The 50,561-nt window shown below is 41.3% G+C and overlaps 1 protein-coding gene across 6 annotated transcripts; it reads left to right on the top strand.

Moving 5' to 3' along the window:
- The first annotated feature begins 8,645 nt into the window (after positions 1 to 8,645).
- Positions 8,646 to 32,556, top strand: PPM1K (protein phosphatase, Mg2+/Mn2+ dependent 1K). 6 transcript variants are annotated; one of them, XM_047717944.1, is made up of 8 exons: positions 8,646 to 8,829; positions 9,665 to 9,944; positions 16,669 to 17,187; positions 18,240 to 18,340; positions 25,785 to 25,950; positions 26,312 to 26,456; positions 27,355 to 27,489; positions 30,843 to 32,556. In XM_047717944.1, the coding sequence occupies exons 3-8, from the start codon at positions 16,748 to 16,750 to the stop codon at positions 30,972 to 30,974; spliced, it is 1,119 nt and encodes a 372-aa protein (XP_047573900.1). In that variant the 5' UTR covers positions 8,646 to 8,829; positions 9,665 to 9,944; positions 16,669 to 16,747; the 3' UTR covers positions 30,975 to 32,556. The 6 variants fall into 6 exon arrangements, with proteins under 6 accessions (XP_047573900.1, XP_047573899.1, XP_047573903.1 ...); XM_047717945.1 differs by lacking the exon at positions 8,646 to 8,829 and adding an exon at positions 8,866 to 9,534; XM_047717946.1 differs by lacking the exon at positions 8,646 to 8,829 and adding an exon at positions 8,948 to 8,964.
- The last annotated feature ends 18,005 nt before the right edge of the window (positions 32,557 to 50,561 follow it).

Raw genomic sequence — 50,561 nt, 5'->3', positions numbered from 1 at the left:
TACCCAGATATTGGTCCAACATCATGTCTCCATGTCTCTGTTGAAGGTATTTTTAGATGGGATTAATGCTTAAATCAGTAGACTTTGAGTAAAGCAGATTCCTCTCCATAACGTGGGGGGCCTCATCCAGTCAGTGGAAGGTCTTAAGGAAGAGACACTGACATCCGCTAAGGAAGGAATTCTGCCTCCATCCAGACTGCCTTGGGTCTTGTGCTGCAACCTTACTTCCTTCCTGGGTCTCCAGCCTGCCACTGCACCGCAGGACGTTGGTGCTTTACTCTTTCTTCTGCCCGGACTACTCCTCCTTCACGTATATCCATGGTCTGCTCCCTCCCTTCGATTTGCATCCGCGCGCGATGAGATTTCTTAAATCTCCGTCTCTCTCCCTCCACCTACACGCACACACCCCTGTTATGGGTTCTGTTTCTCTGGAGAACCCTGCTACAGCAAGTGATGATGATTTGGGTATGTAGCCTGAAGTGATCTGTCTATATTGGTTCTTCAGTGAGAGTAATCACATGGCAAACTTTTGCTTTAATCCTCCCACTTCTGAAGATTTAAGAAAACTAAGAGGAGAAAATAAAGACTTGCCTTTTAAAAAGGCAAGGAAGCAAGGAGGTAAGAAAGCTCATGGCAGGTACAGAAAATGATGTGTTTGGGTGGAATAAGGGTCCACTTAGGGAAGTGGTGGGTCATAAGGTTGGAGAAGGGCAGGGGCAGCCCATGGAAAGGTCTGAATACAAGCCTTGGAAGCTCAGGATTTCTTTCCCCCTGTCGGATGTGGAAAGCTACCCAAACTTTGGGAAAACAGCGCGGTAAGATGAAAACACTCAACAGTGGTGTGGGATTCATCAGGAGGAGGGAGAATCCAGGGAAAGAACAGGTAGAAAATACTATGTGACCTTGCATTATGCTGTTATCTACAGTTCATCACCAAAGAGCATTAAGCACCTGTTTCCTTACTGTTTTCATTGGGTCACATTTTAGGCCATATGGTGCTTCCTCAGGTGAGCAGGCTTATGTCCCTGTATCAGTTCCCTTCCCCTTTTTCCTTTTGCTATAACTCGGCTCTCCTCGGGGCTCCCAGCTTCCTGCAAGTTCCCTACTCTATGTGAAGGTAGGGTGGCCGTAGAGAATGCCTTCCCCCCCCCCACTTTTGTCCTTTCCGACCTTTGGGAATCTTTCCTGGTTTCAACCTGGAGGAGTAGTGTGAGTTCCTATTTTCTTTATATTAAAGCATCTTCAAAAAAAAAACAGATTTTTTTGCTTTCTTTCTATAGCAGAACCATTACATGCTATTAGTTTATTTGAATTTGAAAAACTTTTCCCGGAGAATTTTTGTTTGTAAAATCTAGATCACCCAAAGCCAAAGTAACTTTTAAGTGGTAAATGCTAAGCCTGGTTTTAAAGTCTATATTTAACACTGCCAGGGAGAGAAATGCCTCTGGGTACTTTCCCAGCGTATGCTAATTAGCTGAAAAAGAATACTTTCTTTGCTGCCATTGGTGGAGAAACTGACCAATAGAGGAGTAGTTCAGCACCTACACCCACTCTGTACAGAATAGGGAGGTGTGTTTGTACATGTCAATAACTCACGCTCTTGGTTGCCTCACAACTAGTGACGAGTGTGCCTTTCATCATCTCTTACAATGTTACCTTAAGATTCCGAACTTTAATCTAAATGAGACTCAGAAAAGAGGAATGAGAGAAATTAGACATCATTTCTAGTAGCTTATAAGCATACACACTTCTGACATTACAGATTTTGAAGATGATGGCAGGTTTTTGTAATACTGCATAGATTTTATCCACTTGAATAAATCTACTAATTTGTATGTTCATTTCATTCCACTGACAATAAATGTATTGAATGCTCTTTATGAAGATTACGAGGGAAGTTTTGGCCTGTTTCAGCCATATACTAATAACGGGACATTAGCGGCTACTACTCAGCAATAAACACTGAGTTTTAGATTCTTGAAGGTATAATTTTCATTGCATTAATCTATACCATTTCCCATAGCTAGAAGGGTGCCATATTAATTTGTTTATAGGTTGCTTTATAGATGGACCAAATGTTTTCTTTTTTCTTTTTTTTTTTAGACTGGCTGTTTATAGCCTCCTCCAATGTATTGTCAAATCTTCAGAGTAATAACACTGTTTATTTTTATGGGACACTTACATTCTCTACCTAATTTAATTCTTGCAGCAGTTACATAAGTTGGCCAGGACAGGTTATATTTAGTGCTATTTTATATCTGATGAAATGGGCACAGTGAAGTTAGCTACTTATCTGAGGCCATACACTGGTCAAAAGTGATGTTGGAGTCTAGGCTCAGGACCCATGCAAGGAACATTTTATTTGGTTACAAGATACTTCTCAAGAGTTAGAAATTTGTTTTTTCCTTCTTACTCTTTCTAGGTAGACTTGTATAATATTCAGCAACTGAATATCCCTAAGTTAAAAGGGAGGCAGAGACAGAAAGAAGAAGATGAGCCACAAGACTCCTAGGATAATATTCAGAGAATGCCATACTTTTTTTTTAAGTAGGCCCCACGCCCAGCCTAATATGGGGCTTGAACTCACAACCCTGAGATGATCACCTGAGTAGAAATCAAGAGTTGGACACTTAACTGACTGAGCCACCGAGATGCCCCACACTTTTCTCATTTTAGCATTCATTATACTTAGATACATGTGTACTATTTGCTCTCCCACCTCCTAATTTTCATAAGAGCAGAGATCATATTCATATTGTTCATTCATTGCTATAAACCCAGAGCCTAATATATATAGTACTTGATGTACAGCTGGAACTTCACAAAAAGTTACTGAAAAAAATGAACACAAATTTCTCTTTCACTAAAATTGCCCCAAGAAAACCTCAACCAAATGATTTTATTTTATTTTTAAAAAAGCTTTATGTAAGTAATCTTCACACCTGACATGGGCTTGAACTCATGACCACAAGATCAAGAGCTGCATACTCTTTCAACTGAGCCAGTAGGGTGCCCTAGTCAAATGATTTTAAGTTGGAGCTACTCTCTGCATCCATCAGGATAGACTAGGTTAAATTAGCTCAAGATGCCATAACAAACAAAATCAGTGGCTAAAAATGGTGGTTTATTTCTCGCTCATGCTATATAATGGAGCAGAATTCTGCTCTTCATAGTCACTCAGTGATCCAGACTGATGGAGAGGACATGATGTAGAACAGTGTGGGTTGCAATGGCAGACAGAAGTGGGCCCTGGAGGGTCTTGCCAAGGAACATTAATGCTCCAACTCAGAAACCCTGCTTACAAATTCATTGACCTGAACTGTCACAGGTACCTCCCCTTCCCATAGCAACACCCACAAAGGAGCCAGAAGCTCCTGAGTGATGGGGAGTGAGAAATATTTGACTAGTGGTGTTAATGACTACCAAATTTATTTCCTTGATTCTGAGCTTTTGTGATTTAAGTAATAAAGTCCAACTTTGCTGTAACCTTTCCTGCAATACATTTATAAAATATAATTGTCCTTATAATGGCCCTGTATAAGATTGATGCATGGTGGGGCACCCCAGTAGTTAAATGTCTGCCTTAGGCTCAGGTCATGATCTCAGGTTCTTGGGATCAAGCCTCACTTCTGGCTCCCTGCTCAGTGGGAAGCTTGCGTCTCCCTCTCTCACTCCCCCTGTTTGTGTTCCCTCTCTCACTGTCTGTCTCTGTCAAATAAGTAAATAAAATCTTAAAAAAAAATAATGATGCATGGTGAAATTAAATACTTAAATAAGGTCAAATAGAAAAGTCAGAGGTGGAAATGGAAAGGTAATTCAAATCTCTATACTACTAGTTCTAGATGAAGCTCATTTATTCTGTATTTGTGGAGGAAAATTATACATGGGGGAGAAAAAAGCAACATTATATTGTAAAGTAAAATCATTGCTGCAAGTTTCACTGGGTCCAAGGAAAAAACTTATAAATTCTTTGTGTCAGGGCGCCTGGGTGGCTCAGTGAGTGAGATCCAGCCTGGGGTCAGGGGAGCCCCGTGCTAACCATAGTGTCTGCTTAGGATTTTCTCTCTTCTTCTCCCTCTGTACCCGCCCCCTTTAATAATAAATAAATATTTATTATTATTTTTTTAATTTTTAGTAAAGATTTTATTTATTTATTTGACAGAGCACAAACAGGCCAAATGGGAGGCAGAAGAAGAGGGAGAAGGAGAAGCAGACCTCCCCACTGAGCAGGGAGCCCAATGCAGAGCTCAATCCCAGGACCTCAGGACCATGACATGAGCCAAAGGTGATGCCCAACCAACGGAGCCACACAGGCGCCCCAATAAATAAAGATTTTAAAAATTCTTTGGGTCAGTATTTTGGAAGCTATTCTGGTAACACAGAGAAAGGACATCTGGGCTAGCAATTCTGGAGAGTGTAAGGACCTATTTAGCCAGAGCACTTCCATCCATCAAACAATAACCTTGTTGTTTAACCCTTAAACTGTCCCTGCCTCCCTTCCTCCAGGGAAAAACAAGTCCCGGAAACCAGCCTCAAGTAACAAAGCCCAAATACAAGGGTGGGTCAGGCCAGGTGGAGACATCCGATCAGTGGAGGGTTGCATATTGTCTCCCTAGTTACCCAGGAGTATGGGCCCTGCTCTTTGGGCACCTTTTGGGCGCCAATTCTAACCAAGGTGATAGGCTAGGTCAAATGTCTACTATAGGGTAAATTGTAATATAATTGGTCACTTATGTATGACCTAGCATGACTGTGGAGTTTCCTCTGTGTGTTACAATCTCATTGTCCACCTGTGCGTGGCCAGGCCCAACCACATGGCCTTTGCCCTTAAAAGCTAGTCTGTGAAACAGAGAAAGGTCGCCCTCTCTTGTAAGAGGTGCGGCCCTGAACGTTTGGTTTGATTCTTGATGCCTGGCGCAAAATAAAGCTTTGCTTGACCTTCGCTTTATATCAGTCTTGCTCCTTTAATCACGGACCCATTATTGGGGGACCTAACAGAGAGAGTAGGCTGAACTGTGGAAAAGTACATCCTAGTATTATTCCAGGCTCCTGCTTAGGCATGAGGCCAGAAGTAGCATAGAGACAGTCACCTGGAAAATTACTGATTCTAAAGTAGGAGAAGAAAGAATGTTTTCCCTCTACTCTCCGAGGTTCTCTGGCTGGGGACCTAAAAATGAAACTGACAAAAGACAAATTAACAAGAAAGAAAAAAAAGTTGTTTTTTGTTTTTATTTTTGAGTGAGATGGCATTAATGCCTTAGTAACACTAGCAGATCAAAACCTAAGTCTGTATTGCCTGAAGGTTAAGAAATAAAAACCTAAGGAAAGCTAATCACAAACAGCAAATCAGACTATGCCAAATAAAGTAGCTGCTTAAGTTAGAGCCAGATAGTTTCCTTGCATTGCTCTCCTCTCTTCTCTATAAAGTCTTGCCTCTAGCTCCGATCTGTGGAGCACTCTTTAATGATTTCTGGTTTGGGGCTGCCCAATTCCAATTGATTTTTGCTCAAATAAACTCTTAAAATGTTTACTATGCCTCTGTTTACCTTTTAACAGTTCCATGTTGGTGGTTCATTAGCCCAAATCTCGAATGGCTTTCTCAAGACTCACATGTCCTCACTTTATATTTTATAAGTCCCCATGCCACCCACTTGCCCAAAGTCTCATGACCTGTCTTGGGAATAATTTCCCGATAGTCACTACTATCAAACCACTGAATTCTTTAAAATATAAAGTAAAATACAAAGGAGCTCACCTTAATGAAGGCATGGAGTGTTGTGTTCACTTGATTCTTTGGGACATTATAGAATGGTCCCTCATGCTGAGTTCATGTACATTTGTACTACCTTTAGCATCAGAGATTCAAACAGCCTTAGCATAAAATTCAAAAGAAGCAAACTACTGGTGTGGTTTGTTATCAACTGTGGTAAGATATGGAGTGGTACGGTTTTCTTTTTATCCATTTAGTTGAGAGAGCATCAGAGAGAGCATCAACGGGTGAGGGGCAGAAGGAGAGGGAGAAACAGGCTTCCCCTGAACCAGGAGTCCTACGGGAAGCTCAGTCCCATGAGCCTGGGATCATGACCTGAGCCAAAGGCAGATGCTTAATGGACTAAGCCACCCAGATGCCCCAGTGGTAAGGTTTTCAAATGTAATTCCGAGGACTGCAATAACATCAAACATACGCATATTCTTCAGGACCATCTAATTGATCTTGTTTATCATATGACTGTAGGTTATAGTCTATTAGAATAAAAGGATATGGCATTGTCATGATGTTCTCAAATGGTGGGCATGCAGTTTGTAAGAACTTAAAAAGAAGGTCAAAATGCCAAGCATAATTCAAAATGTTTTAGGTTTCCAAACTTAAAATTTCCCACATCAACAATTCTTGTTGTTGCCAAAAGTTTTCACATTCGTGAGAGCAAAGTCCTTCATTACCTGGTCTGAATGTTTGGAATATTACAATACATGGTACTACATTATTGATGAACGGTCAAAAGTAACGCAATTGTTGGGGCACCTGGGTGGCTCAGTTGGTTAAGTGTCTGCCTTTGGCTAAGGTCATGATCCCAGGGGCCTGGTATCGAGCCCCACATTGGACTCCCTGCTCTGTGGGGAGCCTGCTTCTCCCTCTGCCTGCTGCTCCCCCTTCTTGTATTCTCTCTCTGTCAAATAAATGAATAAAATCTTAAAAAAAAAAAAAGTAACTTAACTGTATTTAAGCTTTGGTCACCAAAATACTCCATCAATATAAAAGGCCAAGACATGTACTAAAATGTACATATTATCACTAAGGGTCAAAGCTCCAAACTGGAAACTACTCTAATGTCTTTCAAAAGAATGAATTCATAAATTACGGTATAGTCACAAAATGGAATAAAATGAATCATCTACAACTACATGCAACAGTATGGAAGAATCTCGTAAGTATAAAGTTGAGTAAGGAAGCCAAACACAAAAGAATGCATACTTAATGATTTTATATATGTCAAGTACAAAGACAGGCAGAACCAAGTCTGTGTTGTTGACAGTCAGGACAGGCAGCGACTGGAAGGCATGATGGGGTTCCTGGGTGTTAATAATGTTCTGTTTCTTGATCTGTGTTGGATACAACAAAGGTGTGTTTGGAATGTGAAAATTCATTGAGGTGCACACACAGCTTGGAATGTGTGTACTTTTCTGCATATATATTATGATTCAATGAAAAGTTAACGAAAGAAAGAAAATTCTAGGAAGCCCATGAAAATGGAATTTCAACCCAGCATAATAATCCTTCAGGTCATTACCAGAATTTGTGGGTCACCAATGTAAGAATCAGTCTCTAAATAGAGTAGTTAACAAACTGGATTCAGAACAGCTGTCCCAGGAGCAGGATACCTGATATGTCAAAACAGGCTAATAGTTTCCCTTTAATAGCTCCAATCTGTCTGCTTTCCCCTCCCTTAAGTGGTATCACTGTAGCTTAAGCCTGGTCATCTCCCACCCTGAATTTCATCCAAGATGGTCTCCTCACCAGTTTCCTAATAGCCTATTCTACCTGTTCTCTACACATTAACCTGTGATATAAAGTCTAAACTAGATCCCTTTATTTCCTTGCTTAAAATGCCTCAGTAGAATGCCATTACATTTAAAATGTAATGCAAACTCGAAGACTTGGGTATATGGTTTGACCTCAGTCCACCTCATGTCATGCTGTTCTGCCTGGCCCTATGCGCTAGAGCCATACTGCTCTTCTTTCTGTTCTCCAAAATGTCAAACTCTTGCCCCTCAGGACCTTTGTCCTCTCTGCCCAGAATAGTTATCGCTTTTCAAGTTCCTCGGCTGACTACTGATTTCCTTCTTACTCTTTAAGTCTCCGACTGAATGGGATCTTATAAAGTTCTCTTACAACAACCCTCCCTCTCTAATGTCAACCTCCTCTTATTCTCTATATCCACACTTTGTCTATTTCTGTCCTTGACGTGATTCCTGTTTCAGATGCTTGTTTACCTGTTTGTTTGCTCCCTTTTCCTTATTAGACTGTAAGTTCCGTGAAGGCAAAAATCACGTGTATTTGTGTCCGGATTGCAGCGCCAATGCCTGGTGCAGTGTCTGGCATACGAAAGGTCCTCCATAAACATGGAAATATCTGTCAAACGAATGAATCGATGTTCCCAAGGAATCACAAGACGCCTGTGCAGTCACGAAGAACACTGCACTGTGAGTTTTCCAAAGAACTGCAGTGAAACCAGATGCCTTTCAAGTCCTTCTGCCGAAGTGTTGGCATTCGTTCTCGGTTTCCTAGTTGTCAGAACGACTGCCCCCTTGCCACAAGGGACACACACCCCTCCTCGACCCGCTGGCGATTTACCCAGTCTCCCGATCCCACCCACCTCCCAGGCGCCCCTTCATTGGCCCTACCGTCAAGGCCTTCGGGGAGGGCGGGATGTCACCTCGAGCCGCTACTGGCCCAGGTCGACGTCCCTCTACCGCGAGCTGCGAAAAGTCAGCCAAACCAAATTGCAGTCGCGGGGAGGCTCGTTCCGTTGAAATCTATGATTGGCTGCGACCGAGGGCGGGCGGCCGGCGCACAGCTCTCCGAGCGCGGATTGGCCAGGATTGCCGTCAGTCATCAGGAACAGACTCCCCCCCCCCCCCCAACCATCTGGCTCACTGCGGGCGAAAAACTGGGGAGATTTTCCAGCGGGAGAGCCAGTGGCTGTGCTAGCTGCTTGCTCCAGAAATCAGAAACGTCGGATAAGGCAATCTTACTTGCCCAGCGGGGAAGTCCCTTCCCCGCCCTCCGTTAATTAATTAGAAAATTTCCAGGAACGTGTCCGTCGCGAGGTAAGAGCCTAGAGAGTGCACTTCATTTATTGCTAACAGTTTATGATATTATTTCTAGGTGGGGTCGCATCCCAGCGCTCAGAGTCTGCGGAATGGAGGGGAAACGGAGGGTTCGTCGGGGAGGGGAGGGGAAATGTAAGTCCAAATCCCCAGCCCCACAGTCAGCGTCTGGGTTCTCTGTGCGCCGCTTTCTTCTCTTTGGAGGTCCTGAGTAGCACGTTCTGTCGCGGCCCACCCCGACTGCGCTGCCGGCAGTGGGCGTTTGCCGCCGGGACCCCACACGCTCGACCTTAAACTTGACTTGCAGGCTGGAGGCGCCACCATTGCGAGTGGAGTGGGCCGTGATTGGAAGGCAGGAGGGACCACGAACTGGATGGTGGAAAGGGCTGGGGCTGCTCGTTTGCATTACCCCGTAGCGAAGATCCGGGTCGCCCGGCTCCCACTCCGGGCTTGAGGATGCTGCAGGGGTCAGCGTCGCGTTGCCGCCGCAGATGGAACTGGGGTGAAGGAGACGTGGCGACGCCCGAGATCTGGGCCGCGAGAGGGTGGTTGGGAGGCGGAGACCGGGCGGCGGAAGGTGCTGGAGGGAGCCCAGCCATCTGCAGCGCTGCGCAGGCGGGAGGGTGTGCTTCCTGCCGTGTTATCGCACCAGCTACTGATCTGTCACAGCCAGCGAGCGAGCCCAGGATCCTGAACTGTACGCGGGTGAGCGTTTAGGGGACCGGAATAGAGCAGGATGCAGAGCCCTGGTTGGTGTCGATCTGAGGATGTGGGTTTTGCCTTGCCAGGAGAAGCCTTGTGGCTGGTGATGTTCTGTGTTTGTTTTTTTTTTTAGTAACCGCTTCATGTAGGTGAGAGATTTCACAGGAGGCGACAAAGACGAGACTCCGGGTGGAAATAGCCAGGGAATTTGGAGTCCCTAAAGCTCCACTGGCCTTTCTGAGCTTCAGACTGAAAACGTGCAGCAAGGCCGCTTAAGCCCTTTGCACTCATCCTCCACCAGTGCGGAGGAAGGAATGAGATTGTCGCCGGTGTCAGAATGAGTGACAAGTGACGGATTATAATGGTCTTGAAGAAGAGTAGTGATGTCATGGTATTAACAGATGCACCACTGGGTAATAAAGTAGTTACAATTTTTGAGCAGTGAGTTCTTGTTAATGTTTTTTTCTTGCAACCATAGGCACTTTCTGTTGACACAGGCACCTCCCTTGACTAGAATCTTACTTAGAGAAGAGGAAAGAAGAGGGGAGATGTGCTGTTGATGTAGTATAGAATGTCAAGGAAAATCCTTAAATGAAGTATAAAGGTACAGGTTTGGAACGTGGTGTATGAATTGTATCCACATTAACAAAAAAAATATCTATGGAATTAGAATAATGAACACTTTTCACGACTTTCCTTCCTCTAAACATCTAAACATGTTCACATCAAACCCAAGGGGAATCATTTGGGGTTTTTATTGTTGTTCTTTACCTCATGAACATTATTATACTTTGTTTCCCTTCCTCCCAGCAGAGTACTGATAAAATATTGGAGCCTACATTTCCTGAAATATTTGAATTTACTGGGATGCACTGCTTGTCTTTTAAAAAGTTGATAAATATTTGCTTTGAGAATATTAAAATTCCATGTGTATCCTTTGTGCAAGTTACTGATGTAAAGGTACCCCCGTTTTGCTTTATAATGGGCAAATATGAATATTTTCTTACCTTTTTTGTGCTGGAGGGATAAATCTAAACAGCTTTCTGCAGTACTGAACCATAGAATGACTGAATAATTTTGACATGCACTTGAAATTTCAACAATACATTGCCCTTTTGACCTTCTTTCAACAGTCAACAGTTTAACTGAAATCCCAAGTGTATCCTCTTTCCAGAAACAGTGAGTGACTCTCTTACCCAAAAATAAATTTGGATAGCTTTGAGATATTTAAGCCATTGAGGGGTTACAAAATGGGAATGATATGAAGATGCAAAACTGGCATAGCAATCTTGTAGCTATATATTGTGGCTTTTCTTCACCGTCTTTTATTTTTAAATCAAGTATGTATTTCAAAAGTTCACTACAAACCAAATGCATTCTTTTTCTTCTTCCTGATGCATTTCACCTGAGATTTCCTACTCTTTCGCAGGATGTGGGCTTTCAGCAGTGCCCTCATGCAGAATTTCTGTGCCTACTCGCATGGTGTCAGAGCTTACTTCCAATGTAACCCCCTTTGCTGAGAATCCCTCCTGCTAGTCAGAATTGTTAAACCAGGTGCCAACATTTTTCACTGGTCACGAGTTCTGTGTCAGGACTTTCAAGTATCCTATTAAACTGTTAAAACATTAAGGAGGAAGATGGAGAACCCCTGGTCACACAAATCAGTGTGAAAATGATGAAAAAGGAAAATGTTTTCAGGCATTTATTTATTGACAGTATGTAGAATATATAGGGTTTCTTGGTGTGTATATACATGTGTGCATACTCACATAGTTAAATATTCATGTGATTAAAAGTAAATTTGTGGGTCATAAATTTTTGTTTTGTTAGGGAAATAAAAAGGAATTTGGAACAGTTTGATTTAGAAGGAATATTGTCCTTTTTTTCCCCCTTTTGGTCTATGACTATCAATATAGTTTAGGTTGGGGGCACCTGGGTGGCTCACTGGGTTAAAGCCTCTGCCTTTGGCTGGGGTCATGGGATCCAGCCCCGCATCAGGCTCTCTGCTCACCAGGGAGCCTGCTTCCTCCTCTCTCCTGCCTGCCTCTCTGCCTACTTGTGATCTGTCTGTCAAATAAATAAATAAAATTCTTAAAAAAAAATCTATATCTATCTATCTATATATATATAGTTTAGGTTGTTGACATAAATAACCTGTTCTGTCACTAGGATTCCAGCCAAGTTATTTATCTATTTTCTTAAGATTGTATTTGCATTTTATATTTGCTAGTTGAATATGATGTGTGGGTAATATATTCTTGTGCTCTTGGTTGATTTAACTCTTGCTCTGACATTTTTGTGTCTTCAACTAGCTTTCACGTGGAATTCTGCCCTTTGACTCTTTTGGATGACTTACTTTCAAAGATTGAATATAAATGTTAAAATGGTTTAAAAAATAACCTAGTCTTGATTTCTGACTGAGAGATTGACATAAAAGATTACTGAATAACTTTTGGGGGGGCAGAATGATAAATACATGCCAATTTATAATTCCCAAAGGGACAAACAATAAAAATATCTCTTAGGTGTTTGTCAGGTTGTTTTCCACTCTTTTTGTTATGAAGGACATTGATTGGGTTTTTTTGTTTGTTTTTTGTTTTTTGTTTTTGTTTTTTCCCCCCCGCATACTTTGGGTTTCTTCCCCACATCATAAATTAGACTCTCTTGTCTGCTGGTCAGTGTGTAGTCATTTCTGTGGGCATTTGGAGAACTGGGGGCAGCTGATGGCTAATTCTTAGCTTGAATCCCTGGAGGAAACTTTTTTTGATGTGCAGGTTTAATTCAAAGTAGTTATTTAGCTTGGGAACACAGGTCGTCTTTGAATGTTTCCCCAGGGAATAAGGAGATTAATATGATTTAGTTATATTGCTTTGGAAATATACAGTCACCTGCTTGCATACGTGGTGCTGATCTAGTTCTATATCTGGCTCACGTTTTATCTATGCCGAAAGTATCCCCCAAAGTAAATGTTTTCCTATGACTCTTCTGCTTACTTTCTGAGATGATTGTGCAGATACTAAATGAGGAAGAAGGCCAGGTTGGTTTGATTTTAGTCTAGCGAGGATTTTATTATTATTATTATTATTATTTTAAGATTTTATTTATTAACTGAGAGAGATCGCAAGTAGGCCGAGGCAGGCGGGGAGGCGGAAGCAGGTTCCCCGCTGAGCAGAGAGCGGGATAATGGGGCTAGTTCCTAGGATCCTGAGATCCTGAGCTGAGCTGAAGGTAGAGGCTTAACCCACTGAGCCACTCAAGTGCCCCCTACCGGGGCTTTTACAGAAACTGCCCAACTTCCATTTCATTTCATTCATTTTTTTTTTTTTTTTAAGATTTATTTATTTATTTCGGGGGGGCGAGAGAGAGAGAAAGAGAGAGAGCGAGCGAGTGAGCGAGCGAGCGCCGGAGTGTGGGGAGGACGGAGTAGGGGGAGAGAATCCCCCGTAGACTTCGCGCTGAGCACAGAGCCCAACAGTGGGGCTGGAGCCCATAACCCGTAAGATCAGCACATGAGGGGCGCCTGGGTGGCTCAGTGGGTTAAGCCGCTGCCTTCGGCTCAGGTCATGATCTCAGGGTTCTGGGTTCAAGTCCCGCATGGGGCTCTCTGCTCAACGGGGAGCCTGCTTCCCTCTCTCTTTCTCTGCCTGCCTCTGTCTACTGTGATCTCTCTCTGTCAAATAAATAAATAAAATCTTAAAAAAAAAAAAAAAAAAAAAAAGATCAGCACATGAGCCGAAACCAAGAGTCCAGTGCTCACCTGATTGAGCCACCCAGGCGCCCATTTTATTTCATTCTTAAATAATGTTTCCGGTGGATATTTGTTGCCTGCTAAAAATGCAGCTCTGGTTTTGTTTGTTTTTGGAGGAGAGAGAGAGAAGACAAGAGTGCCCTAGAAGAGCTGCAAAAAAATTTACTCAATATTTATTTGCTTCTAATTCTAGAACTCTTGTTTAAATTAGGTGAACAACTGCAAGGCTGAATAAAGTGCACATGATTTCAGACTGAAACCAAAAGAATAGTACTTTGCTTATACAAAAACAGACTCATTATATTGTGCCCCTGAAACTAATACAATATTGTATTGTCAATTACAGCTCAGTGTAAAAGAAAAAAGAATTGTGCTTCACTAATTTCTGCTGCACTCTTCAATATGAATGGTTTGTAAGAAGCCTATCTTAAAAGTTTTCCTTTTTTTCTGTATGGTATAAAGTTGCTTTGTGAAGTATCTCCATCAATAATAAGTTCCCTAGCATAGATTGTATTATAGTTTGAAATTTCTTCCCAAGTCCTTACCTTTATTTAACATAGTTATTATTGCTGAATAAAAAGATCACCTTCTTGGGGCGCCTGGGTGGCTCAGTGGGTTAAAGCCTCTGCCTTCGGCTCAGGTCATGATCTCAGAGTCCTGGGATCCAGACCCACATTGGGCTCTCTGCTCAGCAGGGAGCCTGCTTCCTCCTTTCTCTCTGCCTGCCTCTCTGCCTACTTGTGATCTCTGTCTGTCAAATAAATAAATAAAATAAAAAAAAAATAATAATAAAAAAAATAAAAAGATCACTTTCAGTCAGAAGCAAAGGGATAAACACCTCTTTTGGGTAGTTTAATGTGTTGCTTCTGTTTGATACTTGATAACCAGAATACTACGTCTCCTCTACCCCTAATACTGTCTTAGAAGGGAGTTTCAATCTTCTACAGGTGCTATTAGCTAAAAGGCCAAGAAGGAATGGCCTCCTAAGTCTTTCACGATACATTCATTCTTTGGAAGGCCTTCATTATACTAAATTCTATGAAGGCAGGGCACACATGTTTTTTGTTTTAGAGATATCTAAGGGAGCTCTTTATTTATTTATTTATTTATTTTATTTGACAGACAGAGATCACAAGTAGGCAGAGAGGCAGGCAGAGAGAGAGGAGGAAATAGGCTCCCCACTGAGCAGAGAGCCCGATGCAGGGCTCAATCCCAGGACCCCGGGATCATGACCTGAGCCGAAGGCAGAGGCTTTAACCCACTGAGCCACCCAGGTGCCCCATAAGGGACCTCTTTAGAACGTCGTCTTTTCTTTCTACTGTTTTATTTACTGTTCTTACACAGCTAGACTGATTTCCAAAAATTTATTTTGAAAATGATTATTTGAGATCTGCGGTGCATGTACTTACGGGTTCACTCAAGTTGGGCTTTGTGTGTGTGGTGTGGATATGTGCCTTTTGTTGAGGTATTTTTTCAACTTTTTATTGTGAAATAATTCAAACATACAATTGAGAGTAATATAATACCTGTATACCCTCCACCAGCATTATCAAATCTTGACATTATGCTATCTTTTCCAGTTGGTTTTTTTTAATACATTAAGTAACAGAACGAAGTAGCGTGGAGTTGAATTTTTGCTTGGAACCTTATTTGTATGGAAAACTGCCAGGAACACAGCCCTTCTTGCAGGGGTGTAGGAATTCCCCCTGACAACACCCAGGGGAGGATTCAGCTTTGGGGCAGAGTCCAGAAATGGGGGTGCAGAGGAATAGGTTAAAAGAAATGTGGTCTCGGGCAGTAGCTCCCAGTCTGCAGGGCACGCAAGGGCTGGGCTGCTGGACTGGTAGATAGGAGACCAGCAGTTGTTAATGTAAATGCATAAATCAGTTGCTCATAACTCAGAAGGGTGGGGTCCCCCATTCCCAGTGACCTCACACATCAGAACTGTCTCTTCCTTGTGCCTGTGGGAGTGTTTGCATGAACCATTCTTCATTAACAATTTAGTTGGCAGTTTTTTAAAAAATTTGATTTATTTATTTGTCAGAGAGAGAGAAAGAGCGAGTGAGCACAAGCAGGGAGAGCAGCAGGCAGAGGGAGAAGCAGGCTCCCCGCTGAGCTGGGAGTCCGATGTGGGACTCGATTCCAGGACCCTGTGGTCATGACCTGAGCCGAAGGCAGCAGCTTAACTGACAGAGCCACCCAGGTGTCCCTAAGTTGACAAATCTTAAAACAGAATTTAGATCCTAGGTTGTGTCTTTGTTAAAACTTGGGCACTCTGAGTACAGAACTGTCCTTTTTTTTTTTTTTTCTTAAAGATTTTATTTATTTATTATCTAAGACAGAGATCACAAGTAGGCAGAGAGGCAGGCAGAGAGAGAGGGAGAAGCAGGCTCCCTGCCCGGCAGAGAGCCCGATGCGGGGCTCCATCCCAGGATCCTGGGATCATGACCCGAGCCGAAGGCAGAGGCTTAACCCACCAGACGCCCCAGAACTGTCCTATTTTTTTTTTTCTTCTTCTTTTCTTTTTTTTTTATTTTTAAATTTTTTTATTTTTTTCAGCATAACAGTATTCATTATTTTTGCACCACACCCAGTGCTCCATGCAATCCGTGCCCTCTACAATACCCACCACCTTGTCCTATTTTTTTAAAAAGGATTTTATTTATTTATTTATTTGACAGAGAGATAGCAAGAGAGGGAACACAAGCAGGGGGAGTGGGAGAGGGAGAAGCCGGCTCCCCACTGAGCAGGAAGCCTGATGTGGGGCTCCATCCAAGCCTCTGGGATCATGACCTGAGCCAGAGGCAGACACTGGACAACTCAGTCACCCAAGCGCCCCTGTCCTAACTATTCTATAACCAATTACTTTTACTTCTTTCCTCTTAAGAGACTTTGGAACTGTCAACACTTGCCCTTGCCGTTTCTTCAGAGCAATGGCCTTAACAAAGGGAAGAATATTTATTTACACCTGTATTTTACATTCTTGCTATGCAAAGTATGGGCCTGAGGGATCAGCTGTTTGCTGTCACCAGGGAGCTGGCTCGAAATGCAGAATCTCAGGTTCCACCCCAGGCAGACTGAAGCAGAATCTGTGTTTTAACAAGTTCCCAGGGTGACTGTAGGTTAAAGTTTGAGAAAACACTTGTTCTACATGATACATACACATTGTCAAATGTTTATAGAATTTAAACACTGTGAAAGGGGTATGTAAATCAATTTTGGTTTTGATCCACTATTTTTAGAAGTAGGCTGTTAGGTGCTGCATACTTTATGGCCCTACGTTTTGGTAATATCTAAAGATACCTCAGTTACATGTGAAATTACTGATGGAATCTATCTCTCTCTCTCTCTCTCTCTCCCTCTCCCTCCCTCCCTCCCCCCCTCCTCAGTTGCATCATTTTTCTTGAAGACATTCCATTATTGTTCTGTTGGTCTTTCCCTCATTCCCGAGTCCTTTGGAGTTGAGGTATGTCCACAGCTGCCTTAATTACTTTGGTGAGAAGCGGTGGGAACCACGTGAGAAGGAGAGTGCTGCTAAGCTCCCGCCTACTGCAGGACGACAAGCGGCTGACACCCACCTGCCAGAGCTCCACATCGGAGCCCAGGTGTTCTCGGTTTGATCCGGATGGTAGTGGGCGTCCGGCCACCTGGGATAATTTTGGGATCTGGGACAACCGCATTGATGAGCCCATTCTGCTGCCGCCCAGCATTAAGTATGGCAAGCCAATTCCCAAAATCAGCCTGGAGAACGTGGGCTGCGCCTCGCATATTGGGAAACGGAAAGAGAATGAAGACCGGTTTGACAGCGCTCAGCTGACAGATGAGGTCCTGTACTTCGCGGTGTATGACGGCCACGGCGGACCTGCAGCCGCGGATTTCTGTCACACCCACATGGAGAAATGCATCATGTATGTACAGTGGCTTTCACTCTTGACTTTGCAGTTTACCTTATACTTCAGGTTTGAAACGTCAGCCTTTTGGCTGAGATGTTCAGAGTTACCCTAGTTAATTGAGTGGTTCCATACCGTTGGTTGACGAGCAAGCAGTAGCTTAAGCCTGCCCCTTGTTACTACTGATGGTTATTACCATTCCGCCTGGTGGGGACATTGACCAGGATCAACAGCACTTAGATTTGTGATTGTGTCAAGCTAAGTCGTACAAGCTGCACGATCTCATGTATTATGAAAAGCGTTTACTCCTCCCAGTGCACGACCTGCGGTTTTTCAATAAATGGTAATTCTTCTTCCCAGTGCTACCAGTAGCTTTAGATGATTGACAGTAGTGTGGGGAAAATGCATTTAATGAGGGTATTTTGGAGCTCTTTTTTTTTTTTTTAAGATTTTATTTATTTGATAGAGAGAAATCACAAGTAGGCAGAGAGGCAGGCAGAGAGAGAGAGAGAGGAGGAAGCAGGCTCCCTGCGGAGCAGAGAGCCCGATGTGGGGCTCGATCCCAGGACCCTGAGATCATGACCTGAGCCGAAGGCAGAGGCTTTAACCCACTGAGCCACCCAGGCGCCCCTATTTTGGAGCTCTTAAAAAAGTTTATTTACTGCAGTTATTAATGTATTTTGGGGACCATATGACTTGAATTAAAAGAGGGGGAGAACATGACAATTTCTTGTTTTCTTGTGTATAGTTATTCTGTTCATCAGTTGATTTATTCATATTTTGAGCTCAGTAATGTAAATTTATTTGAAGGAAATTTTGATCTCTCAGGGTTGTGGGTAGAGAGTATTCATCTTTAAGGAGGGAGACTTGGACTTTTATTGTTCTTAAAGGCTTATTTCCTAGTCTAGTTATTTCCTAATTTGATTTGCTAATCTATGGATTTTAAGCATCTGAAAGACAAACCATGGAGGTCCATTGTATGGACTAACAGCTAGCTAGAGGGACCTGGATGAAGAAGAGAAACCTATTATAAAACAGTTGTTTGGGACTCTTTTTCCCTCTCCATAAAGGGACTTGCTTCCTAAGGAGAAGAACTTGGAAACTGTGTTGACCTTGGCTTTTCTAGAAATAGATAAAGCGTTTTCAAGGCACGCCCACCTGTCTGCGGATGGTAAGTAAAACAGTCACATTCCTTAGAGTCTTGGGGGGCTTGTCTAATTAAAGGAAACAATTTAAGCCCTTTGGGGTGGGAATGTAAGTTTATTTATGAGGATGCTTATGTTGAAAGTGGTTTTATAGAAGGAATAACTTTAAATGCTGTTTGGAATACAAATTAATGTTAGAACCTCATTTTTAAATGAAATATCTTGGAGAAATTTTCAAAAATTGAAGCTCTAAAATGGTTCTGATACTGAATTTAAATTTTAAAAAGATGAAAAATTTTTAAAATTTGCTCTTTATATGTAGGAGGTCCATACTGTTGGAGGGTTTGCAGTTTTGGGTTTTTTTAGATGAATCTGATGAGCAAGTACGAAAGACACTAGAGGGTGATCTCATTTAGCCATGTAGTAACTGTCCAGACAAGAAGAAAACTGCTAACTGGTCCTAAATAAGAAAAAACAATGGCTAATATGCACTGTTTTGTTTAATTAGAAGGGAGAATTTGGTCTTGCAGCTTTGTGGTAACCAGGGATGTTTTTGTTTTTATTTGTTAAACACAAGGACATGTCAGCTGAATTTTTAAAATTTATCTACTGCATGTCCTTAAATTTTGAAAGTGGAATGTTTCTGATTTTGACCAAATTTATCAAAAGTGTTCAGAAAAACGGAACTTGTGTTTTCTAATTAGTTGACCCTCCAAATCTTTTGTTCCTGGAAAACTTCCGCAGTGGCCATTTAAATGTATGCATACATACCTCATAACTGATTTGAAAGTGAATGGCACAATATTAATCTGTGTTTGGTTCACCTTTTCATTTAAAGGAAGTCAAAGCACCAGAGAAATAACATTTCACAGTTTTCAGTTGGAGAGCACAGGGATGGAAATTCTCCTCATTTCCCTGACAAGGGCCAGTTGCAGAGTGAGGGCTGGGATTTCCCTTGCACCCACAGTAGCCTCTCTCATGGGCATGTTTAATGATGAAGATCATAGAAGAAGAGTCAGATGGCTCTATTCACCATCTTAAAAGATTTTTCCTGCCTTTTTTTTTTTTTTTTTTTTGAGAAACTTATTGTTATCATACTTTTTGGAAAAGCATCAGAGTCCACTCTCTTTGTTCAGGGATTTGTTTTCTTGTTTGTAGATCATTTGGCCCATTTTCTCTTCTCCTTCATTCCTTTGGACTTTTTTTCTTCCAGCTGGCTCCTCACCTTTGAAAATAGAGGTTGAGAGAAGGTAAATTATAGGTATACGATTGAGCTCTTGTTCCTAATGGGTCAAATATAGGAGGTAGAAGAGAAGAGTCAAAAACACTTTCTTGTAGTTTTAATTTTCTGACTCTGAAGATTGGCATGCTCTGGTTTCATCCATAACCAGGTTGGCTGTATCTCACACCATGGTTTTCATTGGCTCTAATGCGGGGGGTGTGTCCCAGCTGTTACTGGGCTCTACCTGTCAGAAGAAAACCCTCAAGCTTATAATGGGGAATGTGTGGGCCAGCAATCAAACATAACCCTTCATGGGTGCAGTCAGCCCTTTGGTAAAAGATCTAATCGACAAAGATGCTGCAAACTGAGATTTGGCGTATAAGAGGACCCCTTTCATTTTATAAAATAATACATTCTAATTAAAGGGAATTTTGAACTTAAGGAAAAAAATTGTTTAATTGGCCTACCTTAAAAGAAACTTTCTAAAAGTGTTTTACTCAGAGACAGTTGTACAAAGTCAGTAATCATAAAAAAATATAATTATTTTCTAATAATAAATTTAAACTGAATTTATTTAACTTAGTTCATCTGTCATATGCCTTGAGGTAATGATCTCAGAAATTTCATAAGGTAGTCTAAAATTTACTTTTCATTTAATGGCCATTTGTTTACAAGTACAATGGAGCACGACAATGTTACCCAGTGTGCTACTAAAAGAAAGGGGTCTACTATGACATTGTTGTTCTTAAATCTCATTTTGTATGTATTCTTAGAGATCACTTGGTCTGTGTGTGTGTTTTTAAATAAGTATTTTGGGAACAGCTTTAAAATTTATTCTTAGTAAGTTGCCAATCTTTTCAATGTTGCTAAAAACTGCCTTTTGATATTCGGGGCCTATTTTATCAAATATATTAAAGCCACCGAAGATAGATGGTGTAAGTTATTTACCTTTTCAATTTGTGGATTAAAAAAACATGTTTCAGATTTCAAAGGTATTATTTAAATTAAAAACTTTTTTTTTTTTTTTTTTTTTTTTTTTTTTTTTTTTTGGTTTTTAGTAAGAACTGAAGCTGTGTCAGCATTATAAGAATGGATAATGTTCTTTTGGCAGAGCTATGGGTAGGATCCAGGCTAGTTAAATAAAATTGTGAAGTTAAGTGCAGTTTGCCCTTTCCAGGTTTTTTGTGGGTTTTTTTTTTTAGCCTTTTCTATCAGCATCAGTCCTATTTTCTCTCCTTGATCCCTTCCAGTGAAGGATTTAAAGGTAGGGACTGTGCTTATTCATTCTGAATCTCCATCGCTGAGCACCCTGTATAGAATCTGGAAGGCACTCAATTATTTGGACTGACCTGATCTCCATCTCTGTTCTTTCTCACCAAAGTTATTACAGTTTATTCTTTGATTATTCTAGAGCCAATTTAACGAAATTATTAATGCAGTGTATGTGTTTTAATGAGTCATCTGTGTGGATTTGAATTTTAAGTAGGGGAAGCCTGAAAAGAGATTGGTTAAACCATGGGAATGAATCAGTAATGGTAGAATTTGGGGTATAAATGGGAGGAGTACCCCTCAATTATACCATATTAGCTTTCTTGAGAGAAAGTAAACAAAATAAGGTGAACATAAAACATTTTCCTTTTCAAGAATTTAGTCCAAAGCTGTCACATTTACATAAAGTACTTCAGATTATTCTGTTATCATTTAAAATAGTATTTCAGTTTAAAATGCGATGGTTTGGGCGCCTGGGTGACTCAGTGGGTTAAGCCGCTGCCTTCAGCTCTGGTCATGATCTCAGGGTCCTGGGATAGAGTCCCGCATCGGGGCTCTCTGCTCAGCGGGGAGCCTGCTTCCCTCTCTCTCTCTGCCTGCCTCTCTGTCTACTTGTGATCTCTCTCTGTCAAATAAATAAATAAAATCTTAAAAAAAAATGCGATGGTTTGAGGAGAAGAAAATCAGAATGCCACTTACCAAAAACAGCAAGAATCTTGCCCTTAGAGAATTGCTGGCTATTTTTATTGATTTTTTTTTTTAAGACTTTATTTATTTGACAGACAGAGATCACAAGTAGCTAGAGAGGCAGGCAGAGGGGGGCAGGGAAGAGGTTCCCTGCTGAGCAGAGAGCCCAGTGGGCTCACTCGATCCCAGGACCCTGAGATCACGACTGGAGCCGAAGGCAGAGACTTAACCCACTGAGCCACCCAGGCGCCCCTGTGGATTTGTTGTTGACACATTTTGAAATAACCCTTATTTATGAAGCTAATTTCATTATTTTTAAATATTTTTGTATTCAATTCATGCCAGTCATATGTTTTTTTTTTTTTAAGATTTTATTTATTTATTTGTCAGAGAGAGAGAGAGAGAGAGAGCGAGCACAGGCAGACAGAGTGGCAGACAGAGGCAGAGGGAGAAGCAGGCTCCCCACAGAACAAGGAGCCCGATGTGGGACTCGATCCCAGGACGCTGGGATCATGACCTGAGCCGAAGGCAGCTGCTTAACCAACTGAGCCACCCAGGCGTCCCCAGTCATATGTATTTTGACAACTAATGAAACCAGCCAGCAAATTCAAATGATTTCCCATTACGCTCCTGTCTATGAACAAATCTCACTTAAAACAAATGGGTGGTAGAAAACCGAGATTGCATCCTTTACATTCTATAAACTCTTCCAAGTGTTTCTGGATTGCTTAAGGCTTGAAAGCAGCAAAGTTCCCCAAAAGACAGATGGATCAGAAAGAGAAGACTCACTCTGACGTTCAGAGTGTGAGATGTTGGTGGCAGCATCATGAGTCCCATTGGAAACATCCATGTGCTTCACATTACTTGATCCCTACAAAATAACCAGTGTTAGAAAGCCAGTACCCGTCTTACACTGGGCGCAGCCAAAAGAAAAGAGCAATAGGGATGACATTGAAGAGATACTTATTGTGCTGTTACTGCTTCAGTTCATTACTTGGATTTCAGTGTTCATGAGTCCTGAGTGTCTGGACACCCGTGTTTAATAAATATTGGAAACCGTATTGGTTTATACATATTATTGTTTACACAGTAAATAATTGTTACATAGTAAACAATAATTACTGGGAGGGGTTGTTTATACTTTGAAAAGTACAGCTTTTACTTTTATGTTGCCATTCAAAAACTTGATCATTTTTCTTTTGATATGTCGACCTGCAACACCGGGGAAAGAAGAGAGCTGCAGAAATACCCATTTTGTGACTTCCATAAACTTACAAATATGCACCAGAGCTCAAGAACCTTACTAGCCGATATTTAAACAATTAATTTAAATCAGTCTACTAAAAAAAAAACTAAGTGTCATTAACAAGTATGTACTTCTTGTATCTGGTACAGGAGGTGCTTTAATTCCTTCTTAATATATATTTGACTCCCAGTAATTTGGTGGTATACTGTAGTGAACATCCTCTCTGATTATGTACTGCTTGTTAGATACAAAATATTCACCGCAGAACCCATAAATTTTCCCGTTAGTTACTGGGACAGTTCTGATGCTAGTACCAATCAAATTGACAATGCCTTTTTTCCAGCTCTGTAGAGCTACTGTCTTACTTCTCAGGACTAACTGTTACAGTATGTGTGAGTGGTATGCATGTGTGAAAGAGAGAGTATGAATGTATAGATGTGTTTCTGTGTTAACACTGCATATATGTTTGGTATGCCTGAGTTTGCATATAGTTTTCCCAACCGTGGGAAGCTGTGAAGCTAAGAGGTTTTACTCTGCAATGAAAAAACGGATTCAGCTACAAAATACCATCAACTTGGGCAAACTGAGTCTTGAATTCGTTGATTTGGCACCTCCTGAAATACTATGTAATTTGCTAGTGAAATTTTCACCCAAATAAAAATGCTTCCCCTTATTTTGCAGCTCTTTCTCTGCCCTCCCCTGTGTTGCAGGTTTGTAATGTTTGAGCACAATTCCTGGGTGAATTTCCTATTTGCCTCTGTGCGTGTTATTTGTGGCAGAGAACTGTGCCCGGTCAGCAGCTCTAGACCTGGAGCCCGTGGACACTATATGCTGGGCTTCAGTGGAAAGAGAGATCTGCTTAATTTTGTCCCAGGTGAAGGAGTCCAGCGGTTCCTAGCCTGGACTACTGGAAGGTTCCCACATCCTCTTTGTCCCATTAGTTGAGATGACTTGCAGTAGGAAATGTCCAGTGAGTGTTAAGACCTTATTGAAAGATGTCTTAGTTTTATAGTTTTTGTTGTTAGGGCAAAAAATGAGAATTTTTACTTCCATGTTAAATGTTAAATGAAATAAATGTTTATTTAATCTTTATTTCTTAGATCCTTAGCAAACCAGAATCAACAGTTAGTTTTGAAAAATTTCCCATAAATCCTGGGATTTTGGAACTGTGAAGTTGGGTTGGTTAAAACTCAAGACCTTTGAAATTCCTGGGTGGCTGAGGTGGACGTGAATAACAATAGTATCCTAAATAGTGAAACTTAGAAGTGTTCGTTTATGAAATTTTAACTCTTTTGATATAGCTAATTAAAACCACCTGTTTAAAAAGCTGCCGATGATCACTTAAGCAAAGGAGAGGAATACTAAGTTTCTTGGAATGGGTAGCATGTGAGTGACTGCCTGTGCTCTCTTGCCTGGTGCTTCCCATCATTGGAAAAGATCACAGTGGTTAAACTCTGTTCCATGATACAATGTTTTGGGAAACAGAAAATTCAACTTTTATAATATGAACATCATTGATTCTTATGCTAAAACAGTCACATTACACAATGACAGATAGGTAATATGTTTTAGCATTGCTGAGATACTATCTTGTGCAACAGTTCCAAAATCGAAAGATCAATGGGAAGATAGTGCAGCTATAAATGCTATTTCTCAATAAATTAGATTCAGCATGGACAAAAAAGATTAGGATTTATTAATTTTTTTCCATTTTACATTTCTGATTAAAGCAGGCATTTTAATACACCAATTGGAATATGAAAATATATATGTGTGTGTGTGTGTGTATATATATATATATATATGTATATATATATATATATATATCTTCATCCAAAATGTATTACTGATGAAATTTTTAAATGCATTTTAAAGCATCTTTTTGGAAAGAAAAAATTGGAAATATTGAGCCTCAATCAGTCAAATCAGTAGCACTTTCCTAAATCTACCTTTGAAGAAGAAATCATCTTTGGATGATCACCTGAATATTTTATTTACATGCTTTAAAGAATTAACCATGTTACTGAAGATAATACCTGCTTTAAATAAATTATCTTTTTCAGTTTCTTCCAATTTGCTTTACTTTTTAGCCCTTAATTTCACAGTAGTTTCACTTTCAGCAAGGCTCAATGCATCTTCAAAATTTTTAACACGTAGAAAAGAACTTAGGGCAGATGCAGTTTGAATAAATCAAAGAAAGAGGCAAAAATGCAGTTTGGGTTGGATGAAGGAAGCAGTGGCAACCTCAAACCAAGTGTTTAATTTTGTTACTGGTCAGAAAAAATTAAGTGTGAACTAACACTAAGTGTTTGGGAAACCAGCATGAACTTCGTTCTTCACACCCCATATTTTCCTAATAAAATGATGGCTGTAACTTTTTTTCATGTCTGGGGAGGACAAAGATAAATAGAAAAGAATATGGACCTTTAACCATTTTAGGATTTTTTTGGTGAACATTTGTAAAATTAAAACAATTGTAGAAGGAAAGAATATAAAATATAGCACTTGAAGAGCAAATGATATGCTCTTGGCATTCTTGCTTAGCTTATTAACTGATAATGCAGTCACAAGATAGGAGTTAAGAAATGGAAGAAAAAGCCTTCTAAGTGCATACAAATTTTAGAAAAGTCAGCTTGCCTAAGTGAGCTCAGTAGACCTAAAAATCACCCTGCCATTTTAACTAATGTAATTAAAATGGAATACTTTTAATACGGACACCTGATGTATACACAAGGGTGTCATAATTATCAGTTCAAGTCAGCTCTAGTTTATATGAAAAGAGGCCATGTGGAGACAGTGTTGTATTTTTTACCAAATTAGGTTAGCAACCTTTTCTGTTTGCATGGAGCCTTGTTACTGAATTAAATACTTCTTCCTCTGCATGCTCTTACTTACATAGTTCCTTTGCATTTTATTTGCGTAGTTTTAGTTAGATTAGAATGACACTTTTCAGCACTAGTTTAACATGCCTATGTTTTGTAATACAAATTCCATATCCGATCATTTGACTGTCACTGACTTATACTCTTTTTCATAATGTTTACAGCAACCCTTCTGACCTCTGGGACTACTGCAACGGTAGCCCTGGTGAGAGATGGTATTGAACTGGTTGTAGCCAGTGTTGGGGATAGCCGGGCTATTTTGTGTAGAAAAGGAAAACCTATGAAGCTGACCATTGACCATACTCCAGAAAGAAAAGATGAAAAAGAAAGGTACCACCTCCACTGATCATTCTATGAGGATGCTGTTTCTGTAGTTCAAGATAGAAATGAAACCTCGCATTTTATTTTTATTTTTTTTGAAAGATTTTATTATTTGAGAGAGAGCAAGAGAGAGCGCATGAGCAGCGGGGAGGGGCAGATGGAGAGGGAGAAGCAGACTCTCTACTAAGCAGGAAGCCCAACTCGGGACTTGATCCCAGGACACTGAGATCATGACCTGAGCTGAAGGCAGAAGCTTAACTGACTGAGCCACCCAGGCACCCTGAAACCTTGCATTTTAAACTGATTTCTCTTAAATATAACCATGCCTCCATTTCTGGGGTATCATGTCAGTCTTTTTTTCTTGGACCAGGATCAAGAAATGTGGTGGTTTTGTGGCTTGGAATAGTTTGGGACAGCCTCACGTGAATGGCAGACTTGCAATGACAAGGAGTCTTGGAGACTTGGACCTTAAAACCAGTGGTGTGATAGCAGAACCAGAAACAAAGAGGATTAAGGTAACAATCCGCAACATCTGATACATGTGCAAGGAATGAAAGCAGGATTACTCCCAGCTAGAAGCCTTCATTAAAGCCAACATGACTCTCGAAAGGAGTAGTTTATGGAAGGATAGATGAACTTTTCAGATAAAATAAGATACTGGCCTGCTGTAGGATGAAGTGCTTGGTTTTTGCTTTACCCTGGACTACGATGGCCTGGTGGAATGGCTCTGCTGCCCTTCCTCACCAACACGTGATATCCGGCATCACCACCACTCGGAATCTGACCTTGGCCTCCCTTGTGCACCAAACTAAATAATTGCCCACCTTCCTTTCTCTGACATCTTTTGCATGCTGTCGATCAGTGGCCCAGTTAACACTGCACCTTCCTCAACACACACCCATTTGTGAGCTGACACTTCCTTCTCTGCAAATGCCAGCACCTAGTCCTCTATAATAGAGGCTCCCAACCATGGTGGCAGAGAGCTACCCCACTTACATTCATTGTGTCTAACAGATACTTAAGTAGGGTTTAGTGTGGGCCAGGCTCTGTCCAGAATAGCTACTAGCACCCCATTTTACAGAGAAGACAAATCGAGAGTGTAGGTGAACTTACCTATGTAGAGGGACACTGTGAACCCAGGAAGCCTAGCTCCAGAGACCACAGTGCCCACCACCATTGTACCATGCTTGCCTCTCATCATTTGGCTGTCTAGATTCTCCCTTTGTGGTGTTACTAAGTACATGCCAGGTTTATCCTTGGTGGTCGATGCTACAAATGTTAATTTTGCCCCAAATATTGGCCTTCCATTTTCACTGTTAAGCTTTTAAACACAGATGACCACTTGGCAAACAGGTAAAATCTTTGAATTTTGAATACTCTTCAAAGGTTGAGTCTGTTTGGTTCTGATTGCAGCTACATCATGCTGATGACAGCTTCCTGGTCCTCACTACAGATGGAATTAATTTCATGGTGAATAGTCAAGAGATCTGTGACTTTGTCAACCAGTGCCATGATCCCAACGAAGCAGCCCATGCAGTGATTGAACAGGTGACAGCAGCAAGAGCTTCTGCTAGAAAAGTCCCAATTTAGGCTGGTGCGGGGGAGGGAGGGGGGTGTGGAGCACGCACGGGTTGCGGGGAGGTGGGGACAGGGAGAACACCCAGGTGCAGGTCCTGGTACAGCCCCTCAGGGCTACTATGGGCTTAAGAGTCCTTTGAAATTTTGTGGTTTTGCTTCAGTATTACAAGGAATTTTACACTTGACTCCATAATAGTTCCAATTTTTAAAATGTTCACAGTTCTCCCAAGTAGTTCAGAAATTTGTGTGCAGGGAATGTGCTATGTTAATTTTTTGGATTTGTACACAGCTTGATATGACAGGAATAGCAAATTATAATTGTCAATAGTAATACCACTTAGTATGTGTCAGGCACTTCACATATATTTAATTAATGTAATCATCACTGTAACCTTCTGAGGTTAGAGCTAGTACTATCTCTTTCCACAGATGAGGAAAACCAAGGCACTGAGGCTGAAAAGTTAAGTAACTTATTCAAGATCACAAAACTATTAAATTGAAGAACTGGGTTTCAAACCCAGACAGCCAAGCTCCCAAATTCAACCACTAGACCATTAAACTAGACTGCTGCAAGTAAATATCCAGTCTAGGAACACTATAGCATAGTCCTTGTCTGGGTTTTAAGGATGGGTGTGTGAGAGGCATCTGGATGGCTCAGTGGGTTCAGCCTCTGCCTTCGGCTCAGGTCATGATCTCAGGGTCCTGGGATGGAGCCCTGCATCAGGCTCTCTGCTCAGCAGGGAGCGTGCTTCCCCCTCTCTCTCTGCCTGCCTGTCTGCCTACTTGTGATCTCTGTCTGTCAAATAAATAAAATCTTTAAAAAAAAAAAAAGGGGGGGGTGTGTGAAAAAAAAAATTCAGAAAGAGGTATGGTTAGGTCATGTATGAGTATGTCAATCAGAGCTAAAATTGGGAATGCCCAGTAATACCCAGTAAATAAAATGTAGAATTTCCATGTGCTCTTTAAATATTCTGTTTGGATAGAGAGCTCTTTGACATTGTAGCCATCACTGATCATTAGAGTCATGCTTTAATTTAACAGCTTTTTTTTTACTTCCCAATTTTTTTTTTTTAAAGATTTTATTTATTTATTTGACAGAGAGAAATCACAACTAGGCAGAGGCAGGCAGAGAGAGAGGAGGAAGCAGGCTCCCTGCTGAGCAGAAAGCCCGATGTGGGGCTTGAACCCAGGACTTGGGATCATGACCTGAGCCGAAGGCAGCGGCTTAACCCACTGAGCCACCCAGGCGCCCCTTTACTTCCCAATTTTTACATTTGCAACTGGGAAGGCATATTTAGCCCAAACCTTTAAATGCTAATATTTGTAATTAAGACTTAAGACCTCACTTAAAGATTATTTATTTATTTATTTATTTGAGAGAGAGAACAAGTAGGCAGAGCAGCTGGAAGAGTGAGAGAGGGAAGCAGGCTCACCACTGAGCAGAGAGCCTGATTCGGGGCTCAATCCCAGGCCCCTGAGATCATGACCTGAGTTGAAGGCAGAGGTTTAACCCACTGAGCCACACAGGCGCCCTAAGACCTCACTTAAAAAGCAGTATTTGTTTGAAAGTAGATAGGCAAGCATGAAGTATTGTCTTGTTTGCTATGTGTGTTCATGAGATTACAGAAATGGGCCCAGTCCTTTGAATGATCACTTCTTTTCTAATTTCACCTACCTCTCTCAGATATGTGTGTTCTCATTCACACAGCCAATATTTTAATGATTGCATTGTATTCTGCTGTATTTTTGTGCCGTGATTCTTTTACTAGTTCCCCTAATCAGCAAATTTAGTTTCTTTCACTTTCCCATAATATATAGGGAAGGAGAGCGCTGTATAAACATTCTTGTATCTACTTGTGCACATCTTTTTCCTTCATACATTATTTTCTCAGGTAAAGTTCTTAGAAAATTGCTAGGTAAAAGGATACACTGTATTCTAAAACCTTTTTTAAAAAATATTTGTTTATGTATTTGAGAGAGAGATCATGAGCAGGTGTGCAGGGTTAGGGGGAGAAGCAGACTCTGTGCTGAGCCGGGAGCTCCATGCAGGACTCGACCCCAGGACCCTGGGATCATGACCTGAGCTGAAGGCAGATGCTTAACTGACTGAGCCGCTCAGGCTCCCTGTTCAAAAACTTTTAATAAGCTTGCCAAATTGCCCTCCAGAAGTGCTATTCCAATTTACACTGTTTTCTAGTATGTTTATAGATTTCTGTTTCTCCAAATGCTGCTCATTGTTTTTTGCCAATTTGATAGGTAGAGAAATCGAATTTTAGTGTTTTAAATTTGCATTTTTTTCCTTTGTTGGTGGAACTAAACATTTGCAGAGGTTCATTAGACCCTTGTATTTCTTGTCTGTGTATATAGTGTTTTTCCATTTTCTTATGGACATGTTTGTCTTTTTCATGGTTATTGTAACAACTTCCTATATGTTAAGTATATTAGTACTTTGACGTTCGGACCTTTTTGGGGGGGGGTGTCTTAGAATTTATTTGTAAAACTTTTTTATATTTTGATGCTTTTTAAAAAAAATTATTTTAAAGATTTTATTTATTTATTTGTCAGAGAGAGAGAACATAAGCAGGGGGAGCAGCAGACAGAAGTAGACTGCCCGCTGAGCAAGGAGCCAGATGGGGTACTCGATCCCAGGACTCTGGGATCATGACCTGAGCAGAAGGCAGATGCTTAACCAACTGAGCCACCCAGGCATCCCAATATTTTGATGCTTTTTACTGCAGATATTTTTATTAACCGTTTCCCTCACAGTTTTAGCTTCAGGCTGTTTATTCTTTTGAAATACATTTGCTGTTTAGTATAATCCCAAGTATTTCTTACAATGTTATATCATTTGCTATTTGAATTCGTTCTTAAAACTGATTTACAGTTCTCCCACTGTAGGAAATTTAGTTTATGCAACTTTTCATTTCGTAGGGAGCATAATAAACCTTATTGATGTTACATCTTACACACTTTCATTTCCTTAGGTTATTACTTTTTACCTTGTATTAGTCCCTATACTAAATGCTTTCTTTTCTTCTTCAAGAGCTACATACCTTGATCTTAGTCCACTGGTATTTCTGTTGCCAAAATTGCTCCAGTGGAATATAATTAATATGTGTTTTTTGAGGGAGGGGCATCTGTTATTCTGTGTACGATCTAATAAACATGTATCAAGGTCATACATATTAATACATATTGAATGAATGCAAAGTCACTGTTAACTATTTTAAATGAGATTATAGCCTTCCAGAGTATCAGTTATTTTTCTTTGTACAGACTCTGATTTCCCGTGTTTTCTTCTTCCTTCCTGCTAAACCTTACAGGCAATACAGTATGGTAGTGAAGATAATAGTACTGTGGTCGTAGTGCCTTTTGGTGCGTGGGGAAAGTACAAGAACTCTGAAATCAACTTCTCATTCAGCAGAAGCTTTGCCTCCAGCGGACGATGGGCCTGATTGCTTGCTGGGACATTGAATTGTTGTGAAACACTTGTTCACTGAGCATGTCAAGAAACTTACTAGGTCAAACAAGTGTCAGGGTGACTCTGTGACTCACTAGATCTGTACACAAATCAGTGTAAGTGTATTAACCATTTACATTGTAGCTTTTCATAAATATCTGTCATATTTATGTTCAACTGTACATACTCGGTATCAGTATACATGTAATTCAGCTATTGGGAGTCTCAAGTTGAGTGAGCAAATGAAAAGTGGCTTTGACACACTTGCTGAGTATTATATGTCTAATTTTTAAAACTCTTAGGCAGCTATGAGTTTCTTTTGATGGTTTTTATTCTTCATTCAATCTGTTGGAACAGAGTCTTGCCTTCAAGTTCTTCAGCACTGATAGGTATTTTGACAGCTCTGCAGTGTGTTAGCTGCAAGTGTTTGTTTTTAATAGTTCTGCCAAGGAGTAAGTGTGAAAACTGAGTTCTCTGTGACTATATTTTGTATTCTGGACCACTTACTGGTAAACTTCCCAATGCAAAAGACATTACTTCAGATAATATGACCCTGCTAAAGTGTGTGGCTATTTACAACAGTGCACTTTCGTATTCCAGCTGTGTCCCTTGGTCTCCATTCTTCTCTTTCTGTAGCTAAGAATGTTATAGCTACATGGACTACTCCTTTATATCAGAAAAGTTATGTACAGGCTGAGACTTTTGGTTAAACCTACACAAACAAATACTGACAGTAGCAAGTATTTTGTATAAAGTTTCCATTTGTTAGCTCTAACTCTGTGTTTTGTATATAGTATGTTTATGTACTGTTGTATAGAGTAAGCAAGTTGGATAATGTGTCAGTAAAAATAATACCACATTGACTGACAATGCTATAGACATAGTATGAGGTTTATGTCTCCTTTTCGCTTATTTCTGTGATTCATAGTGTAGAATAAATCTAAAACATGAAAGCATTCTATATTTCAGCTTGCTAATGTAATTTAGGAATGTAAAACTATACTTCTTTATATATGCATGTAAGTTTGCTGTTAAAATGTGAATCTCTACATGCGTGTTTGGAATTTTATCTGCAGTTTACTTTTGCAGACAATGTAAATTGGTTATATGTGTGGGTGTATGTACCTATGTAAATTTTGGAGTCATAGAGAATTAAAGGGAACAAGCCTGCATAGCTCCTTCACCAGTTAGCTTTAAATTATTGATAAGTTTATCCCCAAGGACTCTTGACAAACAGAGGGCAGTTTTATAGTGGAGAACCAATGGTTATTGGCAGGTGAGGAAGTGAAATTAAAATGGCTGTGGGTGATATTTTGTGGTGGTAATTGATGTGAAAAACACAGAAGCAGACCAGCATGTTGAAGCTACATTGCTGTATGGTAATTTGCAAATAAAATAGTAGGACGTGAGGAAAATACTGAGTGTTAAGAATGATGTGGAGTTTTATTGCAGAGACAAACAAACAAAGAAACCAAGAAGGTAAAGTTGGTGGAGTGTATATCTTCCAATCTCACTTTTCATGGTCGACTGGTTTTCTGTCTTTATGTTTTATTTAAAGGTTTGTTGTTAGAAGGAACATGGTCCTGGGGCACCTGGGTGGCTCAGTGGGTTAAAGCCTCTGCCTTCGGCTCAGGTCATGATCCCAAGGTCCTGGGATCAAGCCCCACATCGGGCTCTCTCCTCAGCGGGAAGCCTGCTTCTCCCTCTCTCTCTCTGCCTGCCTCTCTGCCTACTTGTGATTTCTGTCTGTCAAATAAATAAATAAAATCTTAAAAAAAAAAAAAAGAAGAAGGAACATGGTCCAATATAAATATTCACATCTTCTCACCTTTTTGAGAATAGAAGAAAATAAATCTTGAGTTTTCCTGCATATATTAATCAGGAATTTTCCTTTGGTAAAAATGGTGACAAATATTTCAATTTTTTTTTCCCCCAAGGAAGCTTAGTGAAAGTAAAAAAACATTGAGGAAAGCAAATAGTCTCCTGTTCATTGTCTGGGAAGTGAGAAACCAGAGGTAGCCTAAGAAAGCTGGAAAACTTCCTTGGCTCTTTCTGAGTTAGGTCCCAGAACCTAAATATAGAAGCTTCGCTTAGGAGTATGGAGAATTTCCAGACTAAAAAGCAAACGAAAACTCTAAAGCACAAAATGATATTCTGAATATGTAGATTTAATTTTTTTTTAAGATTTTATTTATTTATTTGACAGACAGAGACCACAAGTAGCCAGAGAGGCAGGCAGAGAGAGAGAGAGGAGGAAGCAGGCTCCCTGCTGAGCAGAGAGCCCGATTCGGGGGCTCGATCCTAGAACCCTGGGATCATGACCTGAGCTGAAGGCAGAGGCTTTAACCCACTGAGCCACCCAGGTGCCCCTGTAGATTTCATTTTTGATCTGAATTCTTCACATGACTGTTCCTGTCTTTTACTTTAGGAACTAAGGATGGGAATGATGTTGTCAAGCTCAAAAGTCACTGATGCACTGAGGCGGATTGTCAGGTGTAACAAAGAGGAGTTTGTAGGCTTGTCTGGGCCTTGGTTTGAGGTGGACTTTGCTCTGTTTCACCTGAAAAGCTTTTAAAATTCGGAATCAGTCAATTTTGACTAAAGCATAAAAACATACTGGTGTTTGCTTTTTAAGCCACAATGTTGAAGTAAAATTTGTAGGTGATTATAATCCACAAAAGATAATAAACCTACAAGGGATTATGCAAGTAGTAGTGGAAAGAGGACTGTTCTAAATATAGTTCTTTAGTTACAACTGTGAATTTGCCATGTGGCTATTACTATGTGGGTGTACGTATAATGTAGATTATATATTATTGTAATTAAACCTAAATCCATTATAATTTACACTTGTCTTTCATTTATATGTAGTATATAAATCACCTTTATCAAATGTGTTGCCAAACTATTTGCCAACATTGATTTGGCAAAATATTCTTTAAATCATTGTGATTTTTCACAAGTATAAGTTCTTAAGTACCTAATATATTCAAAAGTAAATGCTGTCCTGCTCTCCATCAACTGTTCATTTGTTGTAGATTTTTGTGTTGAAATGTTTCGAGGCCTAAACATATTTTTTTTTCTGGGGAAAAAAATAAATAAATAAATAATTTGTTTGTTTTGAAGGGAAGAGTTTTGAATCTCTGTACTCTATAATGCAAATTTTTCTCAAGTTCCAAAATTATAAATTACTTGCTTTGAACAATTATTAGCACATAATCTGAATAGAAATTATTTTTTCAAAGTGGAACTTGATTTATTATTATTATTATTTTTTTTAAAGAATCTTGGCAGAGAATGATTTAGGTCTGTGCTAACTCCTCAATATCAGACATGTCATTTCGTTTCCTTTCTAAGAATGGATAAGGATTTAATTTCATGGTAAGATGATAGTAAGAAAATGCTTCAAGCCGGGGGAAGGCTTGGTTAAAGTTTAGCATCAAACAGTTGAATACAAGCATGGACTTGTATTTAGCCCTTCAGTTGTTCACATACTCTTATCTGTGGAAAGTGACAAAAAATTTTGGTTGGATTATATTTTATTGTACTTACTAGATTCACTTATCTGGACAACTTAAGCAGAAATAAAATGTGTCGGGGCGCCTGGGTGGCTCAGTGGGTTAGGCCGCTGCCTTCGGCTCAGGTCATGATCCCGGAGTCCTGGGATCGAGTCCCGCATCGGGCTTGCTGTTCAGCGGGAAGCCTGCTTCCCTTCCTCTCTCTCTGCCTGCCTCTCTGCCTACTTGTGATCTCTCTCTGTCAAATAAATAAATAAAATCTTAAAAAAAAAAAAAGAAATAAAATGTGTCTTTGCAAGCCTAATTCTGATGACGTACCCGTTGCTTTCGGTATCTGGAAAGAGACCCATGGACTCTGGCAGCTCCCACTGGTTGCTGGATGGTTGAAATGGTCCATTGCTGGTCAATTGAGTGTTCTGGGCTATGAAACCATGGAGTTCCTCCCCTTCCAAAAATGACATCTGCCATTGGATTCTAGTATAAAATTTAGCAGCTTAATGTGTCCCAAATTAATTTAATTTCTGCTGAAAATTAATTAAATTAAATATTCCTTTGTGCATTATTTTGCAATTTTACCAAAGTGCTACTTGGGTGTATTCTGTACTTTTTCCTGGTGAATTGATGTCTTTGCTGCTTTGACGGTTTGTTTTAAATGTATGTAATAGAATAATTGTGAACAGACTAAAATGATATATCTCAGTGTTCAAAACACCACTTGAATAAAGTACATCCATTATACACTTTTTGAAATTCAAGTGTGTTTATTTGGAATCCAGACTCCCAATATTTATTATGTGATCCTGTGAACACTGATATTCAAGAGCCAATGAATAGCTGGGAATTTAATAGCGAAAATCAGGATGTTTACAGAATTAGTTTGAAGAATCTTTGGAAAAAGTGTATACACTTACCTATTCAATTTTTTTTAAAATTTGATCTCAAGCAAAATTTGTCTTTTTTAAATTTCCCTCTTCCAAAATATTTGTTGGTGCATCAAAGGAAAATGAACATGATGATTTTCTAATATTTTGCATGTGGTGTATTTCACTATCATTTCTACATATTTAAAAAAATAGAAGTAGGGGTTTGGCAGTGATCCTGCAGACCTCAGCATTACACATTTAACAAGCAATTTTTATTGTCCTATCATTAATTGAATAGTTGTGTACCATTGGCACAAGGATATCTCCTGTATTGTCTTCCCAAAGGTAACTTGGTAAACTCCATGGCAGTAGAGATCTGTCTTGTTTTGTTCAAACTCCATACCTAGCACTCTTCAGAGGTTTAGGAATGAGGAGATGTTGAATCATTGCTGATTAATGTTTGTTGAATAAGTTAATGCATTCAATTATACTTCTATTGATTTTTAGTGGGGAAATGGACATTACATACCTTAAATAATAAGCCAAACATAGTATTTAATGGTGAAGGAATGATCTGTCACCTCTTTCAGAGTTTCCTTAGACCATGATCAGTTATGCCTTCATATATGTATGGTTCAGAATCTTGTTCTGAACAAAAACCTTAAAGAGCAGTGCCTCATGAATGGCTCTAACCTTGCTTTTTTAGAAGACTGAGAAGGGGAAATGAATATTAAGAGTCTCTTTTGCATATACCATCTCACTTATTCACAATGATCACACAGGAAGCCTTTCTAATTGTACTTCTTATAGATGAGGAAATGGAGCCTTCGTGCAGCTCATAATGGCAAGATACAATTCAGGCCCCCTTGACTTCAAAGTCCTTCTCATCTACCATAACATTGGCAAAAGCAAAACCCAGTTACTACTGTCAAACATCTGTGAACATCTATTTGCAGAAGGCCCTCTGGTGCACATGAAGTAGAATTACAAGAAATCCAGAAACTCTTCAGTGGATGGATGATCGTATTAGAGTAACTGAGCCTCTGTCACAAAAAATAAATTACGTCCAAGCCAAGTAAGTATAATGGGAGTGACTGTGAATGAATGAGCAGAATTACTGCTTTAAACAGTACAGGATTATATGAATTCTTATGGAATCTAATAAGTCAGTCTACCAATGATAAGCATTTACTGAGAAGCTGCTGCCTAGGTCTGCAAATGGCACCAGCTTGGGCCTAGCAGGGCTTGGGGAAGGTAGTGGTTGATTACCTCCCTTGAAGAACTTTGTCAGAAGGCAGGGAAGTGAGGAAAGTGAGTTATACCAGATACTTTTCACCTGCACAGATAAAGCAAAGATGCTTGGAGCCTAAAGAGATCTAACCAGTGAAGTCCTTAAGCCTTTGCCACATGTCAAGGGTAGGTTCTTTCAAGAACCAGGAGACCTATATCATGTCTTAGGAGGCAAGTGACCAAGGGCAGAACCAGTTACATATTTTGCGCAAAATGAAAACACCAGGCCCTTGTTCAAAACTGATGAAGAATTTCGAAGACCGCAACTGCTGAACACTAAACCAAGTTCGGGGCCCTTTTAGGAACTTGGTCTCCTGCAGCTACGCAGGTTGTGCACCTGTGAAGCTGGACTTGACCTGAGTGAAAATACTTAGAGGAGCAAATCTTGCAAGTTAATGCAGAACACAGAAGAAAAGAGCACAATGTTAGGAAGGCAAGAATATTTCCCCTACAACACAAACTGTATACAAGCTAGGAGGGCACAAAGCCTTGACAGAGGTGATAGAAAACTTTTCATAAGAGCCAAAAGGACTAACCTTCAATAAAGTTGCCCCTAGAGTTGTCTAGGCATCTTTATTTACAATGTCTAATTTATTGTTCTCTAAAATATTGCAGGGTGTGGGCAAGCCCTCGCTACAGATTGGGTTCCCTGGGAAGCAGGCTCTGAGACAGATTTATTAGGTAATGCTCTTGGCAACAGCACATGCAACAGGGGTGGGAAATGGGCAGGAATGGGAAGAGGGAGAAGTTGAGTTGTGATGCAAAGACCCGTGTCCCTCCACAGGGAACTCAGGGAACCCAGGAAATTGGGACGTCCCTTCAGAGTTGTTTGATTTTTGTCTTAAATAAAATGAGGCCTTTATTGTTTCACAAACCAAAGCAAGGTGAGGCAGCCAGATCATGAGTCACAGGTTGGTGACATGGAGGCTGGAAAAATCCATCGTGAGCATCATTGAAGAACAACAATATCCATGAAGGTGAATCTCCTCTGCAGGTGGCCTGCAGAACTGAGATACGGTCCTTTAGGGTACAACTGGGTCAGGGATGTGCCCTAATTAGAGAAAAAGGAACGGGTCCCCATAAAGGCTCATGCTACTTATTATTTTCTCTAGAGAGAACACAGATATCTACTCTCCTGAACAGGTTGGGAGTGACTAATGCACACCATGGAGACCTGGCAGGTGGTAGAGCTGAGATGACTTGTGCCACAATAACTGGCAGTGACAATTTTGGGAAGTGCTCCAAGCAGGTTAGGAAGTATAAAACAACTGTTGGAAGCTTCTTCCCACATATCTGGAACTTATGGAAATTTCCCCACTGTGTGTATTCCGATGTATGAGTTTCAACTTCAGGAATGGATCTCCCTCATAAAGGTTCTCCTTCAGTGTTATTATATTGAATAAGGAGAGAACATGTTCCCTGCATGTCTATGGCTTTACTTCATGTGAACTTTCCTGTGCCCAGGAAATGAATCAGCTGAAGGCTTTCTCAAATTTACTGCACTCTTAAAGATTATCTGCTTTGTGAAGTTTGTTTGTTTTTAAGATTTATTTATTTGAGAGAGTGTGTGCTGCCTGAATGGGGGGAGGGGCAGAGGGAGAGAGAAAATGCTTCAGCAGACTCCTCTGCTGAGTGCAGAGCCCATCCAGGGGCTCAGTGCTAGGACCCCAAGATCATGATCCTTGCTGAAACCAGGAGTCGGAAGCACAACCAACTGAGCCACCTCCGCCCCCAGATGTCTGCCCCTGCTTTGTGAAGTTTCTAGTGCTGAATCAGAGCAAACCATTGGCAGAAGACTTCCCTGGGTTTGCCCCAAACAGGATGCCTTCCTGTGTGGTGGTGAATTCGGGTGCTGAATGAGGTTAAACCTTTAGCTGAAAGCTTCCTCATATTTGTTGCACTGGTGAGATCTTTCTCTGGTATGAATTTTTTGGTACTAAGCTAATCGGGCTCTAAAGAATTTCGCACATTCTCTGCACTCATGGGGCCTTTCTCCCATGTGACCTCTTCTGTGTTGAATGAAGTCACAATCACTAGTGCAGGGTTTCCCATGTACTCTGCACTCACAATGCCTTGCTCTAGTGTGAACTCTTCTGTACAATAAAGCTGGAGCTTTGGCCAAAGAATTTCCCACATTTGCTACACTTAACAAGGCTTTGCCTCAATGTGAATCTGGTGTTGAAGGAAAATGGAGATATGAGTGAAGAATTTTCCACACCGGTTGCATTTATAAGGCTTTTTCCCAGTGTGGGCTTTATTTTACTTTTTATTTACTTATTTTTCAAAAAAAAATTTTTTTAAAGATTTTTACTTATTTATTTGACAGAGAGAGACACAGCAAGAGAGGGAACACAAGTAGGGGGAATGGGAGGGGGAGAAGCAGGCTTCCCGCCCAGCAGGCAGTATGATGGAGGGCTCAATCCCAGGACCCTGGGATCATGACCCGAGCCAAAGGCAGCTGCTTAACGACTAGGCCACCCAGGTGCCCATTTATTTTACTTTTTAAAAGATTTTGCTGCTTATTTGAGAAAGGGAGAAAGCTGGGGGAAAGAGCAGAAGAAAAGGGAAAGGGAGGGAGAGATGCAGACTTCCCGCGGCGCAGGGAGCCTGAGGTGGGCTCAATTCGAGATCATAGCAGATTGCCTGAGCCAAGGCAGACCCTTAGTCCACCCGCCCGCGCAGTGTGGACTTTCTGACCCCAAAAGAAGTTAAACCTTTCAGGGATGTCTTTCCCACATTCACTGCCCTCCTCCAAGACCTTTTGAAACCGCCATAGAAACGTAAAAATGGATGGAAATTAAGATATACAGACTAATGCTTCAGTAAGACTTGACTTTGAACACCTTTTCTCTTCCTCATTCTTGAAGCCTCCCCCTCCCCTTCCCCAGTTTTCCTGCAGAATCCTTTGTTCCACAAACTTGATATCAGTGTTGCCGTCTGGCGGGCTCGAAGTACATATACTGAGAAATGACGTTGAGGTGTCCCAGCGCGGGTCGTGAGACCACCCTGAAGACCTAATGAGCAAGGCTGGCAGCACGCACCAGATTCCTATAGAAAGGGCCCAGATCCTGGATTTTCCTGTAAAATCCCTCAGCCTTTTAAAATCCCCAGCGGGTCCGTGTTCTAATTCGACCCAGGCGTCTAGAGGTCGGTTTTCCACAACGCTTTGTCCCGCGCGCACTCTGGTGCCTGGCTCTGAGGGGCTGCCGAGGCGGGACTGCGGCGGGGGTTCGCGGTTTCTGCCCCCCACCCACGCCGGGTGCCGGGGGTGAGGGGCAGGCTGCGGGGACCCAGCGCCCAGGACCACGAGGGCCGCGGGCGGGGGCGCGCTCTCAGAGCGCCGGAATGCGCCCCTCCCTCCCCCTGGGACTCATTTCCTTCACTCCCTTGGCATTTGCCAGACAGCTAGTTGCCTCTCTCCTCCTCCCTTCTCTTCTATTTCTTTTTCTTTCTTTTTTTTCTTTTTTTTATTTTTAAAGATTTTATTTATTTATTTCACAGAGAGAGAGATCACAAGCAGGCAGAGAAGCAGGCAGAGAGAGGGGGAAGCAGGCTCCCTGCTGAGCAGAGAGCCAGACGTGGGGCTCGATTCCAGGACCCTGAGATCATGACCTGAGCTGAAGGCAGAGGCTTAAACCACTGAGCCACCCAGGCGCCCCTCTATTTCTTTTTCTAGTTCCTTCCTTCCTTCCTCTCCCCGGCCGCAGCCGCGCCCGCGCCCAAATGAAACAGAACCCAGGGTGGGAGCCCACTCTGAAGCGGAGGGACCACCAGCCCGCCTGTGCTCCGCGGCTCCGCCCACTCCCGCTTGACTTCCGCTCCCGCATCAGGCGGTGCAGACTGTCTCCAGATAGAGGGCGCGGCTGTTGGCGGGGTGGCTCTCCCTTTCCCGGGGAAGAGGATGGCTGACCAGGGCTGCGGTCCGGTCGCGCTCCCCCTGGTAGGGGAATAGTTTCTTTAGTCCTGAAGGTAGGTTGTGGTCGCAGAGTGCAGCATCCACGACCTAGTAACCACACTTTGCAGATAAGGCTGCGAAGAACGAGGGATTTGTCCAGGGTCCCAGGGGGGTTTCCGTCCAGTTCAAACCCTAATTCCCAGGAACCGTGCCTGATTCATAATTTGTTAAAACTTTTGGCCTGGGTGGCTGTGTTTGCACCAACAGACTTTCCCCAGTTTGGACATCTTGGGAGAGCCTATCCTTAGCTAGTCAACAACCAGATTCTCTCTACACAACCTACGCAGTACTGAAGGATGGACTGGTTCCCTAACTGTGTAATGAGAGGAGCTAGGATCGCGAGATCATGCCGAGCTGAGGAGGACGTTTCCTAGGTCATGTGAGTGTGCTGGCTTGGGATTCAAATCCAGCCCTATCTCATCCCAAAGTCAATTATTTTCCAGAAATAATAAGTATGTATATATTAGTAATTAGATGGGGGAAAAAACTCATAAGGAACCTGAGAACGCTACAGCTGCTTGTGGAAAACCAGGAAGACTTGAATAATGGGAAAAGGTGTCAGGTGAAGAAAGGACATAGTAAAAGCACCCTGAGACCAGGACAAAAGTTAACCAAGCTCCTACACTGCATTCCTGACTGTTCGGGTCTGTGATCAAAGGAATGAGACTGATATAAAACGAAAATCAAACAAAGCTTTATTCCACGCCAAGCATCAAAAATCAAACCGACCGGTCAGGGCTGTCTCTTACGAAAAGACTACGACGACGATGATCCTGACAAGGTCACTCCCAAGAAGGCCGCTCCGGACGAGGCTGCTCCGCAGATGAGGCTGCTCCCCGGTTGGAGCCGCTCCCAAGAAGAGGCCACTCCCAAGAAGGCCGCTGCTGATGAGGTCGCTCCCCGGACAGGGCCACTCCCAAGAAGAGGCCACTCTGGAGGAAGCCGCTCCCAATGACGAAGAGGCGATGATGACAGCGACGATGACGAGGAGGACCACACCGATGACACAGACTCTGCTCCCCATGACGCCACTCTGACAAGGCTGCTCTAGCGAGGCCGCTCCCCAGACAAGGCTGCCCCGGCGAGCCTGCTCTGGAGTAAGCCTCTTTCCTGATGCTGCTGCTCCCGCAGGGCTGCTCACTGAGGAGGCCTCTTCCCAGACGAAGCCGCTCCCCAGAATGACACAGCTCCGGTGAGGTAGCGGCTCAGGGTTCGAGGTGAGGTTGCTGCCGTCTAGGCCGTTCCCGCGGCACTGCTGCCGAGGGTCCCGGTGTGTGGGCGGGGCCGCTGGGATGGGGCGCTGGTGTCTCGGTGCTGCAGGCCTCTCGGGGCCACAGGCATGGGGCCACTGGTGGCGGGACCTCTGGCATGGCGGGACCGCTGGCGTCTCGACCGCGGGCTTCTCGACCGCTGGCAGCTTGGGGCACTGGCAGCTCGGGGATGCTGGCGTCGGGACCTCCGGCGTCTGGACCACCAGCATCTGGACCACCGGTGGCTCGGGCCGCAGGTGGTGGGACCACAGGCGGCGGGACCGCGGGCGTCTCGGGACCGGCGGCGTCAGGACCGCCAGCGTTGGGACCACAAGCCAGTTCCTCTGGAAGGGGCAGGCCCTTACACTGACTACATATGAGGTTCCCTGCCGAGCAGAGAGCCTGATGCAGGGCTTGATCCCAGGACCCTGAGATCATGACCTGAGCTGAAGGCAGAGGCTTTAACCCACTGAGGCTTTAACCCATTATTATAACACGTTGTTTCCTTCCTTTCTTCACCTTTAGATTGTGAATTCCTCCAGGGCAGGAACTTGGTCTTTCTCTATAATCCTAACAATAGTCTGGCATATCGTAGGCATTCAAAAAAGTTTGGAATGCATGAATGACAAAATAGGGAAGAGTTATTTCATTTCTGAGCCTTATTTTAAAACTTGAGAGTACACCCTTCCCAAAAGATGAATCATGAAAAGAAGAAAGATCACAGTGTTGCTAAGAGGAATGAAGTCCTCAGGTTTCTTCAGTAACCAAATTGGCTAGGTGGGCCAGCACTGTTGTTTTTAAGATGTTGTTCAGTCCATGTTAGGAAGTTGTGCTGGCACAGCCGAGAAAGTGTGACCATGGTGCTTAAAATCATGTCTGATTTTAATGATACATGATAATGATAATGATACAATGATAATGTAAGAAGATAAAAATTTAGGAGGTTTCTTAGGTGTTGCCTGGAACATCTTTCCACTGTGATACTTCTCTGATGCTAAATCTGCTTTTAAGGATCAAAGAAATGTGAGAGGGATTCCTAATGCCAAAGCTTAAAGCCAAAGTCATGAGAGAATTCCTGACTTAAAGTTCCTATTTAGAAACCGAGAGAAAACAAGAATTGGAGTTTTTAATCTTAATCTCTTGTGTTCAAGATTGCATGGTTTGTTAGATGTCAAACCAGAGGACTGGCTTCCAGGCTGTACCCCAGAGGTCAGTGTGCAGTTCTCTGAGGAAAGAGGCTACATAATTTTACTCAGCTTCATTCATGTGCTGAATGAAGGAGGGAATGAATGAATGTGCTCTACCCTAGGGGTGCAGATGAAAGGGAAGAGCACTGTCATTTCTCTAAAGATGGAAAGCTTTAGAATTTGGAGGGGGGGATAAATATTTATTTCAAAACTAAACTTTATCAAAACAAAGGCAGAAAAAAATGTTTTGGATGTCAGAAAGATCTATGTTAGGGGCACCTGGGTGCCTCAATTGGTTAAGCATTCAACTCTTTTTTTCTTTTTTTAAAAATATTTTATTTATTTGAGAGTAAGAGAATGAGAGAGAGAGAGCACAAGCAGAGGGAGGGGCAAAGGCAGAGGAGGAAAAAGCAGATTCCCCACTGAGCAGGGAGCAGGACCTAAGCCAAAGGCACAGGCTTAACCCACTGAGTCACTCAGGTGCCCCAAGCATTAAACTCCATTCTTGATCTCAAGTCATGAGTTCAAGACCCATGTTGGGTGATGCACTGGGCGTGGAGACTATTAGAAAAAAAAAAAAAAATCTATGCTATGTTGCTAAATCGTTTGTCACTAATTCAAGGGATGATTGAAAATTATCTTCTGAAATGTTGACATGTCTGCATCAGAAATATCAGAGCAAAACGCTTGAGTGTGAAGTCTGGTTGCCTGAGTCCTTTCCTACTCACCCGAATGACTGAGGAAGTTATTCAACCCATGCTGTGAGTCCATTTTGTATTTGCAAAATGGAGCTAATAACAGCATACAGGGTTGTTGTGAGACATAACTAGTTAATATACAACCGACACAGTCATATATCTCATTTTCTGACACCAAGTCCTGTCTCCCTAGTCAGTTTTGCTTTAGGTAAATGTTTCTCTTTGTATTTGGGTTTATCCTTCCCCCTCCCTTTATGGGCCTTTCTTTTCCTCTCACTACCTTTCTACTTTTTCTCTTTTTTCCATTATTTCTTTCTCTGCCTGACTGGATTTCTTCTTAATATTTGAATACTGCTCCCTCACTTAAAAAAATGACTGATGGCGGGGTGCCTGGGTGACTCAGTGGGTTAAGGCCTCTGCCTTCAGCTTAGGTCATGATCTCAGGGTCCTGGGATCAAGCCTGCATCGGGCTCTTTGCTCGGCAGGGAGCCTGCTTCCTCCTTTCTCTCTGCCTGTCTCTCTGCCTACTTGATCTGATCTCTGTCAAAATAAATAAATAAAATCTTAAAAAAAATGACTGATGGCTATGAACTTTAGTAAAACTTCAGAAGAAGAAACTTAATAATAACTGTTAAAACTCTGTTTTCTTTTTTCCAAACTAATTTCTGATCTTTGCCATGATCATGCATCCTTTTTTTTTTCTTTTACATTTTAAAGTCAGTGAGTACTTTTATGTTATTTTAGTTCTGGTTCTCTTCACCTCATATAACTTCGTATTGAAGGGGATCGGCATATGCCACTTTGACATAAGGATTATTTTGAGTTGAAGGAAACTGAGAATCAACAGATGCAGAAAGAAGCCTTTTTGGTGCCTCTGTTATCTCATTAAAAGCAGAAATTTCTGAAAAATGAGGCTGTTGTAAATCCCTCTTCAGGATGGGTTTACTCCCAGAAGAGAGAACAAGAGTAATCCTACCATAAATCAAATTGTTCATGGCCATGAAGAAGATGGAAAAGATTACTCACACATTCAAAAACAGATATTATCACAAACTTTTTTTAAATCTCCAGTTTGTTCTTCTAAAAACCCATTTGGCTTTCCTAAAGAAACTTATTTTTTCTTCCCATAGAAGCCTTTCCTCCACTCTCCTCATTCCCCTACTAAGTTAGGTAGATAAATCTCGAACATACATATGGATAAACCTTTTTTCTCCTGTCAATCTGTCGTTTCTCAGTTTAAATTGCAGGTCCTCAGGAACTATATCTAAGAGGGTAGATCAAAAAGTTTTACTCCCTAGACAGTTCATATGTCACGCATCCATATAGACCATATCCTTGCTAATTTTTGTGATTATGCTATCATATACCATAGTTTATGTTGCATTCACTTGTTGTGGGGCACGTTGTTTCTAACTTGTACTATTTTGAACTCTTTCCTTCCCTTGTACCACTATACCACTTCCCTATACCTCTTTGCCTTCTTTGCCACAGAAGATATACCCAAATATACAAATACATGATTATGTAAAAATATATAAAATTTGCTGTATTTGTTGTCCAGGTCCTTAGACTTGTGGAAAGAAAAAGAAAAAGAAAAATCGGGCCGTGTTGCCCTCTGAATTTATTGTACCTAGATTTGTCATATTATAAACATTTACTAACAGCTGCACAAATGTCCCAGGCAAGGGGCCCTTGGGTGGCTCAGTGGGTTAAAGCCTCTGCCTTTGGCTCAGGTCATGATCCCAGGGTCCTAGGATGGAGCCCTGCATCGGGCTCTCTGCTCAGCGGGGAGCCTGCTTCCTCCTTTCTCTCTGCCTGCCTCTCTGCCTACTTGTGATCTCTGTCTGTCAAATAAATAAATAAAATCTTTAAAAACAAAAGATTAAAAAAATAGATTATGGCAAATTTCTTTGGATTCCTTCTAGAGAATTCTGAAGATGCCATTATAAACCAATACAATATGGAAAACAAAAGTTTGGGATACCAGAAAAGGCCCTTTCATAATTTTTTTTTTATTTTTTTTAAAGATTTTATTTATTTATTTGACAGAGAGAGATCACAAGCAGGCAGAGAGGCAGGCAGAGAGACAGGAGGAAGCAGGCTCCCTGCTGAGCAGAGAGCCCGATGCGGGACTCGATCCCAGGACTCCGAGATCATGACCTGAGCCGAAGGCAGCGGCTTAACCCACTGAGCCACCCAGGCGCCCCCATAATTTTTTTTAAATAAATATTTTTTAAAAGTTATTTATTAGAGAAAGAGCAGGAGCAGGGGGAGTGGCAGAAGCAGGCTGCCCGCTGAGCAGAGAGCCAGACTTGGGGCTTGATCCCAGGACCCTGGGATCATGACCTGAGCCAAAAGCAGATGCTTAACTAACTGAGCCACCCAGGTGCCCCAACCCTTTCATAATTTCAATGGCTAAGCAAGGAAGTGTTCTTTGTTACAGCCTCTCAGAGCCCTGAGGAATGGTTAAAGACAGGGAAATTGGACTGGCAAAATATTTATCTGTGAACCACATTCCCTACTACTCTTCCTTGTTAATTTGGAATGCATTCCTCTCCACTGCCCAACTACTGATTCTGTTAAAAAAGAATCACTGATAGCTAAAAGACTTCAATTTTGAAGTAGGGGATAATGCTGGCTGTTTCAAACCTTTCTCACTCTCCAGTTCCAAGGACTTCAATACATGCTTCAACAAGATTGGGGATTAAATTCCATCTACATTCTTAGGGATATACATTTTTGGAAAGAAATAACAGAGGTCTTCAAGAATGAATATCCATGGGGCACCTGGGTGGCTCAGTGGGTTAAGCCTCTGCCTTCGGCTCAGGTCATGATCCCAGGGTCCTGGGATCCAGCCCCACATAGGGCTCCCTGCTCAGCGGTGAGCCTGCTTCCCCCTCTCACTCTCTGCCTGCCTCTCTGCCTACTTGTGATCTCTGTTTGTCAAATAAATAAATAAAATCTTAAAAAAAAAAAAAAAAAGAATGAATACCCATGACTTTTGCTACAACTTCTCACCTTTGGCACAGTGCTGTATTAGAAATAAGGGACCTTAACTGGCCCTTTCCCTCTATAAAGAAATAGCTGGGGATTTCACAGAGGTTCTAGGAGTGGTTGGTTTGCTCCTCATTGTTTGCAAAATATTATGCATTGTTAGATAGTATGCTAAGTCAATAGAAGGATTTCCATTCAATAAGCTTTTGTCCCATGCGTTCTACCTTATTTAGCTTTCAGCCGGAAAATTTCAAATCTTGTTGCATAAAAGTCAGGAGGTCCTCAGGCATTTTATTCTAACTTTTTAGAAACATTTTTGTTTGTTTGAGATTGGTGATTATCTTTGATTATTCAATATACACAAAATACATGATTATATTCTTGGGAAAAATTTGGGACTTTACTAGTACATTTTATTAAGCATCTAGAGGTATACTAGGCACAATTCCAGGAACTAAGGATTTATTCACGAACAAAGCAAGTAAAAAGCCATGCCCTCATAGAGTTTACATGGTAGGGGAAGGAGAAAAGCAAACATAAGAAATAGGGAAATTATACGTGTCAAAAGGTGATAAGAGCTCTCAAAAAAATAAGCAGATCAAGAATGCTAGTAGAAGGAACTGCAATTTTAATTTGGGAGGTCAGGGGTAGGCCTCACTGAGAAGTTATTATTTGAAGAAAAACTTGAAGGCAGTGAAGGAATGAGCCATATATATAAATAGGGGAAGATCATTCTGGGTAAAGGGAAGAGCTAGTGCAAAGACCCTGAGGTGGGTCAGTATACATACGTTTGAGGTACAGCAAGGAGATAGGTCTGACCACATTACAGTTAGCAAAGGGAAAAGTGATAGCAGAGAAGTAGGTGTGGAAGAGATAAAGGTCCTTGGCTTTTACTCTAATAGAAATAGGAAAATATATAAATACACATTGGGAAATCTTTAAACAACAGAGGTATATGTTGTCAACAAGCCATCCCTACCTCCTAATCTCATACTACCCAGAGATTGCTGCCATTTTGGGTCATGTTTTTCAAAAGTTTTTTCTTTTTTTTTTTTTTCCAGAAGTTTTTTCTATGTGATTATATACATTGATGGGTACATATAAAAACATGTAGTTTTATTTTGTAATGTGTTAGCAACTTGTTTTTTACAATTAATATATCTTGGAGATCTTTCTTTGTCAAGACAGTACATATATTTCTACCTCATTCTTTTAAACTGTTGTATAATATTCCATTGTATGCCTATGCTACATTTTATTTAACTATATCCTTACTGGTAAACATTTAGATTCTAATTTCTTTGCTCTTTTCCTACTTTCCTTCCCCAGTCCTTACTTTCCTTCCCCCAGTCCCTTGCTACCTTCCTTCTTTTCTTTTTTTTTTTTTTTTACTGCATTACTTTTGTCTTAATATTATATTTAATAACATAAAATTATATTGCATGAAATACAGGAGAAAATTTGAAAATTAGTTTGTGTTACTTTCTGTCAGAAAAGCAATATTTGTTTCCTTAAATTGGAATCACTTAGGTTTGCCTCAGTGGAAGAGGGGCTTTAGTTATTTCTTAAGCAAGCATTTATCTAATGTTTATCATTTTGGAATAAAGGGGAATCCTGAGAGCTGATGCCCCATTACTCTGAACCTTGCTAGGAGCTTGCTGGGTCATCTTAGCCAAGTCAGCCATAGGTCTACATCGGTAGAACTGAGGATCCAGGATCCCTAATCTATGCTGGGTTCTCCTTTCTACCCCTACCTGCTTCCTGAACCAATCTGATTTTCAGCCAGCTCTCCTGTTAGGGCACGTGTGTTAGTCTTGTCTGCCTAACCCATGGAGGACAGATACTGTGTCATGTATTCCATTTTTTCCCCAACAATGTCTAGGTGATTCTTAGAATCATGGTTATTTATTTTAATATGTCTTAATTATCCTTAAAATTGTATATGCAAAGTTAGCTCTATTTGGTTTAAAATAAACCTTGGAAATGGCAAGATGGAACTAGAGGGTATTATGTTAAGCGAAATAAGTCAATCAGAGAAAGATAATTATAGGGGCGCCTGGGTGGCTCAGTGGGCTAAAGCCTCTGCCTTCAGCTTGGGTCATGATCCCAGGGTCCTGGGATTGAGCCCCGCATCGGGCTCTCTGCTCAGCGGGAGCCTGCTCCCTCCTCTCTCTCTGCCTGCCTCTCTGTCTACTTGTGATCTCTGTCTGTCAAATAAATAAATAAAATCTTAAAAAAAAAAAGATAATTATCATATGATCTCGCTCATATGTCAAATTTAAGAAACAAGCAGAGGATCATAGGGAAAGAGAGGAAAAAATTAAATAAGATAAAACCAGAGAGGGAGACGAACCATAAGAGACTCTTAATCATAGGAAACAAACGGAGGGTTGCTGGGGGGGAGGGAGGTGGGGGAGTAAGGTAACTGGGTGATAGAATAAACCTTGGAATAAAACTTCTGCCATCTGTACAGATTTATCAACAAGTCTTATCAACATGTACCATTGAGGGATGTCGGGGTGGCTCAGTCGGTTAAGCATCTGCCTTCGGCTCAGGTCATGATCCCAGGGTCCTGGGATCAAGCTCCACATCTGGCTCCCTGCTCAGCTGGAAGCCTGCTTCTCCTCCCTCTGCTGGCTGCTCCCCCTGCTTGTGCTCTCTCTTTCTGTCAAATAAATAAATAAAATATTTAAAAGTAAGTAAATAAATAAATGTACCATTGATTAGGAGGTTTGTAACTTTGCCCTGGTTGCTTTTTACCTTTAGGCCTTGCTTAATACAGACAGTTGTGCTACTAGTAGAACACACATGTGCCTTGCTTAATTACATTCCAGGCAAGATACAGCATCTCTGCTTTGTCTATGTGCTTACATCACAGCAGAATGGTCAACTGTGCAATAACTAGGAAAATTATCACACAGGATTATAGTAATACCACATAAACGATTCCTCAGCCTTATTCATGTTTATGATAAAGAATGAAATGACGTTTGAATCCTCAGTGGTGCCCAGTGGGTATCAATAAATGCGAGTTTCTCTTCTCTCTTCAAAAGGAAATAATCAGCTTTATAAATTTAAAAAGGAGGGGCTCCTGGGTGGCTTAGTTGGTTGAGTGTCCAACTCTTGATTTGAGCTCAGGTCATGATCTCAGGTTCGTGGGATTGAGCCCCACATTGGGCTGCGTGTTGAATGTGGAGTCTTTTTAAGAGTCTTTCTCTCTCCCTCTCCGCCTCCCCCTGTTTGGTCTCACTCTCTCTCTAAAAAAATAAAAATTATAAAAAGAAAATGTAAAACACATTAAGAAGAAGTCCAGATATATCCACAAAGATGGCAGAAATTTTACTGCAAGAAGAATAATCTCATATATTTCAAATACACAAAGATGTGTTATGTGATTAAAATGTAAATTTATTTAAAAGAGTTATCTATGTTATTCTTGGCGGTATATATTTTCTTTTCAGGGTTCCCAAAGTGCAACTACAACCGTGAGGGAGGAGGGATCCTCCCAGATTAAAAACTGATCCCCACATTAAAAAACAACAGCAACAACAACAACAACAACAAAAACAACTGTGAAGGAGCTATTTCTTTATGATTACAGAGTTTCTGTTTGGGAAGATGAGAAAGTTTTAGAAATAGATAGTAGTGGCAGTTACATAACATTCTGAATCCAATTCATGCCACTGAACCAAAACGTAAAAATGGCTAAAATGCATATTTTCTTATTTCCCACCATTTAAAAAATAATAAAAATAAATAGGTAGAATTTCTTAACACATCAAGATTTTTTTTTAACTTTCATTTCAATCATTATTTATTGAATGCCA

Source organism: Lutra lutra, chromosome 2 (assembly GCF_902655055.1).
Source record: "Lutra lutra chromosome 2, mLutLut1.2, whole genome shotgun sequence".
Taxonomy (NCBI): Eukaryota; Metazoa; Chordata; class Mammalia; order Carnivora; family Mustelidae; genus Lutra; species Lutra lutra.
Note: the sequence above shows the minus strand (reverse complement) of the source record. Positions and strands in the feature narration are given on the sequence as shown.

Bases quoted from the DNA above. Each gene is read 5' to 3' on its own strand.
- PPM1K (XM_047717944.1), top strand. From the start codon at position 16,748: ATGTCCACAGCTGCCTTAATTACTTTGGTGAGAAGCGGTGGGAACCAC. The intron at 17,188-18,239 runs GTATGTACAGTG...CTCTCCATAAAG, and splicing joins CACATGGAGAAATGCATCAT to GGACTTGCTTCCTAAGGAGA. The intron at 27,490-30,842 runs GTGACAGCAGCA...TAAACCTTACAG, and splicing joins CCCATGCAGTGATTGAACAG to GCAATACAGTATGGTAGTGA.